Source organism: Coregonus clupeaformis, chromosome 3 (assembly GCF_020615455.1).
Source record: "Coregonus clupeaformis isolate EN_2021a chromosome 3, ASM2061545v1, whole genome shotgun sequence".
NCBI classification, from domain to species: Eukaryota; Metazoa; Chordata; class Actinopteri; order Salmoniformes; family Salmonidae; genus Coregonus; species Coregonus clupeaformis.
The window spans coordinates 30,403,358-30,475,446 of record NC_059194.1 but is presented as its reverse complement, the minus strand read 5'-3'; the positions used below and the strand labels follow the sequence as shown (position 1 = coordinate 30,475,446).

The 72,089-nt window shown below is 43.5% G+C and overlaps 1 protein-coding gene and 1 long non-coding RNA gene across 2 annotated transcripts; both read left to right on the top strand.

Annotated features, from left to right (window-relative positions):
* The first annotated feature begins 39,473 nt into the window (after positions 1 to 39,473).
* Positions 39,474 to 47,854, top strand: LOC121546858. Its single transcript, XR_005996453.1, has 3 exons — positions 39,474 to 39,583; positions 45,581 to 45,639; positions 47,804 to 47,854. It is a non-coding gene; the product is annotated as an uncharacterized LOC121546858 (long non-coding RNA).
* A 9,805-nt stretch (positions 47,855 to 57,659) lies between these two features.
* On the top strand, positions 57,660 to 58,571 carry LOC123481738 (apelin receptor-like). Its single transcript, XM_045206584.1, has one exon. The coding sequence runs from the start codon at positions 57,660 to 57,662 to the stop codon at positions 58,569 to 58,571; it is 912 nt and encodes a 303-aa protein (XP_045062519.1).
* Positions 58,572 to 72,089: the final 13,518 nt, after the last annotated feature.

Genomic DNA, 72,089 nt, shown 5'->3' with positions numbered 1-72,089 from the left:
AACAACATCACCATTAAGAACAAGTATTCTCTGCCTTTGATTAATTCTGCTTTTTCCCCTCCTTCATGGTGCTACCATCTTTACGAAACTGGATCTACGAAATGCGTATAACCTGGTGCGCATTCCGTAAGGTGATGAATGGAAGACTGCCTTCAACACACCCTTGGGACATTTTGAGTATCTGGTTATGCCTTTTGGGTTGTCTAATGCCCCTGCTGTTTTTCAGGCACTAGTCAATGATGTCCTTCGGGACATGTTGAATCGGTTTGTTTTTGTCTATCTGGATGATATCTTGATTTTCTCAGAGTCCTCCCAGGAACATGAACTGCATGTGCGCCAGGTGTTGCAAAGGTTGTTGGAGAACAAACTGTTTGTGAAGATGGAGAAATGTGAATTTCATGTGTCTGAGACCTCTTTTTTGGGTTACATCATCGCTCAGGGGGAGTTGCGGATGGACCCAGCTAAGATCTCTGCTGTCACGGACTGGCCAGCCCCCTCTACCCGCAAAACAACTTCAACGATTTCTGGGGTTTGCGAACTTCTATAGGAGGTTCATCAAGGACTACAGCCGCATTGCGGCGCCACTCACCGCTCTCACCTCCATCTCACGACCGTTCGCTTGGAATGAAGGGGGCCGAATCAGCGTTCGAAGAACTGAAACATCGCTTCGCCTCGGCTCCCATTCTGATGCAGCCGACCCCGACCGCCAGTTTGTCGTGGAGGTGGATGCATCCGACACTGGGGTAGGTGCGGTGTTGTCACAGCGTTCTCCTGAAGATAACAAACTGCATCCCTGTGCTTTTCTCTCAAGGAAACTTTCTCAGGCAGAGAGGAATTATGATGTTGGCAATCGTGAACTGCTCGCCGTTAAGCTGGCTCTCGAGGAGTGGCGACATTGGTTGGAGGGGGGCGGAACAACCCTTCATCGTTTGGACGGATCATAAGAATCTGGCTTACCTCCAGTCAGCGAAGCAGCTCAACCCCCGTCAAGCCAGGTGGGCACTATTTTTGGGAGATTCAATTTTTCTCTGTCTTACCGTCCTGGGTCACGCAACGTCAAGCCTGACGCCCTGTCTCGTGTTCATTCGGCTGTTGATACTGGTAGTAACCCTGAACCCATTTTGCCTCCTACCTGCAGTATTGCAGTCGTCACATGTGACATCGAGGGGATTGTTAGACAGGCTCAACATCATCAAGCTGACCCTGGGAGGGGTCCTCCTAACCGGATGTTTGTCCCTGAGTCTGCTCGGCTCCCAGGTACTTCAGTGGGCTCACTCGTCTCCCCTTACCTGTCACCCTGGAGTTTCGCGGACCCTTGACTTTGTGCGACGGAAGTTCTGGTGGGCCACGATGGAGGCGGACACTCGAGCCTTCATTGCTGCTTGTACGGTATGTGCACGAAGTAAGAACTCCACCCAGGCCAGTGCTGGTCATCTACGACCTCTACCTATACCCAGCCGGCCCTGGTCGCATATCGCTATGGATTTTGTCACTGGACTTCCCCCCTCGTCTGGAAAGACTGTAATTCTTACGGTGATTGATCGTTTTTCTAAGTTCGCTCATTTTTTGGCCCTACCTAAACTGCCCACTGCCAGAGAGACGGCTGATATTTTGGTTGAACATGTGTTCCGCTCTCATGGTCTACCCACGGATATTGTCTCTGACAGGGGTCCCCAGTTTGTCTCCCAGGTGTGGAAAGCTTTCTGTAAAGCTTTGGGCATTACATCCAGCCTGTCCTCTGGATATCACCCCCAGACCAACGGGCAAGCCGAGAGAGCGAACCAGGAGATGGAGACCGCTCTTCGCTGTGTCACAGGGTCTAACCCTGGGTCATGGAGCTCCATGCTCCCCTGGGTGGAATATGCTCATAACACCTTGACTAACGCTTCCTCTGGTTTGTCTCCTTTTCTGTGTGCTCTGGGTTATCAACCTCCCCTGTTCCCTTCTCAAGAGAGGGAACTGGCGGTACCCTCGGTGCAGTCCCACATGCGCCGCTGCTTCAAGGTCTGGAGGAAGGCCAGGGTAGCTCTGTCCCGAGCTTCGGCGTACATGCAGAGGCAAGCCAACCGTCACCGGTCCCAGGCTCCCGGTTACTCTCCTGGTCAAGAGGTATGGCTGAAGTCACGGGACCTTCCATTGAAGGTGGAGTCTAAGAAGATGGCGCCTCGTTTTATAGGACCGTTCAAGATACTGTCTATTGTTAACCCCTGCGCGGTTAAGCTACAGCTTCCTGCCTCCCTACGGGTTCATTCCACCTTTCATGTTTCCCAGATTAAGCCTGTGTCGGTTAGCCCTCTGTGCCCGCCCTCTCGTCCCCCTCCTCCGCCCAGGATCGTGGGTGGGGGTCCGGTCTACACTGTCCGGCGACTTCTGGATGTTCGCCGCCGGGGTCGTGGTTTCCAGTACCTGGTGGATTGGGAGGGTTATGGTCCTGAGGAACGTTCCTGGGTGCCCAGGAGCTTCATTGTGGATCCTGCTCTGGTCCGAGAGTTTCATAGGTTACATCCCGATAAACCCTCGCCGCCGCCAGGTGGCGTCCGTAGAGGGGGGGTACTGTTAGGCCTACTGCTGCTAGGTAGCTCTCTCTCTGCTCTCTCCCTCCCCTCTGTCTGTCCTTGATTGCAGGAGTGAAGTCTGGTGTGCGGGAGTCAGGGTTCCAGCTGCAGCTCATTCACCATAATCACCTCAGCCTTTAAGACCCGGTCAAACTTACCACTCATCGTCAGATCATAGTCAAGACGACCATGTTAGTCTCGCTGCCGACTCAACCTGTTTATTTTTGCTCTTTGTGTTTTGGCCTGTTCTATTTACTTTTTCTCCTGTGCCACAGATATTTGGAACCTGACTCCTGCCTCCGCTTCACTCCTGCCACCACCATCCTGCTCTCCACTACCGGACCTCTCTTTTGGACTCACCACGGACACTAGGACATTACGGTACCACACCTGCCCTGACCTGGATCTGTTACCCTCCCTGTAACCTGGACTTGCTCTTCCCCTATTATTGGAAACCTGGACTATTGAACATTTTAAATAAACCTGTTAAACCTTCTCTGGCTTGGTGTACTTGTCTGCATTTGGGTTCTAATACTGGTAAATCATAACAGAATGTTGACCTGTTTAAAGGTCTTACTCACATCGGCTACGGAAAGCATGATCACACAGTCTTCCAGAACAGCTGATGCTCTCATGCATGTTTCAGTGTTAGTGTAGAAGTAATTTAAATCTTCTGGTAGGCTCGTGTCACTGGGTAGCTCGTGGCTGTGCTTCCCTTTGGAGTCTGTAATAGTTTGCAAGCCCTGCCACATCCGACGAGCGTCGGAGCCGGTGTAGTACGATTCGATCTTAGTCCTGTATTGACGCTTTGCCTGTTTGATGGTTCGTCGGAGGCCCTAGCGGGATTTCTTATAAGCTTCCGGGTTAGAGTCCCGCTTCTTGAAAGCGGCAGCTCTGCCCTTTAGCTTAGTGCGGATTTAGCCTATAATCCATGGCTTCTGGTTGGGGTATGTACGTACGGTCACTGTGGGGACGACTTCATCAGTGCACTTATTGCTGAAGCCAGTGACTGATGTGGTGTACTCCTCAATGCCATCAGAAGAATCCCGGAACATATTCCAGTCTGTGCTAGCAAAACAGTCCTGTAGCTTAGCATTTGCTTCATCTGACCACTTTTTTATGGACCGAGTCACTGGTGCTTCCTGCTTTAGCTTTTGCTTGTAAGCAGGAATCAGGAGGATAGAATTATGGTCAGATTTGCCAAATGGAGGGCGAGGGAAAGCTTTGTACGCGTCTCTGTGTGTGGAGTAAAGGTTGTTTAGAGTTTTTTTTCCTCTGGTTGCACATTACCATGCTGGTAGAATTAAAGTCCCCGGCCACTAGGAGCGCCGCCTTTGGATGAGTGTTTTCCTGTTTGCTTATGGCCTTATACAGCTAATTGAGTGCGGTCTTAGTGCCAACATCAGTTTGTGGTGGTAAATAGACAGCTATGAAGAATATAGATTAAAACTCTCTTGGTAGATAGTGTGGTTTACAGCTTATCATGAGATACTCTACCTCAGGTGAGCAAAACCTCGAGACTTCCTTAGATATCGTGCACCAGCTTTTGTTTACAAATATACATAGACTGCCACACCTTGTCTTACCAGAGGCTGCTGTTCTATCCTGCCGATACAGTGTTTAACCCGCCAGCTGTATGTTATTCATGTCTTCGTTCAGCCACGACTGAGATCCTGTTGGTAGGATATTCGTGCCTGTAGTTCTCCAACTTTATTATCAAGCGATTGTAAATTGGCCAATAGTATCGATGGCAAAGGCAGATTAGCCACTCGTCGCTGGCTCCTTACCAAGCACCCCGATCTCCTTCCGCGATATGTCCTTTTCTTTCTACTGCGAATTACGGGGATGAGGGCCCTATCGGGTGTCTGGAGCAAATCCCTCTTGTCCGACTCATTAAAGAAAAATTATTAGTCCAGTTCAAGGTGAGTAATCGCTGTTCTGATGTCCAGAAGCTCTTTTTGGTCATAAGAGATGGTAGCAGCAACATTATGTACAAAATAAGTTACAAACAATACGAAACAACACAAAAAATTGCACGGATTTGATTTGATTTGGTTGGTTACGAGTCCATAAAACAGCAGCCATCTGGCGCCATCTTCTCATATGTGTGCGTGTTTGGTATTTATATCTGTTTGTGTGTGTGTTTGTGTGTGTGTGTGTGTGTGTGTGTGTGTGTGTGTTAGTATGTGAGTATGTGTGCGTGTGCATGTATGTTTTTTTAATCTGTGCATGTAAGGGTCCAATGCAGTCACGTTCCTTTATTCCATATTCCCAGAGGCCGGGCCAGGCTTCCAAATCTCTCCCAGATGTTAGTTGTTGCTAGGCAGCAGCGATTGGATCAAGCCGATCAAGCCTGCAGGGGAAAGCCTGGACAGGATGTGCCTGAGATCTACCACCTGCTGTTCATCAACCCTGGTGACTGAGGACACACAGCGTTTGCAGGCTTTTTTTCCAACCCTGCACTAACTCAAAATGATTAAACAAATCAATGAATCATCAATCCCTTGATTAGTTGAAACAGGTGTGTTAGTACTGGGTTGGAACAAACCCTGAGTTCCCAGGGACAGGATTGGAGAACACTGTCTTAGAAGGATGCAGGGACAGAGGATCAACAAAAAAAATAGTGGTGACAAAGTTGGTTGTAATGACGTCAATTCAAACAGTTTTGTCCATTGTGTCAACTCTTTTTTTGACTAGGGTAGGGACAGTGCATCAGGAAATAGTGTAAAAAGCAATTGTTTTCAGTTTTTTATCAGGAGTCAGAGTTAATCCCTATTTATTTTTCTCTTAATGGGAAATCCTTCATTTTAGACCCCATTGACAGCAGTTTGGCACTTGTAAGAGAATGGTAAAATAATGTGCGATCCGCTCGGGCACCATATGACTTGAAATGCATTCTGAGTTTCACTGATGTTTAAATCTTTCACGGCCTTCTTCTCCCTCTCATGTGACTTGAATCTTATTGAAGAGATCAGGTATATTTAATGTATCCATGATACATAGGGACCAAAGGGAAAGGAACACTGCCACTACCTTGTTCTCTAAACACGGTGTATGAACTGAGCAAACTGAAGTGAAGAGGAAACTCAGCAACTCTTGGAGGGCTGTGGAAGTTAACTCAAATGCTTCTTTATTGTTAGGACTAAAGCGTTTCGGTCCATAGCCTTCATCAGGTTTCTTTTTAATTCAGAGACCATGCATAACATGCAGCACAAGCACCATGCACAACATGAAGCACCAACATACTGCATCAGATTTACTTCTACCATTTTCATCTGTGGTTCCAAGCATACCAAGTATACCAAGTATACCAAGTATACCAAGCATTCTATTAGACCAGAACAATAAACACGAACACTGTGGATCTTCAGAACTAGGTTTGGGTTCTGGGCTTACATTCATGTTCCATTGTCTGAGCCAAGCAAATCAACATTCATTCTGTGAGATGGAGAAGCCATGGCAACCGCAATCTCGCTCTACAGCGCAATGTCAATACAGCGCTGCCATATTGCTTATAGGCTACCCATTCATCTTCCGGAATGAGTTTCATCACATAACAAACGGCGTCTCGCACTGCAGACTCATTTGGATGAGTGAAATTGAAACGTTCGCCCTACAGATGTAGGATCTTAATTTGATCACTTGTTGCTGAGAATGTTCCTGCATAGCAAGAAATGCACACTTGTATATTATTCGAGATTTAAAAAGGCTTCTAAAGGTTGTAATTTACACTTATATCAGACTTGATTTGCCCTAACGAAAAATGTATCAACCCCTACAAAAAAATGTCATTAATTATAATCCACAAAATAATTCACATTTCCTGTTGCTGCAGGATTATTTTCTTGCTGTAGCTAACTGGCTCAAATGAAGATCCTCATCTGTACTGTACAATACAGGCCACAACTCTGTGTGCATGGATCATTACTCTCTCCCTCCCTGGTGATTTGATAGGCAGGACTCAAATTAAAACGTCCCGCTGTGTGTGTGTGTGTGTGTGTGTGTGTGTGTGTGTGTGTGTGTGTGTGCGTGCATGCGTACGTACGTACGTCTGTGTGTGCGTACGTCTGTGTGTGTGTGTACGTCTGTGTGTGTGTGTGTGTGTGTGTGTGTGTGTGTGTGTGTTTGTGTGATACATTGGGAGTCCAGTCCAACAACTCCCCATTCCCCAATGACAGTGTGTTGATAAAGATGAGAACAAAAAACCTGCTATTACATTTAGCTCCTCCCAACTAATGTGTTTGTTTTCTTGAAAGAAGAGACAAAGTACACGCTGTATTGTAAGCTGGATTTGTTTCCCTAATAAAAACAGCTCAGCTATGGCATTAACTTTAAGATAAATTGTAAACACAGTGTTCAATTTAGATTTGGATTGCATGTTCGTAAAAGTTTTGTTACAATTGAGTTGTTTGTTTTGCTATACTTCTCTACGCCCCTTTAAAGTCATTGCAGGTCATTATTTAGGTAGTCGATAAGTATGATGACATCGACAATGTTGTTGAACTAGATAAACAGCTCTTGTGAGGTTAAATTGGTATATAAATTGGTTTTCTGTGGTAGAGCTGTCCTCAATATGTGACTGAAATTAATTTCCACATCTTTCCGTTCCATTCCCTACCCCTTCAGTTTAACCCCTGGTTGAAACACAATTTCCATCTGAATACTAAATCAAGTACTGAAAAGTGAAGCAGAGGCTCTGTGTGTGTCTTAGCGCTTGCTGTCTTTCATACACACCTACATAGATACACATATACGCAGGTGTACACAAATACACACCACACACACACGTACACGTACACATCAACACCAGGCAGGTCTATCAATAACTGCCGCCTCGCACATCCAAGAGAATGATAACAGTAGTTTCTCTGCAGCATATGGCAATGGAATGCATTCTAGTTCCAGTGCTTAGTAAATCTTTCACTTTCTCTCTTTCATGTGACTACAGTGCTATCAGGGAGATTAAGGCACATTCATCACTTTAAGCCACAGTTTCCAAGTTGGCAGAGATAGATAGAACTATTACCGTATTGAGGTACAGCCTGAGGACCTGGGAGATAGAGCTTCAGATTAGTTAAGAGACGTTGTATTAATCCTACCATTACTTTTCATTAAAACTCATTAAATTTCATAGTCTCTCTGTGCCTTCCTCTGCCTCTGGCATATGGAATGTTTACATCAACATGACACGGCAACATTCTGACATTTTAAGAGGTCTTCTGGGAGACATAGCTTTATATTGACCAATAGAACTGTGACTCTACTGCTCAACATCACAACATAAGAATATGAATGGGGGTGTCTGTTTCAGCTCCTTGACAAGGCACATGTCCCACTAAAGATCTTAACGAGAGACACTTTGTTGATAAATCCGTTGGCCTCAGGTTGTGAATGCTCACAACGGGGCGGCAGGTAGCTTAGTGGTTAAGAGCATTGTGCCAGTAACCGAAAGGTCGCCGGTTCTAATCCCCGAGCCGACTAGGTGAAAATCTGTCGATGTGCCTTTGAGCAAGGCACTTAACCCTAATTGCTCCTGTAAGTCGCTCTGGATAAGAGCGTCTGCTAAATGACTAAAATCTAAATCTCAAATTTTGATTGGTTGGGGCCAAATTAGTTCCACACCGTCTCTGTTAGATATGCAATAACTAATTGAGAAATGCCCATAATGACAAAAACAAATGGCATAATTACTTGATTAGAATGCATTGAAATGGTCTAGATATAGATAGCAAATCCAACCCACCTTTCCAAATGAAAAAAAAAAACTAAATTTATCCTCTAACCAAGCCTCAAGTCCAATTTTGGGTAATTGTGGTGATAACGGCACATCAAACTTCAAACAAAGTAATTTTATTTTCCCAAAAGGCTATTAGGGAGATTTCAGTGTGTACACAAACGTGTCTCCAGAGATGAGCTGATGAAATAGATTGTCATATGAAAGACTCCATTGACATGATACATGCAAACTTTCAATAAATGTCTTCTTTGTACTAATCCATAAACATAGAGATAATTGACAGTGCAATTAATTTTTTCACCTCAATAAAAAAAACTTTTTTTATAGAACACTGTTGAGTGGAAATTCATTACTGTTTCTTTCCCCTCTGAACTGCTACTCTGCTTTGTCACTGTATGAAGTTATATCTCTCTCTCTCTCTCTCTCTCTCTCTCTCTCTCTCTCTCTCTCTCTCTCTCTCTCTCTCTCTCTCTCTCTCTCTCTCTCTCTCTCTCTCTCTCTCTCTCTCTCTCTCTCTCTCTCTCTCAGGGTGGAACAGTTTGGGTCAGTATTTCATTTCTTTACAGAAACCCTTTAATGATTATAGCCCAGACCTAGAGTCTTGTTGAGAAAGCATCTCAGGCTTGTCCATCAATGATAACGCATTATAACCTTTTACCAGTCATGGTTGTTATGGTGGTGGGAGATGGCAGGTGTTGGAGAAAAGTGGCCTAATTCAGAAAAGGTCTTCCATTTCTGTTCCATCAACAGCTATGACCTGATGACACTATCATTGTGTGATGCTGTGAGAGCGTCATTATGGGATGGCAGAGAGCAGCAGCAAACAAGCCTGTGCTTTACCTTCATGATGAATCATACACAACCCCTCAAACCTACAACCAAATACACACACTGACAGTACGCACACTTTCCCTGAATACGACATTGTGGATTCCATCTCTCAAAACAAACACACACGCACGCACACATACATAGACATAAATCAGACAGCGACAGGCTTATGCAAAATCAATAAATCAATTAAATGTATTCATAAAGCCCTTTTTTACATAAGCAGACGTCACAAAGTGCTTATACAGAAACCCAGCCTAAAACCCTAAACAGCAAGCAATGCAGATGTAGAAGCACCGTGGCTAGAAAAAACTTCCTAGAAAGGCAGGAACCTGGGAAGAAAGCTAGAGAGGAACCAGGCTCTGAGGGGTGGCCAGTCCTCTTCTGGCTGTGCCGGGTGGAGATTATAAGAGCCATTAAGGCCAGATTGTTCTTCAAGATGTTCATACATTCATAGATGACCAGCAGGGTCAAATAATAATCACAGTGGTTGTAGCGGGTGCAACAGGTCAGCACCTCAGGAGTAAATGTTAGTTGGCTTTTCATAGCAGAGCATTCAGAGGTCGAGACTGCAGGTGCGGTAGAGAGGAAGAGAGAAAGGGAGGGAGAGAGAGAGAGAGAGAGATAGCGAGGAGAGAAAGGATCGAAAACAGCAGGTCTGGGACAAGGTAGCACGTCCGGTGAACGTGTCAGGGTTCCATAGCCATAGGCAAAATAGCAGAAACTGGATCAGCAGCACGACCAGGTGGACTGGGGACACCCAAGAGTCGTCAGGCCGTCAGGCCAGGTAGTCCTGAGGCATGGTCCTAGGGCTCAGGTCCTCTGAGAGGGAAGAGAAACACAGAGAGAGAGAGAGAGAGAGAGAGAGAGAGAGAGAGAGAGAGAGAGAGAGAGAGAGAGAGAGAGAGAGAGAGAGAGAGAGAGAGAGAGAGAGAGAGAGAGAGAGAGAGAGAGAGAGAGAGAGAGAGAGAGAGAATTACAGGAGCATACTTAAGATCAAACAGGACACCAGACAGGACAAACTGACCCAGCCCCTGGCACATAGACTATTGCAGCATAGACACTGGAGACTGAGACAGGGTGGGTAGGGGGACACTGTGGCCCCGTCCGACGATACCCCCGGGCAGGGCCAACCAGGCAGGATATAACCCCACCCACCTTTCCAAAGCACAGCCCCCACACTACCAGAGGGATATCAACAGACCACCAACTTACTTCCCTTAGACAAGGCTGAGTATAGCCCACAAAGATCTCCCCCACCGCACGAGCCAGAGGGGGCGCAAAACTGGACATGAATATTACATAAGTGACTCAACCCACTCAAGTCAAATACAGCGAAAAAAAAATAACCTGGGACGACGTGACGCACCCCTCCGAGGGACGTTATGGGAGAGCACTAGTAAGTCAGTGACTCAGCCTTTGTAATACGGTCAGAGGCAGAGAATCCCTGTGGAGAGAGGGGAGCTGGCCAGGCAGAGACAGCAAGGGCGGTTTGTCGCTCCAGTGCCTTGCCGTTCACCTTCGCACCCCTGGGCCAGACTACACTCAATCATAGGACCTACTGAAGAGATGAGTCTTCAGTAAAGACTTTAAGTTTGAGAACGAGTCTGCGTCTCTCACATGGATAGGCAGACCATTCCATAAAAATTGAGCTCTATAGAAGAAAGCCCTGCCTCCAGCTGATTAGCTTTTCTGCATCATTTTTGGACAAAGACTTTCTGATTTTTGCAATGTTATGAGGATGGAGAAAAGCTGCTCTTGAAATATTATTGATATGTTCATCAAACGAGAGATCAGGGTCCAGAGTAATGGTGAAGTCCTTCACAGTTTTATTTGAGACGACTGTACAACCATCAAGATTAATTGTCAGATCAAACAGCAGATCTCTTTGTTTCTTGGGACCTAGAACTAGCATCTCTTAAAAGTAAAACACTTGCCGCCATCCACTTCCTTATGTCTGAAACACAGGCTTCCAGGGTAGGCAATTTTGGGGCTTCACCATGTTTTATCGAAATGTACAGCTGTGTGTCGTCTGCATAGCAGTGAAAATTGGCATTGTGTTTCCGAATGACATCACCAAGAGGTAGAATATAAAGTGAAACAATAGTGGTCCTAAAATGGAACCTTAACCAAATCTTACCATAGATTTGTCAGAGGACAAATCATCCACAGAGACGAACTGATATCTTTCTGACAGTTAAGATGTAAACCAGGCAAGAACTTATCCGTGTAGACCAATTAAGGTTTCCAATCTCTCCAAAAGAATGTGGTGATCGATGGCGTCAAAGGGTCTAGGAGCACAAGGACAGATGCAGAGCCTTGGTCTGACACCATTAAAAATATAATTTACCACCTTCACGAGTGCGGTCTCAGTGCTATGATGGGGTCTAAAACCAGACTGAAGCGTTTAGTATACATTATTTGTCTTCAGGAAGGCAGTGAGTTGCTGCACAACAGCTTTTTCAAAACTTTTTGAGAGGAATGGGAGATTCAATATAGGCCGATAGTTTTCAAAATTTCCAGGGTCAAGGTTTGGCTTTTTCAGGAGAGGCTTTATTACTGCCACTTTTAGTGAGTTTGGTACACATCCAGTGGATAGGGAGCCGTTTATTATGTTCAACATAGGAGGGACAAGCACAGGAAGTAGTTCTTTCAGTATTTTAGTTGGAATAGGGTCCAGTAGGCAGCTGGAAGGTTTAGATGCCATGACTATTTTTGTGAATGTGTTGATGGATACAGGATAAAGAAACATGAGTGTCTCCATTGATCCTAGGTCCTGGCATCCTAATCATTGCTTTCCTCCAAGTCTTCTGTTCTTGCAGCTTTACTATGTGTGAACGACAGCACTGGCATGCTGACACTTGGGTATATTGAATAATTTAGGAGTTAAAATAAAGCTATGCACAAACTTCATTCTTGGGTCCATATGACTACAGTGTGCATAAAGGGCAATGCTGTTACGACAGACTCCAAAGACACCTCACCCTATGACACACTGTAGGCCAGGGATCATAAACTTGATTCAGCAGTGGGGCGATTTTTTTCTTGAGCGGATGGTCGAGGGGCTGGAACATAATTACAAATAATTTGTAGACGGCAAATTGACCGCAAGATATAATGTTTGACTAAAACATAACCATTTCAAACGTTGCTTACGTATATATATGATCACATGTTTCTCTCTATTATGTGTGGGAATACATGGGAACAGATTTCTTAAATTTAAATTACTTGGTGTTTTTAGTCTATTATGTCCAACAATTAAACTATTAAAAAGTTTTTTTTTATTGCTCTGAAAACATGGGGGGCCAAATAAATCCACCCTTTTGGCATGCGGGCCGCCAGTTGGGGAACCCTGCTGTACGTTATGTCTTTTTGTGAGAGTGCATATTTCTTTTTGTGAGAGTGCATACAGTGAGGGAAAAAAGTATTTGATCCCCTGCTGATTTTGTACGTTTGCCCACTGACAAAGACATGATCAGTCTATCATTTTAATGGTAGGTTTATTTGAACAGTGAGAGACAGAATAACAACAAAACAATCTAGAAAAACACATGTCAGAAATGTTATAAATTGATTTGCATTTTAATGAGGGAAATAAGTATTTGACCCCTCTGCAAAACATGACTTAGTACTTGGTGGCAAAACCCTTGTTGGCAATCACAGAGGTCAGACGTTTCTTGTAGTTGGCCACCAGGTTTGCACACATATCAGGAGGGATTTTGTTCCACTCCTCTTTGCAGATCTTCTCCAAGTCATTAAGGTTTTAAGGCTGACGTTTGCCAACTCGAACCTTCAGCTCCCTCCACAGATTTTCTATGGGATTAAGGTCTGGAGACTGGCTAGGCCACTCCAGGACCTTAATGTGCTTCTTCTTGAGCCACTCCTTTGTTGCCTTGGCCGTGTGTTTTGGGTCATTGTCATGCTGGAATACCCATCCACGACCCATTTTCAATGCCCTGGCTGAGGGAAGGTGGTTCTCACTCAAGATTTGACGGTACATGGCCCCGTCCATTGTCCCTTTGATGCGGTGAAGTTGTCCTGTCCCCTTAGCAGAAAAACACCCCCAAAGTATAATGTTTCCACCTCCATGTTTGACGGTGGGGATGGTGTTCTTGGGGTCACAGGCAGCATTCCTCCTCCTCCAAACACGGCGAATTGAGTTGATGCCAAAGAGCTCCATTTTGGTCTCATCTGACCACAACACTTTCACCCAGTTCTCCTCTGAATCATTCAGATGTTCATTGGCAAACTTCAGACGGCCCTGTATATGTGCTTTCTTGAGCAGGGGGACCTTGCGGGCGCTGCAGGATTTCAGTCCTTCACGGCGTAGTGTGTTACCAATTGTTTTCTTGGTGACTATGGTCCCAGCTGCCTTGAGATCATTGACAAGATCCTCCCGTGTAGTTCTGGGCTGATTCCTCACCGTTCTCATGATCATTGCAACTCCACGAGGTGAGATCTTGCATGGAGCCCCAGGCCGAGGGAGATTGACAGTTATTTTGTGTTTCTTCCATTTGCGAATAATCACACCAACTGTTGTCACCTTCTCACCAAGCTGCTTGGCGATGGTCTTGTAGCCCATTCTAGCCTTGTGTAGGTCTACAATCTTGTCCCTGACATCCTTGGAGAGCTCTTTGGTCTTGGCCATGGTGGAGAGTTTGGAATCTGATTGATTGTTTGCTTCTGTGGACAGGTGTCTTTAATACAGGTAACAAGCTGAGATTAGGAGCACTCTTTTTAAGAATGTGCTCCTAATCTCAGCTCATTACCTGTATAAATGACACCTGGGAGCCAGAAATCTTTCTGATTGAGAGGGGTTCAAATACTTATTTCCCTCATTAAAATGCTAATCAATTTATAACATTTTTGACATGCGTTTTTCTGGATTTTTTTGTTGTTATTCTGTCTCTCACTGTTCAAATAAACCTACCATTAAAATTATAGACTGATCATTTCTTTGTCAGTGGGCAAAGGTACAAAATCAGCAGGGGATCAAATACTTTTTTCCCTCACTGTATTTCTTTTTGTGAGACTGAATATTTGTCATTGTGAGAGTGTGTTGTATATTACCACGTCTACTCAGCCTTGAAACATGCTTTATCTCCTATTCTGCATTATCTTTCTCACCTCTCCCTCTACTTTTAACTTTGTCTCTCTGTGCCTCCCTCTCTCTCTCCCTTTCACCCGGTGAGGAGAGAAAAGCTCCATATCATCCAGCTTGTGTAGAATGTACTTAAAATACCCGAGCCGTAACAGGTACTGGAAGGTATGCCAATAAAAGACATGACTCTATAGTCTGTGCTGTCATTTCACTCTCTCAGAAGAACCATGTACAGTGGGGGAAAAAAGTATTTAGTCAGCCACCAATTGTGCAAGTTCTCCCACTTAAAAAGATGAGAGAGGCCTGTAATTTTCATCATAGGTACACGTCAACTATGACAGACAAATTGAGGAGAAAAAAATCCAGAAAATCACATTGTAGGATTTTTTATGAATTTATTTGCAAATTATGGTGGAAAATAAGTATTTAGTCACCTACAAACAAGCAAGATTTCTGGCTCTCACAGACCTGTAACTTCTTCTTTAAGAGGCTCCTCTGTCCTCCACTCGTTACCTGTATTAATAGCACCTGTTTGAACTTGTTATCAGTATAAAAGACACCTGTCTTCAGTCACACTCCAAACTCCACTATGGTCAAGACCAAAGAGCTGTCAAAGGACACCAGAAACAAAATTGTAGACCTGCACCAGGCTGGGAAGACTGAATCTGCAATAGGTAAGCAGCTTGGTTTGAAGAAATCAACTGTGGGAGCAATTATTAGGAAATGGAAGACATACAAGACCACTGATAATCTCCCTCGATCTGGGGCTCTACGCAAGATCTCACCCCGTGGGGTCAAAATGATCACAAGAACGGTGAGCAAAAATCCCAGAACCACACGGGGGACCTAGTGAATGACCTGCAGAGAGCTGGGACCAAAGTAACAAAGCCTACCATCAGTAACACACTACGCCGCCAGGGACTCAAATCCTGCAGTGCCAGACGTGTCCCCCTGCTTAAGCCAGTACATGTCCAGGCCCGTCTGAAGTTTGCTAGAGTGCATTTGGATGATCCAGAAGAGGATTGGGAGAATGTCATATGGTCAGATTAAACCCAAAATATAACTTTTTGGTAAAAACTCAACTCATCGTGTTTGGAGGACAAAGAATGCTGAGTTGCATCCAAAGAACACCATACCTACTGTGAAGCATGGGGGTGGAAACATCATGCTTTGGGGCTGTTTTTCTGCAAAGGGACCAGGACGACTGATCCGTGTAAAGGAAAGAATGAATGGGGCCATGTAGATTTTGAGTGAAAACCTCCTTCCATCAGCAAGGGCATTGAAGATGAAACGTGGCTGGGTCTTTCAGCATGACAATGATCCCAAACACACCGCCCGGGCAACGAAGGAGTGGCTTCGTAAGAAGCATTTCAAGGTCCTGGAGTGGCCTAGCCAGTCTCCAGATCTCAACCCCATAGAAAATCTTTGGAGGGAGTTGAAAGTCCGTGTTGCCCAGCGACATCCCCAAAACATCACTGCTCTAGAGGAGATCTGAATGGAGGAATGGGCCAAAATACCAGCAACAGTGTGTGAAAACCTTGTGAAGACTTACAGAAAACGTTTGACCTGTGTCATTGCCAACAAAGGGTATATAACAAAGTATTGAGAAACTTTTGTTATTGACCAAATACTTATTTTCCACCATAATTTGCAAATACATTCATTAAAAATCCTACAATGTGATTTTCTGGATTTTTTTTCCTAATTTTGTCTGTCATAGTTGACGTGTACCTATGATGAAAATTACAGGCCTCTCTCATCTTTTTAAGTGGGAGAACATGCACAATTGGTGGCTGACTAAATACTTTTTTCCCCCACTGTAGGTGTTTCATGTGATATACTACAAATAACTAGCTAAAATATCTAAAATAAAGCTTCAATAAAAGGCCAAAGTAATGTGAAGTTTTTACGGTTGTAAAAATGTGACCGCATGTTTGTGTAGTAATAAAGAATGTGACTATGCAAATTGCCTGCCTTTTACAGTGCTACACACATGTTTCAGTTGGTTGAATGGTTGTCCATAGAACATCCCATAGTTTATTGTTACATTTTCATGGGTGTCATGCACACAAAATCCCAAATTAATTAATCAAGACTACCTGACACACAAGCTACTCAGGAAAGTGAGTTTGGCTGTGCCAACTAGCTCAGTGGAAACCATGGCAAGGGTACAATCCTCACAAACACACACACGCATGCACCATTAAAGTTGTCTGGCTAGCTAGATCATCTCCTTCATTGGAAAGTACATCAGGTAGATCCCTCATTTATTACCCATTCCACATCAGCACCACCAGCAGGACACACAGTGCAACAAGGAGCTGTCAATTAAAATGGAGTCATTCTGCTTATTCTATCCCTCTATCTGATGAAAGAGAAGAGGCAGGAATAATAGAGGAGGTGAAAGGAAAGGAGAGGAGATGCAAGAGGGTAGAAGGTGAAAAGAGAGGCAGGGAAAGAATAAACAAAGAGATAGGAGTTGAGATTAGTACATTATGGAGGAGAGGAGGCAAGACGAGAATGAAGAGGTCAGGATAAGAAATCTTTACGATGAGCACCTATCATCGTAAATACAAAACTTATCAGTAACAGCAAGGCTGTACAGTATGTGCTGTATGCATATGAGGGGAGGAGATGTGAGGAGAGAGTGAAAGAAAGAAAGCAATGAGCACTAAGAAAAGGGGTTTAATGAGCATCGTAAGTTCAAAAACTTTACTACTAAGGTTACCATGGGTCTACAATACTCCTCCAATAAAAGGAGAGATTCAGTGTGCTGCTGACAAGTTCAAGGGGATCAGCCAGAACAAGCCGCAGTGCCTTGCTAAAGGCAATTCCTATCCAACATATGCTGTTTGTTGTTACTCTGCACTGTTCTCTTGAGAGCTCAACACAGACACACCGCAACCCCCGTGACCTCACAACCTTCTAACTCCTCTACATGCAATGTTCTCACTGTGGATGGCTCCCCCCCCCCCAGCTCTTCATCTCATCTTCATGGGAAATGAGTGGGAGGGGGGAGAGGGGAGGGGTACAGGAAGTAGAAGTCAAAGGTATGGTGGAAGGGAGGGGGATTATGGGAGAGGGGGTAGCTATAGAAACCCTTAGTTTATTAATACAAAAAACTACATTTTAAGTGAAATATTAGCTTTTGTCTGAAGCCAAAAAGACAGGAAATTCAAAGCTAATTTGACCTATGCAATAACAAGTATTTTCAGCATATGCATGTTTGACACCTGCTAGAGTACTGTAGCTGTATTGATCTACTGTACTGCAACAACAGATGTACTCACATTGGATTGGGTTGATTAGGATTCAACCCTTCTCTCAAACAGCCTAATATATATTCTTAGAGTAGGTTTACTCCATTAACGTACTTGGTAATGTAAACATGTTTTTTTCGTATAAGACATCATCACATTCCACTCATTTAACATTATGGGGAGGTTTTCCCGAACACAGATTAAGCCTAATCCTAGACTAAAAACGCTAAATCAATGACAAATCTCCAGCCAAAATTATTTATAATCCAGGACTAGGTGTAATCTGTGTCTGCGAAAGCGCTCCTTAATCCTACATGTCACCTAGCCTAATAAGGTAGTTAACAGCTTTTGAACATATTTTGAAGCTACATTTATACATAGCTTATGTTCCTGTTATAAATAATGGAGTTGTGCAACCTTATGTTGTGGGTTCTGATAGTGCAACTTTCTTACCCTATGCTCGAGACATTAATAAATTATATTATATAAAGGGTCAATCTGCGTTGGTGCATACATTTGTTTTACTTTAAAATTATTTACACACACCCATTGATTCTTGAAGAATATAACTTATATAAGAAATGCCTCATGAGCTTAGTCCAATTGTCGTACCCCATCAGAACCAAAAATATATGCTTGTTCTACTCAATTGTTTATAAACAATGTAATTGTAAACAAACACTAAAGCCTCTGAATATGGTTAAAATTGTCATTTAGGATCCATAGTTCAATCGATGAATTTGACAGTGGTTACATTTCTCCACCCCCAATTCATCATCGTTTTTTACAAAAACAGTGGCAGGGTGTCGGCTTTGTTGTTTTTTGAACTGCAGATTCCCCCTTTAAGAAACAATGTGTTTATATCAAGATTTTGACCATTGAATAGATTCCCAGAGGGCTGATTGCATGTGTGTCTCATGTGAAAAAACAAATGTACATTACCAAGTACATTAATTGGGTAAACCTACTATGTATTAGGCAGACTGTTTAAGAGAAGGTTAGAATCTTAATCAACCCATACAATGTGATTATTATTATTTATTTTTTGTGAGTACATCTGTTTTTGAAGTAAAGTAGATATTGAAGCTACAGTACTCTAGCAGGTGTCAAAGCTGCGTATGCTGAAAAGCCTTGTTAGTGCATAGGTCAAATTAGCTTTGAAATTCCTGTCTTTAGACAAAAACCTAATATTTCACTTAAAAGCAGTGGCATGTATAAATGGATACCAAGGAATGCCTGGCTTTCCCAAAAAATGTACAAAGAAAAAAATGAACTAAATCATTTATCTTTCATCTCTCTGTGTTTCATAAATGGCCTTCAATTCTCAAGAGGCTGAATGTATCTAACCGGAAAGAGTGAACGAAACAGCACACCTCTGTCTCAGTATGTGTAGCCAATCTATCTGATGCTGTCTAGTCAAAAAGAGTATGACATTGTTGCCGCTCGCAGCATTGAATGCAAGGTAAGCCAGTGAGCATTTGGCCTCCCTTGATAAAAAATAAATAATTATAACAGTCAATCAGCGTTGCGCTAAACTGAATTAGCTCAGCTGTGAATGGTCCTGGCGCACCAGAAAAAAGTGCCAAGGGAAGCCAGTTTGGATTTGGCTTCACACCAATCACATCACATCAGAAACCAAACTTGAATTGTTGCATCTCGTTGTGTAGTTGTCCTCCGGTGGCTAGCTAGCGATATCCTCAATTAGCCATGGATGGAGATATGGATTTGGACTACTTCATACATTGCACCCCTGGCCTGAGAGGATGGAAGTTCATCATGTAGCTAGATGCAGTAGGCTAATGTTAACTAGCTGGCCTGGCACATCGTTGCCCATGAAAGGTAGTTAGGCTAGCGAGAAAGCATTTTAGCCAGGTAGCCTAGGACAACAAAAACTAAAGTGTGTACTGTATGACAGAGTTATAGACCGTTTAGGCAGCAAAAGAGGAGGATGGCATTGATGTTTCTCTATAAGTAGGGCGAGTCACGTTTTTTCTACTTGCACGCACGCACACACACACACACACACAGAAATCAGTACCATGGACAGCCACATCATATTTATGTCACTCTGATTGGACGAAATAGTTGTTGGTATGTTTTAGTTGTCACTGTATTAGACTAAGCACAGGGGATTTGATGATTTTGAAGTTGTGTCTTCTTAATGTCTTGGTCTTAGGCCTATATATCACGGTGGCAAGGCATATGAACTAACTGATTATAGAGCAAACAACGCAATTATCACAACACATAGGTTGTAGTATGGCTTTTTTTTCCTGGCTTGGCTTCCCAGCTGATTTTACCCACGCACCGCTACTGCTTAAAACATAGTTTGTTGTATTAATTTCCAGGGGTTTTTCCCGGAAGGTGGAAAAGGGGATAAGAGAGGGGGTGTATGAAAAGTGTGTGGAAAGGAATATTTAATGTTAGGAAAAAGTAGAATCATTATTGCTCTTCTCTTTTCGTCCTGTGGTGCTGAGAGAAAGAGGCGAAGCGAGAGGGTTTCCCGCCTTTGGGACAACGACTCCCATTGTTAGGGCAGACACTCGCAGACGGTAGCTAGTTAGCTAGCAGTCTTTTAAGGCGAGTGGATACTGTAAAGGACATCGTCACACCAGAGCGAGAGCATTAATTTGAGGTCATATTTATTTACGGTACAAAGTCAATTCTTTGTCTGCAGCTAGCTAGATAAAAGCTTCCTCCTTGTGCCTTTTTTTCTACAGATCATTGCGTCACTTTGTTTGTGTCTTAAACCCCGTACACATCGTGACGTATTTCATTACGCCGTACGTCATCTTCACATAATCTCGTTCCGCTACTGAACAGAGAGCATAGGCCCAGGGTTTCACAATGCAAGACAAGATGGAGGAGAGCCTAGTCTCTCGGCAGAGATCGCATTTATTTTGGGAGATTGCAAAAGATGACCTTTTCATTCAAGAGAAACATATTGTTTAAGATTATAATAAATCATGTTTTGTTTAGCTGCTTTTTCTCAACTTTTCTCTAACCTTCTAGCAAGTCAAGCTAGCTTACAAAGCAGCTACTAGCTAGCTAGCTAAAAGCTAGGCTAGGTTGAAGATACTGTAGCTAGCAACCTCCACCTAATAATTATCATAAAAAACCTATGTAATTAGCATCACAATAAACTAAAACGGGAAGCAACAGTCATATACTATTATTGGCTTAAGCGCTGATTATGTGGATGTCGATTAAGGCAGCCCCCGATTCAGAGACGTGCCGCAAGGTGGCGCTGTAATTCCACTCCATAGCCCGATGGCCCCCATTGAAATATTCGGCGCAACGCAACGGACTCCTCAGATGTAATGTGAATGAGCCATTAGCTAGCTAGGTAACATTACACCATGAACATAGGCACAAGTTAGCTAGCCACCTAGCAAGTTAGCTAGCTAACAAGTAGAATCAATATGAACATTGATAACTAGCTAACTATTTAATATGTTTTAACGTTCACATTATAACGTTATAGCTAGGTAGCTAGCTACAATCAGGTTTGATCGATTGTGGTTCGCAACGTCCGCTAGCTAGCTAACATTAGCGATACTAGTTTGGTAGCTAACATTAACGTTTGCGACCTTCAACAAAGAAGGTGGTGATGTATCGGTCAACGTAACACAGACATATTTAACAACTGTATGCTTGCTAGTTAGCCTAACGTTTTCCTGCTAGCTTGTCAGAGAACATTAGCTAGCACTAAAGTTGTAATATTAGCTAGCTTGACAGTTATTTAGCTATTTTTGACTTAGCTAGCTATACATTGCTTTGATCTACCTAGCCAACGTTATCAACCAGAGAGACATTCTGCTCGTAAGCATCCTAGCTTGGTGTCTTATGTTAACGTTAGCTGTAACCAGGCAGCTGAGTTGACTTCCTATTTCTAAGAGGCCTTGATGAGCATAATAGCTAGCTAACTACCTTTTTAGTGTTTCATCTCACCAGGTCTGCCTTGCAGTTGATTTAATTAACTTAAATCTGTTGGCTCGGTTTCTAGATGTGGGGAGAATGGAAAAGGAAACACCCCCGGTTTCTCACCTTCCTTGCCCCAGCCTCCCTGCTGCCCCCCACCAGCCAGCCAGACAATCAAGGTTCCAGTGAGGTCAGAAAGACACAGAGCAAAGCCCCCCATTTATATCCCCTTTTCCAGCAGTACGTTGGTGTGCAACCCCATCACCCACACCATGTCGACCATCACTGGTAAATTTACACACACTAAGGTTGTATTTACTAGGAACCTAGCCGAGAATGCTAAACTCTACAATACTCAATGGAGTTGATTGGAGCACTGAATACATCGAGTCAATACTTGTATATTTGAATGCGTACCTTGTACCTACGTTTGTCCTGTGTAAAGGCATTATTTTCTTTGGGTGCTGCAATAATTTGATAAAACTTTATTTCTATGTGACCTCTGTCATATTGCGCAACGTAATCCACTGTTTTCCAACGGAGCATGAAATTAGCGACTTCAAACATGCACTACATGCAGTTTTATAAATATTAGTTATTTAATGCTTTCTGTGTACCTGTGCTTGTCCTGTTGTTATAGAGTTGTCAGTGGGAGCTGCAATCCATCGTTTTTTATAAAAAATTGCATTCTATGCATCCCCCTGCCAAAACAAAAAAATCTGCTGCCACAGTGTGCACTAGTGATTACACCCCAAGAGAAGCACACACACTAATCACCAATCCCATGTACAGTGCCTTGCAAAGGTATTCATCCCCCTTGGCGTTTTTCCTATTTTGTTGCATTACAACCTGTAATTTAAATTGATTTTTATTTGGATTTTATGTAATGGACATACACAAAATAGTCCAAATTGGTGAAGTGAAATGAAAAAAATTACTTGATAAAGTAATTCGACAAAATAAATAAGGGAAAAGTGGTGCGTGCATATGAATTCACCCCCTTTGCTACAAAGCCCCTAAATAAGATCTGGTGCAACCAATTACCTTCAGAAGTCACATAATTAGTTAAATAAAGTCCACCTGTGCAATCTAAGTGTCACATGATCTCAGTATATATACACCTGTTCTGAAAGGCCCCAGAGTCTGCAACACCACTAAGCAAGCGGCACCACGAATACCAAGAAGCTCTCCAAACAGGTCAGGGACAAAGTTGTGGAGAAGTACAGATCAGGGTTGGGTTATAAAAAAAGATCAGAAACTTTGAACATCCCACGGAGCACCATTGAATCCATTATTTAAAAAAATGGAAAGAATATGGCACCACAACAAACCTGCCAAGAGAGGGCCGCCCACCAAAACTCACGGACCAGGCAAGGAGGGCATTAATCAGAGGCAAAAAAGACACGAAAGATAACCGAGTAGTCCACCTATGACTTCAGCCTCTCCATGTACACGGGGGGCCAGTATGAAAATGTATGCACTTACTAACTGTAAGTCGCTCTGGATAAGAGTGTCTGCTAAATGACTAAAATGTAGTCATGTTAGTCAGCTAACTTTAGTTTATTCAGTTTTGGTGCCTTCTTGAAATTCTGAAAGTTGAACACCTCCATCATAAAAAAATTCACTGGCCTAGCTACAGTGGGGAGAACAAGTATTTGATACACTGCCGATTTTGCAGATTTTCCTACTTACAAAGCATGTAGAGGTCTGTAATTTTTATCATAGGTACACTTCAACTGTGAGAGACGGAATCTAAAACAAAAATCCAGAACATCACATTGTATGATTTTTAAGTAATTAATTTGCATTTTATTGCATGACATAAGTATTTGATCACCTACCAACCAGTAAGAATTCCGGCTCTCACAGACCTGTTAGTTTTTCTTTAAGAAGCCCTCCTGTTCTCCACTCATTACCTGTATTAACTGCACCTGTTTGAACTCGTTACCTGTATGAAAGACACCTGTCCACACACTCAATCAAACAGACTCCAACCTCTCCACAATGGCCAAGACCAGATAGCTGTGTAAGGACATCAGGGATAAAATTGTAGACCTGCACAAGGCTGGGATGGGCTACAGGACAATAGGCAAGCAGCTTGGTGAGAAGGCAACTGTTGGCGCAATTATTAGAAAATGGAAGAAGTTCAAGATGACGGTCAATCACCCTCGGTCTGGGGCTCCATGCAAGATCTCACCTCGTGGGGCATCAATGATCATGAGGAAGGTGAGGGATCAGCCCAGAACTACACGGCAGGACCTGGTCAATGAACTGAAGAGAGCTGGGACCACAAAGAAAACCATTAGTAACACACTATGCCGTCATGGATTAAAATCCTGCAGCGCGCGCAAGGACCCCCTGCTCAAGCCAGCGCATGTCCAGGCCCGTCTGAAGTTTGCCAATGACCATCTGGATGATCCAGAGGAGGAATGGGAGAAGGTCATGTGGTCTGATGAGACAAAAATTGAGCTTTTTGGTCTAAACTCCACTCGCCGTGTTTGGAGGAAGAAGAAGGATGAGTACAACCCCAAGAACACCATCCCAACAGTGAAGCATGGAGGTGTAAACATCATTCCTTGGGGATGCTTTTCTGCAAAGGGGACAGGACGACTGCACCGTATAGCGGGGAGGATGGATGGGGCCATGTATCGCGAGATCTTGGCCAACAACCTCCTTCCCTCAGTAAGAGCATTGAAGATGGGTCGTGGCTGGGTCTTCCAGCATGACAACGACCCGAAACACACAGCCATGGCAACTAAGGAGTGGCTCCGTAAGAAGTACCTCAAGGTCCTGGAGTGGCCTAGCCAGTCTCCAGACCTGAACCCAATAGAAAATCTTTGGAGGGAGCTGAAAGTCCGTATTGCCCAGCGACAGCCCCGAAACCTGAAGGATCTGGAGAAGGTCTGTATGGAGGAGTAGGCCAAAATCCCTGCTGCAGTGTGTGCAAACTGGTCAAGACCTACAGGAAACGTATGATCTCTGTAATTGCAAATAAAGGTTTCTTTACCAAATATTAAGTTCTGCTTTTCTGATGTATCAAATACTTATGTCATGCAATAAAATGCAAATGAATTACTTAAAAATCATACAATGTGATTTTCTGGATTTTTGTTTTAGATTCCGTCTCCCACAGTTGAAGTGTACCTATGATAAAAATGACAGACCTCTACATGCTTTGTAAGTAGGAAAACCTGCAAAATCGGCAGTGTCTCAAATACTTGTTCTCCCCACTGTATATACGTTAGCTATACGATAGATCTGCTGGATATCATACTTTTGTTGCTGTTGGTATGTTAGCTAAGTTAACTGCTAACGTTACAGTAACATTAACATTGGGTACGTTAGCTAGCTGGCTACAGCCAGGGTCGGATGGTAAATGCTGTCACTTCAAATCAAATCAAATCAAATTTTATTGGCCACATGCGCCGAATACAACAGGTGCAGACATTACAGTGAAATGCTTACTTACAGCCCTTAACCAACAGTGCATTTATTTTTAATAAAAAAAGTAAAATAAAACAACAAAAAAGTGTTGAGAAAAAAAGAGCAGAGGTAAAATAAAATAACAGTAGGGAGGCTATATATACAGGGGGGTACCGGTGCAGAGTCAATGTGCGGGGGCACCGGCTAGTTGAGGTAGTTGAAGTAATATGTACATGTGGCTAGAGTTAAAGTGACTATGCATAAATAATTAACAGATTAGCAGCAGCATAAAAATATGGGGTGGGGGTGGGGGGCAGTGCAAATAGTCCGGGTAGCCATGATTAGCTGTTCAGGAGTCTTATTGCTTGGGGGTAGAAGCTGTTGAGAAGTCTTTTGGACCTAGACTTGGCACTCCGGTACCGCTTGCCGTGCGGTAGCAGAGAGAACAGTCTATGACTAGGGTGGCTGGAGTCTCAAGTTCTTGATGATCCGATAAATGGTTGATTTAGGTGCAATCTTACTAGCAGCAATATCCTTGCCTGTGAAGCCCTTTTTGTGCAAAGCAAAGCAATGATGACGGCAAGTGTTTCCTTGCAGGTAACTATGGTTAACAGAGGAAGAACAATGATTTCAAGCACAACCCTCCTTTTAAAGCTTCCAGTCTGTTATTCTAACTCAATCAGCATGACAGAGTGATCTCCAGCCTTGTCATCATCCACACTCTCACATGTGTTAACGAGAGAATCACTGACATGATGTCAGCAGGTCCATTTGTGGCAGGGCTGAAATGCAGTGGAAATGTTTTTTGGGGATTAAGTTCATTTACATGGCAAAGAGGGACTTTGCAATTAATTGCAATTCATCTGATCACTCTTCATAACATTCCGGAGTATATGCAAATTGCCATCATAAAAACTGAGGCAGCATACTTTGTGAACATTTATATTTGTGTCATTCTCAACCTTTGACCACGACTGTATATATGTTTTGTGCGTTGTGAGATAAAGCACTGCTGCTGAGACTCCAAACTCTGGTTTTAATTGCACGTTGAGACAACCCCTCATTATCTTAACAGCAGTTTTGTGGTGAATTTGTAATGATATTATTTCATGCTGCCAGTGGACAGATAAGTGGTTTTGGTGTGAAGCGCATTACCTCTCATCGTGTTAAACTCTTTTGTTGGGATCTACACTACCGTTCAAAAGTTTGGGGTCACTTAGAAATATGCTTGTTTTTGTCCATTAAAAAACATCAAATTGATCAGAAATACCGTGTAGACAAAGTTAATGTTGTAAATGGCTATTGTAGCTGGAAAAGGATGATAAAAAAAGAAATATCTACAGAGGCCCATTATCAGTAACCATCAGTCCTGTGTTCCAATGGCACGTTGTGTTTGCTAATCCAAGTTTATCATTTTAAAATGCTAATTGATAATTAGAAACCCCTTTTGCAATGATGTTAGCACAGCTGAAAACTGTTGTGCTAATTTTAAAGAAGCAATAAAACTAGCCTTCTTGAGACTAGTTGAGTATTGGAGTATCAGCAATTGTGGGTTCGATTACAGGCTCAAAATGGCCAGAAACAATTCACTTTCTTCTGAAACTCGTCAGTCTATTCTTGTTCTGAGAAATGAAGGCTATTCTATTTGAGAAATTGCAAAGAAACTGAAGATCTCGTACAACGCTGTGTACTACTCCTTTCACAGAACAGCGCAAACTGATTCTAACCAGAATAGAAAGAGGAGTGGGAGGCCCTGGTGCACAACTGAGCAAGAGGACAAATACATTAAAGTGTCTAGTTTGAGAAACAGGCGCCTCCACAGGTCCTCAACTGGCAGCTTCATTAAATAGTATCCGCAAAACACTAGTCTCAACGTCAACAGTGAAGAGGCGACTCCAGGATGTTTACCTTCTAATAATAATAATAATAATATGCCATTTCGCAGACGCTTTTATCCAAAGCGACTTACAGTCATGCGTGCATACATTTTTGTGTATGGGTGGTCCCGGGGATCGAACCCACTACCTTGGCGTTACAAGCGCCGTGCTCTACCAGCTGAGCTACAGAGGACCACAGACTGCCCATCTTAATCTTTTATTTTTATTGGCCAGTCTGAGATATGGCTTTTTCTTTGCAACTCTGCCTAGAAGGTCAGCATCCCGGAGTCGCCTCTTCACTGTTGACGTTGAGACTGGTGTTTTGCGGGGATGTTCTTGAAGAGTTTGTTCGCTCCACAGGCAGGGTGTTCTCATAAAACCAACTCTACATGATCACCCCGCTAGAGGAGCGAACCAACTCTGCAGACACATACAGCAGGCTGGAAAAGGCCGGTCGAGATGGGAGGACAGACTCACTCACTGATTGGTTTGGTGCTTTGCTTTCCCGCTAACACAGCTCTATGAGTGTGTGTCTAACATTTACTGTCTGCCTGGCCTGTTGTCTTAGAACTACAGTTTGATGGTGCTCTGACATCATGGTCTGGGTTTGACTAGTACTGTCTGGGTTTGACTAGTACTGTCTGGGTTTGACTAGTACTGTCTGTTTTGTCACTGTGTAGTTTGACTACAAGAATAATACATGTTAATTATTTGTAGTGCTGAGCGATTAACCGAAATGTTGGTTATTTTAAAGGTTCAATTATTTTAATTCCATTTCCTTAGTTTTTTTTCTGTGAGCTCAATGCGCACATTGTGTAGTTTCTCTAGAGACAAATAAGATGAAGCCCAACCTGTGTAATATAGTAGGGAGTTGTAGTTTCCAACAGTACAAAATTCAACAGTTTTATTGCAGAAAACGTGGTAATTAACTATGGTGACCATAATCCATTGCGTGCCGGTGTTTCTTTTACACCTGCTAAGTTAGGTTAGTGTGGGTCAGAAACGGAGAGAAGAGAAAAAATAATGTGTGATGGAGAGGGATAGAAAGAAGTTGTTGCAAGTTACCTGTACCTGAAAATACATAATCTAAGTGATTTGATAGTTGGTATTCAGCAGTCATAAAAGTATGCCTTATTTACTTTGAAGAACTACTAAAATAGTGATTTTGTCAGACAGCATACTGTAGGCAGCAGCTCTATGGAGACTTGGAATGAAATAATAGTCAAATGTAATATACACAACTTAAATATTTTCGTAATGTGAATAAATTATTAATAAGTGATAAGCAGTAAAGGACAGTCACTGCCATCATGGGACTTGTATTATTGTTTTATTCTGTGTTACAGCATTTAACTCAAATTATGCATAGTGTATTAAATGTGAAAACTGTGATTATTTAAAAAAATATATCTAATAGAAACCGACCACAAAGAGCACTAATCACTCAGCACTATCAATTTGAAAATACTTTCGTTAACTTATTCTCTCTTTTGCCAATAAAGATAACATCAATTTTTTCCTTTTGTAATGGATTTATTAAGGTTTACACATTGCTATTATACATTTATTGTTTATGATATTGAATTTATTTGTGGTATTGAGGAATATTTTGTTTGTTATATTGCAAAAAAATAAAATAATTACAGTGAGGGAAAAAAAGTATTTGATCCCCTGCTGATTTTGTACGTTTACCCACTGACAAAGACATGATCAGTCTATAATTTTAATGGTAGGTTTATTTGAACAGTGAGAGACAGAATAACAACAACAAAATCCAGAAAAACGCATGTAAAAAATGTTATAAATTGATTAGCATTTTAATGAGGGAAATAAGTATTTGACCCCTCTGTAAAACATGACTTAGTACTTGGTGGCAAAACCCTTGTTGGTAATCACAGAGGTCAGACGTTTCTTGAAGTTGGCCACCAGGTTTGCACACATCTCAGGAGGGATTTTGTCCCACTCCTCTTTGCAGATCTTCTCCAAGTCATTAAGGATTCGAGGCTGACGTTTGGCAACTCGAACCTTCAGCTATCTCCACAGATTTTCTATGGGATTAAGGTCTGGAGACTGGCTAGGCCACTCCAGGACCTTAATGTGCTTCTTCTTGAGCCACTCCTTTGTTGCCTTGGCCGTGTGTTTTGGGTCATTGTCGTGCTGGAATACCCATCTACGACCCATTTTCAATGCCCTGGCTGAGGGAAGGAGGTTCTCACCCAAGATTTGACGGTACATGGCCCCGTCCATCGTCCCTTTGATGCGGTGAAGTTGTCCTGTCCCCTTAGCAGAAAAACACCCCCAAAGCATAATGTTTCCACCTCCATGTTTGACGGTGGGGATGGTGTTCTTGGGGTCATAGGCAGCATTTCTCCTCATCTTAACATGGCGAGTTGAGTTGATGCCAAAGAGCTCCATTTTGGTCTCATCTGACCACAACACTTTCACCCAGTTCTCCTCTGAATCATTCAGATGTTCATTGGCAAACTTCAGACGGGCATGTATATGTGCTTCTTGAGCAGGGGACCTTGTGGGCGCTGCAGGATTTCAGTCCTTCACGGCGTAGTCTGTTACCAATTGTTTTCTTGGTGACTATAGTCCCAGCTGCCTTGAGATCATTGACAAGATCCTCCCGTGTAGTTCTGGGCTGATTCCTCACCGTTCTCATGATCATTGCAACTCCACGAGGTGAGATCTTGCATGGAGCCCCAGGCCGAGGGAGATTGACAGTTCTTTTGTGTTTCTTCCATTTGCGAATAATCGCACCAACTGTTGTCACCTTCTCACCAAGCTGCTTGGCGATGGTCTTGTAGCCCATTTCAGCCTTGTGTAGGTCTACTATCTTGTCCCTGACATCCTTGGAGAGCTTTTTGGTCTTGGCCATGGTGGAGAGTTTGGAATCTGATTGATTGCTTCTGTGGACAGGTGTCTTTTATACAGGCAACAAGCTGAGATTAGGAGCACTCCCTTTAAGAGTGTGCTCCTAATCTCAGCTCGTTACCTGTATAAAAGACACCTCGGAGCCAGAAATCTTTCTGATTGAGAGGGGGTCAAATACTTATTTCTCTCATTAAAATGCAAATCAATTTATAACATTTTTGACATGCGTTTTTCTGGATTTTTTTGTTGTTATTCTGTCTCTCACTGTTCAAATAAACCTACCATTAAAATTATAGACTGATCATTTCTTTGTCAGTGGGCAAATGTACAAAATCAGCAGGGGATCAAATACTTTTTTCCCTCACTGTACATATTCTGAATGTCATGCGTCAGTGTGTAGCGGTAGGACGGAATCAGACGCAGGACACAGAACTTAGTAAAATACGTACTTTACTAAACAAAAGTAACAGAGCATATCTTCCACGCAGGGAAGAAAAAATACCAGCTCACAAGAAAGACAGCAAAACAACAAACAATCACGCACAACACCATGAGAGAACCAGAGGGTAAAATAGGGAAACAAATTAACGTACATTGGAACCAGGTGTGTGCAATAAAGACAAAACAAGTAGAACACAGAAACATAGATCGGTGGCAGCTAGTACTCTGGTGACGACGAATGCCGAAGCCTGCCCAAGCAAGGAGGAGGAGCAGCCTTGGCTGAATTCGTGACAGTATCCCCCCCCTTGAGCTCCAGCCGTGCGCCGACACCGGCCTTGGAGACGGCCAGGAGGACGCGAAGCAGGGCGAGTCGGATGATGACGGTGGAAATCCCTCAACAGGGAGGGATCGAGGATGTCCCTCCTAGAAACCCAGCACCGTTCCGCCGGACCGTACCCCTCCCACTCTACGAGATACTACAGGCCCCCCACCCGACGCCTCAAATCCAGGATGGACCGGACCGAGTACGCCGGTGTCCCCTCGATGTCCAGTGGGGGCGGAGGGACCTCCCGCATCTCAGACTCCTGGAGCCGACCAGCTACCACCGGCCTGAGGAGAGACACATGGAACGAGGGGTTAATACTGTAATCAGGAGGGAGCTGTAACCTATAACAAACCTCGTTCAATCTCCTCAGGACTTTAAATGGCCCCACAAACCGCCGACCCAGCTTCCGGCAGGGCAGGCGAAGGGGCAGGTTTCGGGTCGAGAGCCAGACCCGGTCCTATCCCAGCCTCGGACGCGTCCACCTCGACTATGAATGCCAGATGGATCAGGAAGAGCCAGCACGGGAGCCGAGGTGAACAGATCCTTCAGGTGACCAAAAGCCCTGTCCGCCTCAGCTGACCACTGCAGGCGCACCGGTCCCCCCTTCAGTAAGGTGGTAATGGGAGCCGCTACCTGACCAAAGCCCCGGATAAACCTCCGGTAGTAGTTGGCAAACCCTAAGAATCGCTGCACTTCCTTAACCGTGGTTGGAGTCGGCCAATTACGCACGGCTGAAATGCGGTCATTCTCCATCTCCACCCCTGACGCGGACATGCGGTAGCCTAAGAAGGAGATGGACTGTTGAAAGAACAGGCATTTCTCAGCCTTGACGTACAGGTCATGTTCCAACAGTCGACCAAGCACCCTGCGCACCAGGGACACATGCTCGGCTTGTGTAGCAGAGTATATTAGAATATCATCTATATACACCACTGCACCCTGTCGGTGCAGGTCCCTGATAATCTCATCGACAAAGGATTGGAAGACTGAGGGAGCATTCATCAACCCGTACGGCATGACGAGGTACTCATAGTGCCAAGAGGTGGTAATAAATGTTGTCTTCCACTCATCCCCTTCCCGGATACGCACCAGGTTGTATGCGCTCCTGAGATCCAATTTGGTGAAGAAGCGCGCCCCGTGCAATGACTCCGTCATACTAGCAATGAGAGGTGGTGGATAACTGTACTTCACCGTTATCTGATTGAGACCTCGATAGTCAATGCACAGGCGTAAACCGCCATCTTTCTTCTTCACAAAAAAGAAACTCGAGGAGGCAGGGAAGTGGAAGACCGAATGTGTCCCAGAGATTCGGAGACATATGTTTCCATAGCCGCCGTCTCTTCCTGTGACAGGATACACGTGACTCCGGGGAAGTGCAGCGCCCTCCCAGAGATTTATCGCACAATCCCCCTGTCAATGGGGTGGTAATTGAGTCTCCTTCCTTTTACAGAAGGCGAGAGCCAAATCGGCATATTCGGGAGGAATGTGCATAGTGGAGACCTGGTTTGGACTCTCCACCGTAGTTTCACCTACGGAAACACCTACACACCTCCCCAAGCACTGACGAGACCCTCCCTTGAGAGCCCTCTCTTGCCACGAAAAATTGGGGTCATGAGAGGCTAACCTGGGAAGCCCCAACACCACTGGAAACACAGGAGAATCAATCAGAAAGAGGCTAATCTCTCCTCATGACCCTCCTGTGTTTTCATCCAGAGTGGAGCTGTGACCTCCATAATCAGGCCTGACCCTAAAGGGCGACTATCTAAGGCATGGATAGGGAAGGGCACATCAACAGGCACAATAGGGATCCCTAATCTATGTGCAAATAAAATGTCCATAAAATTCCCAGCTGCCCCTGAATCTACGAGCACCTTATGCGGGAAAACTAAGGAAATTCTACATTAACACACATGTGCGCAACAGGGAGCTCTGGGTGAGTCGGGTGCCTACTCACCTGGGGTGATCCACCAGTACCCTGCCTGCTGCTTCGACTCCCGGAGGACCCTTTCCAGCACCGACCAGCAGTGTGTCCTCTGCGGCCACAGTTGGTGCAGGAAACAGCCCCCCTTCCGGTAACCCTTAAATCAGCACCTCCGAGCTGATGTAGGGTCGGAAGTGCTGGGAGATGGACTGGACGGACCCTGATCTGGACGTCCGCGGGTGGCCAACAGGTTATCCAGCCATATAGATAAGTCCACCAGCAGGTCCAGGTTGAGGGTGGTGTCCCTGCAGGCCAGCTCTCGACGAACGTCCTCCCGTAGGCTGCATCTGGAATGTTCGATCAGCGCTCTCTCATTCCATCCCGCGCTGGCTGCCAAGGTCCTGAAGTCCAGTGCGAAGTCCTGTGCGCTCCTCCTCCCCTGTCTGAGGTGGAACAACCGTTCCCCCGCCGCTCTCCCCTCTGGTGGATGATCAAATACCGCCTGGAAGCGGCGGGTGAAATCCTCATAGCGCACCGATGCTGCGTCTATACCTCCCCACTCAGCGTTGGCCCACTCGAGCGCTTTCCCCGACAGACAGGAGATGAGGGCGGACACGCTCTCATATCCCGAGGGAGCCGGGTGGATGGTTGCCAGGTAAAGCTCCACCTGGAGCAGAAACCCCTGGCACCCGGCAGCTGTTCCGTCATATACCCTCGGGAGCGAGAGCCGAATCCCACTGGATACAGGTGGTGAAGGAGTAGACAGTGATGTGTGGGGATTTGTAGTGGGAGGAGGTGTAGGAAAACCCCTCTCTCCCATCGCTCCATCGACTGTAGTACTCGAGCCATGGCTGTGCCGAGATTCTGTAGCATGGTCGAGTGCTGCTGGATGCGTTCCTCAACTGATCCTGGAGGAATGGATGTGCCTGCTGACTCCATTATGGGTGTGTGATTCTGTCATGCGTCAGTGTGTAGCGGTAGGACGGAGTCAGGTGCAGGACACAGAATTTAGTAAACTACGTACTTTACTAAACAAAAGTAACAGAGCATATCTTCCACGCAGGGAAAAAAAATACCAGCTCACAAGAAAGACAGCAAAACAACGAACAATCACGCACAACACCATGAGAGAACCAGAGGGTAAAATAGGGAAACAAATTAACGTACATTGGAACCAGGTGTGTGCAATAAAGACAAAACAAGTAGAACACAAAAACATAGATTGGTGGCAGCTAGTACTCCGGTGACAACGAATGCCGAAGCCTGCCGAGCAAGGAGGAGGAGCAGCCTCGGCTGAATTCGTGAAACTGAATGGTAATTAAAAAATGTCTTTAAAATAATAGTTTCTGTTCATTTACATAGCCTACATTTTCAATTTTTTAACATTTTCCATTGATTTAAAGAGAATACAAAAAAAAAGTTACTTTGTGTATATACATGGAGGGAGCACTATTTTAACAACATTTCTGTATAAAAACTGAAAAAGTACTGGCAAAAAATTACCAGTACAATTTTATGGATAGTTCCTTCAAAGAAAGTGCAGAAATTACTGTATGAACACAGTGACTGTCCGTTAATAGATAGAGCTGATATTTAGATAAAATATGTTTTTTTTTAAATGTAAAAAAAAGACTGTTTTGTTTTTTAAGGAAATACTCTTTAATCTATTACAGGGAATGTCTGTAAAAAGGAAAACACTTTTTTTTTTTTTTTTTACAGATGTATACAAATATCAACTCCATCTATTAACGGACACTCTCTGTGTTTATACTGTAATTTCTTTGAAGGTACTGTCCGTAAAAGAATGGAAATTGCACCGGCAATTTTTTGCCAGTACGTCTTCTATTTTTGTACGGATATTTTTTTACAGTGTGGAGTGTACTGTAATATGGGATGATAGACCTCAGCCTTGTGTTATCGTCAGTGTTAGTCTATTGTAGTGAACAGTGTTACACGCTAATGTAGCAGACTGTATAACAGTAGTGTATGGTCCAACAATGTGACAATAATTAGAGACTGCTAAGTGTAATGTACTGGACCGGCCTGCCTTGTTGTTTAATGAAGTCTAATGAAACCTCTCTTTCAGGAGTGGACTCCAGAAAATAAAATTAAAAGAGGGAAGAAAGAGAAAGCGGTAGAGGCACAACAAGGCACAATATAGAGGAGGGGAATATGTCTCCACCTGTCTTTATTTTGACCTCATGCTACAGTACAACTCTATCTCAGTGATGCAGTGACCTCAGGCTGTATTACTGCTTGGCATGGCAATAGCACCACCCTCAATCGCATCGTGCTACAGAGGGTGGTGTGGACAGCCCAGTACATTACTGGGGCCAAACTCCCTGCCATCCAGGACCTCTATATCAGGCGGTGTGAAAGGAAGAACCAGAAAATCATTAAAGACTCCAACCACCCAAGCCAATGACTTCTCTGTGCTTCCGCACGGCAAGCGGAACCGGTGGATCAAGTCTGACACCAACAGGCTCTGAATAGCTTCTATCCCTATGCCCTAAGACTGCTAAATAGCTAACAAAATGGCTACACAGACTGAGTTGACCTTTTGTATTTTATTAATATTTTTGCACTGTCTCTATGCACACTCACAGGGCCCTACACACTACACACACTGATACTCCAACATGCATACAAACTCTCACTCCATCATTTGCTCACACTCACACTCAATCATCATATACACTGCTGCTACTCTGTTTATCATATATCCTGACGCCTAGTCTCCTTACCCCTATACATATCTACCGCTGTCAATCCAGTATACCTGCACATTGTAAATATGGTACTGGAAGTGACCTTGTATATAGTATGCTTACTTACTTTATCGTGTTCTTCTTATTTTTATATCTTGTGTTTTTGATCTACCTTGTTATTTTGAGTATTACATTGTTATTGATTACTGCATTGTTGGGGTTAGAGCTTGCAAGAAAGTCATTTCACAGTACTTAAAAACTTAACTTGAAACTTGCTGAGTAGCTGGAGTCATTCAGTACTCACTTCCCATCTCATTATGATGAATCATCAATTCCTAATTACTGAATGGTTTGTTAATTGTTTGTAGTTAGTGTTAGTGTATGGTTGATTTACAGTTATGTCTCTCTTTGTGAGCTGTATTATGAGAAAACTAATGTGGACAGAGGAGTCAAAATATTGTACAAAACATTTGAGCCTTGAGCATTGTGTGTGTGAGTGAGTGTGGATACATTCACAGACACAGCAATCAGCTCGTCATGGGTGACTTGGGAGAACAGTGCTGTAGCAGGTGGGACCGAGGAGACGGCAACAGAGAGCGCTTTATCCTGGTGACACACACACACACTCTGACACACACATTGTGAGATACACACACTAACCACCATTCCCTTGTATCTCTCTCTCTGTTGGTCTAATGGCTGGGATGCCAGTGAGATGTTCAACATATCCTCCCTTCAGCTCGTTATACCATTTTTAGAAAGTTTAGTTGCCGTATTTACCTCGACAAACACCTTATTCCCTGCTGGCATACCTGTAGCTCAGTTGGTAGAGCATGGCACTTGCAATGCCAGGGTTGTGGGTTCGATTCGCACAGGGGGCCAGTATGGAAAAATAAATACAAAAATGTATGCACTCTCTCTGGATAAGAGCGTCTGCTAAATGTGTAAAATTTATACTGGTACCTTTTTGATACAATCATGCAATTTTTCTCTCCTTCCCGTAGCTCCACCGCCTCAATCTCAGTGTCATCCAGAACTTCCCTTAAAGCCCAGAGAAACCTGTACAGACCAACAGAACTCTGCACACGACAAGCTTCCAGTCAACACCTGCAGGAACATAGGCTACCCTACAGATGTTTTGATCACTCTTTTCTTGCTGAGAATTTTCCTGCACACCAGGAAACGCAAACTTGTAGTGTATTTGATGTTTAAGAATTTAAAAGGCTTCTAAAGTTTGTAATTTCCACTTTGAAATGTCAGACTTGATTTGTATGAACCTCTACAAAAAATGTCCATTAATTATAATCCACATAATTCACATTTTCTGTTGCTGCAGGATTATTTTCCTACTGTAGCAAACTTGTTCAAATTAAGATCCTACATCTGTATGTTAACATGATCCATCTCTAGACAAACATGATACAACAAGCAAGATACTGTAGATATGAAAGCATGCATTCAGGTCAAGCCTTTATTTACATGCCTGTTACAGTACATTGTGTAATTGTACTGTGGTAGTATCTTGCCAGAAGGTGAAGCAAGCCAAGGACTTGAACCTCACTGGTGTAAGTGTTAGATGGAACATCAGGGTTAGTGCAAAACAGGAATTGTTTTGATTAGCTAATAGATCTGGTTGATGCAATTGCTATTTCATGTTGGCTTGTATGACCTGAAGTAAGTGAGCTGTCTGGATAATAGATCCTTTTCTACAGCACTACTAATATCCAACTTCGACTTGAATAATGTCTCTGTATTACAATAAATGTTTAGCTGTTTTGCTGCCCAGGCATTGCAAGCTGGTTGCGTGAGCAGCCAGGCAGGTTGGAACAGGCTGGACAGCTAGCTAACATTACAGATGGACAAATAGGTCAAAAAGTATTATACAGGCTATATATATATACTGTAGATAACCAAAGCTAGGTTTCAGTTTGATATGTCACAGCCCCGAACATAGAAAAAATAGATAACCAGTCAAGACATGCAGCATTCCTCACTTTGAATGAGACTGTATGATCTCTATGTAATTACTTAGGTTTCCTTCATTTTTTTATGGAAAAGATAGAAGAGAAAATATTGATTTTAATTACATCAACAACAGCTTTCACTGATATTCAAATGGGAAGCACTTCTGATATTTAATCTTTCTCTGTAAATTGATGTTAACTGTTGACTATTTGGTGGAATTTCATAAATGTCTCCTGAGATCTCACCTATGGGATAATGCTAATATTTTAATCCCCCTTTTTAGAAGATTGCGGCACCATCTGGTGACCATTTAGGGAATGGAGTTCTCAGCTGATGTGCCAAATTCTGTTCAGGAAAATTGAGTATTGATGGAGAAAAGAGGAAAGGCAAAAGTCATTTTAACGTTCATTGGCCAATCAAAACCTAATATAGACGTGACGATAATGGAACATGAACTTTCGTTGCATTGTAATGTGAGTAGGGGAGATTGTAGTGGTTGTAAGGGGCATTGTTTTTGGTGCTCTTTTCCTATGTAAAACCCCTGTACTTAGGGTAAAGGAAGTGAGTGGATCAGTCAGGGGTAGGGGGATCCTGCCTATGCTATTCTCCTGTACTAAACACATCAATCTTCATCTGGCTCAATCCTGCTCTATTGTAATGTGAGTGGATAAGGGTTCAGTGGATTGATATGGTATGATGTAATACACACGAGGGTTAAGGCATGCAGAGAAAATTAGCCTTATCTATACTTACAAATTACTTTTATTGATGGATCCTACACATCTCCACCTCTCATGGGTACTGTACACGTGCACTTCTTCTAATCTTCTTTTATTTCTGACCATATACACACACGATCGTGCCACACGAGACCAGTGTATTTGCACCTGAAAAGTGGTCTGGTGGAAAATGTGGTGATGAACAACAAACAGCTATTCTACTCTGCGTATGTCATCTGACATCTTTTTAAAGAAAAGTTCCTTGGAGCTCTCTAGGACAGGGTTTAATCTTAGTGAGGGGAGAGAGAGGCGTGTTGTAGGGAAGAACATTGCACTTGACTTTGAAAAGGTGATTAAACATTTCACACGTAGACTTCTTAAGAGCCGACTTCTACAGCGTCGACATCCGCAGCATTTACTGTTAATGTAATCTATGCAAATGTTGGGAGCATTGTCAACAAACCACCTTGGATTGAATCCGACCTCTCTCTCGCTTCACGTCAGTCTACTTTCTGAGTTGATGAAGTGGGATGACATAACACCACTTTACACTTCTGAGGAATAAAAAAAAAAACACGGATTTAACCCAATGAATGAATAATCAAAAATTCCTTTACTTTCTTCTTTCTCAGAGGATGCCTCATACAAACATGAAAGATTTGACAAATGTCTGCCACACTAGAAATCCTTCACTTCCTGAGCAACGCAACCAAATCAAAGTATTGGATTGGACTAATGGTTATTCATCTCCTGCTGCACATTACTTAGCTTTCATTAGCACTATAGTGAGTATATGGTCAGAATATCATTTAACAGTGACCAGCCCACACAGTCTGAAGTTTGGATCCACATTAGCTGTTGCAAAAGCAGCAGCCACTATTACTGGGGTCCACACAAAACATAAAACATGACATAATACAGAACATTTTAGACTACAACGGCTCAAGGACAGAATTACAGAACTACATAAATTAACTCTGTTGATCTCCCTGGATCAATGCAGGCCTCTATTACTGCTTGAAGATGCAAGATCTGAGCTAGCAGCTAATTGCCTCTGTCTGGGAGATGCTGCTAATGGAGGCAGTGAGGAGGGTACACGTACATGTGTTATTAAATGTGAACCTGGAGTGATGCACTCTGTTTCCTAGAAGTCGTGATCAATGTGAGTTAGACGGAGTCATTAGAAGTCATTACCAGCTTCCTCTCTCCTCTATTACATAATCTGTTATTCTCTCCCTCTCCATCTTTCTTGCTCTCTGTTCCCTCTCTCTAACCAGCCCTGCTCGTGGGCTGATGTGAGCCATTCAATAGCAGGGTCTGTGCTGCTGAAGTGGTAATCAACAGCTAAAGAGAAAAACACCAGACAAAGGAGAAAACATTTCCTTTAAGCAAAGGCGTGTGGGGTGAGGGGGGGGTCCAATTTTAGAAGCAGGTAAAATGGTCCCCCCAATAAAGAAAAAAGATACGAAAAAAATAAAAGAGTCGCCACATTCGTTGAGGGATTTTTATTTTGAAAAGGCCTCCGCTGTTGGAACGTGAGTCACTTCCCCCACCCCCACTGACTGCTTTGTTCTCACTCTCGGTTGTTACAAGCAGTGTGGCAATGTGTTAGTAAAAAGAGACGGTGGGTCACATCTTTGTTGTAGCCCCGGACAAGCACACCTGACTCAAAATGTCAACTAATCATGAAGCCCTCAATGAGTTGAATTAGGTGAGTTTGTCCGGGGCTGCAAAAAATTATTGTGCTGTTGGGGCTATTCGAAGACTGGAGTTGGGAAACACTGTGCTATAGACGGGTTGACTGACAACGTCACAAAAATTATGCTCGCACATCGATGTGGCCGGAAGGTGTGAGTTGTTCTGATTCTGAACGGTCATATAGCTATCAAGAATGACAAGAAACTGCCTTGTGGAAAATAGTAGGTGGCTCGTTTCAGCTCATTGTATCGTGTTATTGATACCATGTCTTGTTTTGACTGATGTCATGTTTATGCTAATATGGCAAAAATTCACCAATTAGCTAACCAACAACTGTAACAATGTATTTGAGAGACAAGTGCTCATTGTGTAAACGTATTTATGTTTTCAATAACCATTTGGAGACTAAATATAGTTTACATGTCAACAGTCTAAGCCAACACCCACAGCCCCATAGTTGCGCACACGTTGGTTTTATTGCTAAACAACCAACCGGTCTATATAACACAAACATTTTTTTAGTTGAAAATGCGATGGAAACCCATTTAAATTGTATTTTTTTGTCGGTACATGGGTATTTTACAGCAAAAGTTATTTTAATGTGCACTAAGTCAACATGCACAGCCTTTTATCCACAACAAGACAATTTGATGGAAAATGCTCATATTGTTTTTATGCGGATTTTAGAATATTCGCATGAAAATCTGTTCCCAGTTAATGTCAACAAAACAAATTACGCTAGACAAGGTGGGATATTTCTTGTTGTTGGTGAAATAGATTATGCCTGAATTGCGGTGGAAACGCGTTTATGAACAAATATCATGATCCAGTAAACTTGGAGTCACGCGATAACGTGGTAGCCATTAATTTGAATGATGCTGGTGACATGATGATCGGTGCTTGGCTGCCAATTATAAAAATAAAAACAGGATATTGCTTTTATCCATACCTCATCATATAAACTACCCTGTCCACTATCAGCAAACTGTTGTCTATAGAGCATGCGCCAAAACAAGATTGGGCAAGTATGCTATTTATCACAACAGTTTTTGTGACAAAACAATCCGTAGTGTTGAAAATACAATGGAAACAAATTAAACCTCAGTTTTTATATTCTGTACATGAAAACGTATGCGCAAAAATGCTTTTATGTGCACTACATCATCAGGCACAGTATTTTATCCGTTAAGAAATCAGTTTGATGGAAACACCTCTGGTGGGAAAATGCGCATATTTTTTCTGTGCAGACTTCAGAATATTTGCATGAAAATCTGTCGCCAATTGGATGGAAACCTATCTTATGATGCACCTCTAAAATGAACCTCCTTTCTATAGCACCATAATCTCTTCCTGTCCTACCACTCACAGTATACATAAAGAGCTTAACAACATAGCTGTGTGTGTGTATGTGTGTGTGTGTGCATGCGTGCGTGCGTGCACATGCTTGCCTGTGAGTATGTGCGTGTGTGTCTGTGTGTGTGCCTGTGAGCTCACTGGCTTTGGGTGCTGACATGTAGAGTATGGAATCATCAGCATACATACAGTGAGGGGGAAAAAAGTATTTAATCCCCTGCTGATGTTGTACGTTTGCCCACTGACAAAGACATTGATCAGTCTATAATTTTAATGGTAGGTTTATTTGAACAGTGAGAGACAGAATAACAACAAAAAATCCAGAAAAACGAGATGATAGGATGGAAGAGGAGAGAGTAGTGGGAGAGAGAGAGCGAAGGTTGCGACGGCGCATTACCATCTGAGTAGGGGCAGAGTGAGTAGTGTTGGAGGAGAGCGAGAGAGAAAAGGATACAAAGTAGTGGTCGGAGACATGGAGGGGAGTTGCAGTGAGATTAGTAGAAGAACAGCATCAAGTAAAGATGAGGTCAAGAGAATTGCCTGCCTTGTGAGTAGGGGGGGACGGTGAGAGGGTGAGGTCAAAATAGGAGAGGAGTGGAAAGAAGGAGGCAGAGAGAAATGAGTCAAAGGCAGACGTAGGGAGGTTAAAGTCCCCCAGAACTGTGAGGGGTGAGCCATCCTCAGGAAAGGAACTTATCAAGGCGTCAAGCTCATTGATGAACTCTCCAAGGGAACCTGGAGGGCGAAAAATGTCAAGGATGTTAAGCTTGAATGGGCTAGTGACTATGACAGCATGGAATTCAAATGAGGAGATAGACAGATGGGTCAGGCGAAAAAGAGAGAATGTCCACTTGGGAGAGATGAGGATTCCTGTGCCACCACCCTGCTGACAAGATGCTCTCGGGGTGTGCGAGAATACATGGTCAGACGAGGAGAGAGCAGTAGGAGTAGCAGTGTTTTCAGTGGTAATCCATGTTTCCGTCCGCACCAAGAAGTCGCGGGACTGGAGGGTAGCATAAGCTGAGAAGAACTCTGCCTTGTTGGCCGCAGAACGGCAGTTCCAGAGGCTGCCGGAGACCTGGAACTCCACGTGGGTCGTGCGTGCAGGGACCACCAGGTTAGAGAGGCAGCAGCCACGCGGTGTGAGGCGTTTGTATAGCCTGTGCGGAGAGGAGAGAACAGGGATAGACAGAGGCATAGTTGACAGGATACAGAAAATGGCTACAATAATGCAAAGGAGATCGGAATGAAATGAACTAAACATCTGGGAAAGCGAGAGAGCGGGGCCTCCCTCACTCACTAACTTGGTACAGTATTCTTCCGTGAAAAATCGTCCAGGGCACTGAATCCTATGATGCCACAGCCAACTAGCATGCCAGCCTCCAACAACACGGTTTAGCACCAATACTCGGCCACAACAAACCACCAGTGTGTCAACACGCCAAGCAGATCATACGTGTCCATGTCTAACGTTGTGGGTTAGTCCCGACAGCTTGAGCGAGTCCGTCGTCAACTTATTCAGCCAGTTAGTTAGCTAGAATAGTTTGCATACTAGCTAGCCATTGCTTTCTGCCAACGAAAAAACCCCTCCACCCACGGCACGAACACACAGAGAGAGCCAAGCTAACGTTAACTAGTCACCCATGTCCCAAATTCCCTTGAACGACTCTGGCTACCAGTATGTAAAAAACAAAAGACAAATTTAGGTTTTAACCTACCCCTAGCAGCTACTGTTAGCTAGCCAAGTGCAAAGCTAGCCACTGAATTGACTCAGCCAGTTCGCGTCTGTTCGCTAGGTCGTTCCAGCTATTGTTTAGTTAGCTATCCAGGTAGCAACAAGCTAGCTACATTTCGAGCACAGTAGCTACTTACTACCTAACGTTAACGCTTCAGACAATGAGGTTAGAAAAACAGCTGAATGGTAGGCATTATTGTATATAATTATTGTTGGCAGCTAGCTGGCTAATTACAGGCACTCTCAAGCGTGAAACAACTATCCACAGTTGCTAATAGTTACCAGTAGCTACCATTAGCTACCCGCTAGCTAGTCCAGGTAGTGCGTTAGCTAGCCTCGTGCTTCACCGGGCTCAGTCGAATACAATACCTACAATAATTACATACAATAACCCACGTTAACTACCTACAATACCTAACTACAATCTAACTACATAGTTTAAGCTTTACTCAACACCATATAAGCCATATAAGCCAAGCTTACCTCCCGCCAGAGAGAGACACAACCTCAACCGACGACGACCATAGAATGGTTTTTGAACCCTGGCAATTTGACTGTTAAACTCATGGGTACACTGGCAATGGCTGCCAGTCCTGACTTGAATGGGAACTGCATTCTATGCATTATATTTATATGGTTGGTTGCAGCTGTTTTTTTGCCTTTTGCAAATAAAAAAATTAAATTAAATTGCGAGAAAAACTTTAAAATAAAAAAATAAATCAAAAGCAATAAAAACCAAATAAAAACACTGTCTTTGTCTTTCTATGTCTGAGATCATAACTACTGTAAGTCAGTAGCACATCGTATAGCTAAACACATGCTTTGTATTTAGTGGGCACAAAATAGTAGATAATTTCTTAACAGGGGTCCTTCTACTACCCAAACTTCCCAATAAGAACACATGAGATCATTTTCAGTTTCAAAGCAGTTTCAAAGCATCCATACCCCCTAATGGTCTTAAATAAAGCTACAATGACTACAGTGAGGGAAATAAGTATTTGATCCCCTGCTGATTTTGTACGTTTGCCCACTGACAAAGAAATGATCAGTCTATAATTTTAATGGTAGGTTTATTTGAACAGTGAAAGAGAGAATAACAACAAAAAAATCCAGAAAAATGCATGTAAAAAATGTTATAAATTGATTTGCATTTTACTGAGGGAAACAAGTATTTGACCCCCTCTCAATCAGAAAGATTTCTTTCTCCCAGGTGTCTTTTATACAGGTAACGAACTGAGATTAGGAGCACACTCTTAAAGGGAGTGCTCCTAATCTCAGTTTGTTACCTGTATAAAAGACACCTGTCCACAGAAGCAATCAATAAATCAGATTCCAAACTCTCCTCCATGGCCAAGACCAAAGAGCTCTCCAAGGATGTCAGGGACAAGATTGTAGACCTACACAAGGCTGGAATGGGCTACAAGACCATCGCCAAGCAGCTTGGTGAGAAGGTGACAACAGTTGGTGTGATTATCCGCAAATGGAAGAAACACAAAATAACTGTCAATCTCCCTCGGCCTGGGGCTCCATGCAAGATCTCACTTCGTGGAGTTGCAATGATCATGAGAACGGTGAGGAATCAGCCCAGAACTACACGGGAGGATCTTGTCAATGATCTCAAGGCAGCTGGGACCATAGTCACCAAGAAAACAATTGGTAACACACTACGCTGTGAAGGACTGAAATCCTGCAGCGCCCCCAAGGTCCCCCTGCTCAAGAAATCACCTATACAGGGCCGTCTGAAGTTTGCCAATGAACATCTGAATGATTCAGAGGAGAACTGGGTGAAAGTGTTGTGGTCAAATGAGACCAAAATTGAGCTCTTTGGCATCAACTCAACTCGCCGTGTTTGGAGGAGGAGGAATGCTGCCTATGACCCCAAGAACACCATCCCCACCATCAAACATGGAGGTGGAAACTTTATGCTTTGGGGGTGTTTTTCTGCTAAGGGGACAGGACAACTTCACCGCATCAAAGGGACGATGGACGGGGCCATATACCGTCAAATCTTGGGTGAGAACCTCCTTCCCTCAGCCAGGGCATTGAAAATGGGTCGTGGATGGGTATTCCAGCATGACAATGACCCAAAACACATGGCCAAGGCAACAAAGGAGTGGCTCAAGAAGAAGCACATTAAGTTCCTGGAGTGGCCTAGCCAGTCTCCAGACCTTAATCCCATAGAAAATCTGTGGAGGGAGCTGAAGGTTCCAAACGTCAGCCTTGAAACCTTAATGACTTGGAGAAGATCTGCTAAGAGGAGTGGAACAAAATCCCTCCTGAGATGTGTGCAAACCTGGTGGCCAACTACAAGAAACGTCTGACCTCTGTGATTGCCAAAAAGGGTTTTGCCACCAAGTACTAAGTCATGTTTTGCAGAGGGGTCAAATACTTATTTCCCTCATTAAAATGCAAATCAATTTATAAAATTTTTGACATGCGTTTTTCTGGATTTCTTTGTTGTTATTCTGTCTCAAACTGTTCAAATAAACCTACCATTAAAATTATAGACTGATCATGTCTTTGTCAGTAGGCAAATGTACAAAATCAGCAGGGGATCAAATACTTTTTTCCCTCACTGTATTTTAGAACTTTTGCTGTTGAAAAACAGAACCTCATAGGGAGGCAGGTAGCTTAGTGGTTAAGAGCATTGTGCCAGTAACCGAAAGGTCGATGGTTCTAATCCCCGAGCCGACTAGGTGAAAAATCTGTCGATGTTCCCTTGAGCAAGGCACTTAACCCTAATTGCTCCTGTAAGTCGATCTGGATAAGAGCGTCTGCTAAATGACTAAAATGTAAAATGTAATTATATGTCTATGGTGACAAAATAACAAGCTGTTCTATGTTTGGCATGCATGCTGCCCAATTTGCAGCCTTCCCAACTATAAGTGCTTGTGAAGATCAGCTTTAATAATGCAGATAGATTGTAGGTTGTATCAATTTGATTGTTTTCATAATTTCTAATCCCCATTATTATTATTATTTTTCTCTATACTTTTTACCCCCTACCCTACCATCCTTACCCTAATTGGACTAAACTAACAGACAACAATACTTCTACTGCTACATACAGCTATTTCTCTCACATCCTGTAGTAATTATACATATATTCCTAATTGCCTTTTTCTTCAAGTGCTGGAAGCCCTTAAAGTTTGAAGATTGAGGACTCAAGAGAAAACGTGAATCATCGAGGTACATTAATACTTTTGTCTCTAATCCCTTCATGTTTAGCCTCTTAATGTTATTATTAGATCAGATTTTTAAAGCTAAAAATTCAATGGCCATAATAGGTATGGTGACAGAGGGCAACTTTGTTTTACACCTCTTGACAATTCTAAGTTCTCAGAGAAGTAACCATTATTTATTATTTTACAGCCCCCCTTGCTACTGCTTCAGTAGGAGAGAGATCAGTCCCTCTTTTTGTGTGTCCGACAGTTTGCCATTTATATATGAGTAGGACTGTTGTGGTGACCATATTACAGCCACGCCGTCGGTAACGAGTCATGAAGGCAGTCAAATTCCACGTGACCATTTAGTCATGGTAATTAGGCTTCTGTAAGCTCTGATGCTGCAGCTGGTCATTAGTAGCCTACCAAACTTGCTAGCTGCCTGGTATTCAGTACTCTATTGTCCCTCTAATCACTCTGACATCAATACAAATGTAATCGAAAATCTAATCAAACACTTCATGAGAGCCCATGAGCTCATGTTGCACAACATTTCAATTGCACAGAAAACAGAGTGATGGCCTCTACTAAAAAGAGGAGGATTCCATCAGTTTTCAATAGGCTATGCCTACTATATTTATTTCTCAACTTTCCTAATATTAAGCTCATTGCTTATATTTACAACAGGAGTATAGCCTACCTGGCTGGCATGAAAATGAACCACAGAAAAAGCGTCCTCCATTCGCTATTTAAGTGCATATATTACATGTATTCTTTCCCGCTGCCCCTGTTTCGATACAGGTGCATGATAATGGTCCATTCTGTATCAAAACAAATTTCACACATATATTACTTAGTATATGTAAAGACAAGATTAAATCATGAATAGTCTGATGGGTGACAATATTAGCCTATCACTTGTGAATGATATATTATTACTTGTGAGTGATGCCCAGTATAAGAAACAATGCCTTTTTTTTGCGACTTTTTCAAATCATAGTCGCACACCTCATGTAGCCTAGCCCATAGGCCTATATGTTTTGATAAGGTTTGTATCACAACTAAAGTGGCCAAATAACTTCTTAAAATAAATTAAGCACATGAATCCGCTTTACAAGGGTTTTAGAGCCTAACTGGCATATATAAGCAGTGCATGAGTTTCAAGTTTGGGGAAGAAAATCTTCACCATAAAAATGTACCTTTATAATAAAAACATGACTTTTGATCATGTGTTTTCCCGCTAATGGAACATTCGCGCTTATAGCCCACTGCCATGAGCGCATTGCTGCACTTATAATATGAAGAAATAGCCTAATGGTTTATCAACATTTTAAGCTAAACGTTCTGATCTGTTGCATTAGCCACATTGCGTGAAAAAGTTTTTTTGATGCTAGTGGTTGTATTAATTTGGGATATATCACATCCCAAAACTGTCCCAGACTATGTTTGGAATATTTATTTATCGCACAGAATAGAATATGTCATCTTTTGTACTATGTGGGATAGTAGATTGACATACAGTGAGGGAAAAAAGTATTTGGTCCCCTGCTGATTTTGTACGTTTGCCCACTGACAAAGACATGATCAGTCTATAATTTTAATGGTAGGTTTATTTGAACAGTGAGAGACAGAATAACAAAAAAATCCAGAAAAACGCATGTCAAAAATGTTATAAATTGATTTGCATTTTAATGAGGGAAACAAGTATTTGACCCCCTCTCAATCAGAAAGATCTCTGTTGACCGATACCGTTGTTGTTATTTGGATGAAAATTGAATTGAATGGCCTCTAAAGGCAAACTTAAAGGCATCCCAAATTATATCAGTCAATTCCAACGTGTCCATAATATTCATAATCTCTTTTAGCGCTAGCGGGTGATAGTTTGTATTATGATTGCCTTTACGGTCCACTGACATACCTAAAACTGTATTGTAGTCCCCTACCATTATAACATATTTATTTGTATCTTGGAGACTAATTAGATTATGATAAATTTTTTCTAAGTTTGGATTTATGAGCCATAATTGTTTATCATCAAGTAGTATATTCAAGGCAATCCATCTTCCTTGAGGACCTATTTTAAAGGATTGTACCTTAAGATCCAAATTGTTTTTTGAAAAGGATCATAACTCCTTTTTAATTTGTTAACCCATGACTGAAATATTTTACCATCCCATTCTTTTTCCCAGGCCACTTCGTAAGAAGATATTGAATGAGTTCCCTGAAGACAATCAATATGGTAATCTTTCTCCTTTAGCCATGTAGAAACTGCTCTGCTTTTCTTATTATCAGCCAAACCATTGGATTTATAGCTTGCTATGCTTAATTAGCTGATTCACATGATGAGTTACATTTTACAATACTTACATTTTTACATTTAAGTCATTTAGCAGACACTCTTATCCAGAGCAACTTACAGTTAGTGAGAGCATACATTATTATTATTTTTATCATAATGGCCCCCCGTGGGAATCGAACCCACAACTCTGGCGTTGCAAACGCCATGCTCTACCAACTGAGCTACATCCCTGCCGGCCATTCCCTCCCCTACCCTGGACGACGCTGGGCCAATTGTGCGCCGCCCCATGGGTCTCCCGGTCGCGGCCGGCTATGACAGAGCCTGGATTTGAACCAGGATCTCTAGTGGCACAGCTAGCACTGCAATGCAGTGCCTTAGACCACTCGTGAGTACTTATCACTGTCCTTACCACCATTTTGAAATACTTATCCATACTAACTCTAAGTAGACCTCCAGTTGTCCTCCAATACCCTCCCACAAAAACAAAAAACAATAACAAGACATAAAAAAAACAAGAATAAATCCCTCCCCTTTTACATTAGATATTTCCAACATGAATCTGTCCTGTACTGTTGCACAGGGGAGAGTGTGACCTTATTGGTGCCTCTGTGGTCATTTCCTTAATGCAGATGATTGGTCAGTGCCTATGTCTCTGTGGAATACAAATAAAAAATATATATAGGGCCTCCCGAGTGGCGCAGCGGTCTAACATGCTGACCACATCGCACGTGTCGTGTACGCGAGCGTTGCAAAATACATTTACACAAAGATGTTATTCAATCGTTGCACCCACATTGCTCGCGAGCGTCTGGTAGCCAGGCGCTATAATAGAACTCGGTTCTATTTGTAACGCTCGAACACGCTGCAAGTCCTGCATCTCCTCATTGGTTTTTAGGAGCATATACCCACATGGGTGATTGAAGATGAACTGAGGTCTACGCTCCAGTCCAGTTGGTTGTGGTAATGCACCATAAAGTTGGTTGCCAACCACCATATGAAGTCCAAAGAAGAAGAAGCCTGAAGGAGGAGAGATTACTAGAAAACAAACTTTTGCGGTTTTATCTGTGGATTAATTGTCGGAGTAGAGGACCTTGTGCATTTCAGGTAAAATAACAACCCAATAATTATATCCCAGGACAAATTAGCTAGCAATTGCAATAAATGTTTAATGCTTTTCGACCTGTCCCCAAATTAATATAATTGGTTCAGAGTTGATTTAGATATTTCAACCTGCGTGTCCTGATCGCGTCTGGTGTGGGGGGACAAAATCAACTTGCGCGCGATGGTGCGTGTAGTCTGGGTAGCTAGAGGTGTTACTACAGACCCGGGTTCATTCCAGGTCTGTACCACAACCGGCCGTGGCCAGGAGTCCCATAGGACGGCGCACGATTGGCCCAGCATTGTTCGGGTTAGGGGAGGGTTTGGCCGGGGGGGCTTTACTTGACTCATCACGCTCTTGCGACTCCTTGTGGTGGGCCGGATGCCTGCAGGCTGACCCCGGTCGCCAGTTGAACGGTGTTTCCTCCGACACATTGCTGCGACTGGCTTCTGGGTTAAGCTGGCGGGTATTAAGGAGCGCGGTTAGGTGGGTCATGTTTCAGAGGATGCATGACTCCACCTTCGCCTATCCTGAGCCCGTTGGGGAGTTGCAGGGATGAGACAAGATCGAAATTGGGGAGATAAAGGGGGGGGTAAAATACAAAATGTATATATATACACTCTAAAAATAAAAGGTTCCTGGATTATCCTTTAGGGGTTCTTAAAATTGAAACTGTGGGGTAACCCCTATAATTCAAAACTGTTCGCTGCTCTGGCACCCCAATGGTGGAACAAGCTCCCTCACGACGCCAGGACAGCGGAGTCACTCACCACCTTCCGGAGACATTTGAAACCCCACCTCTTTAAGGAATACCTGGGATAGGATAAAGTAATCCTTCTACCCCCGCACCCTAAAAAAAAAAAAAAAAAAAAAAAAAAGAGATATTTTTTTTTTATTATAAAACAAAAGGATGTAAAAAAAATAAAAAAATATGATAAAAGACAAAATATTTATAATTGTGAAGTGGTTATCCCACTGGCTATAGGGTGAATGCACCAATTTGTAAGTCGCTCTGGATAAGAGCGTCTGCTAAATGACGTAAATGTAAATGTAAATTAGTCTCCCGAGTGGCGCAGTGGTCTAAGGCACTGCATCGCAGTGCTAGCTGTGCCACTAGAGATCCTGGTTCGAATCCAGGCTCTGTCGTAGCCGGCCGCGACCGGGAGACCCATGGGGCGGCGCACAATTGGCCCAGGGTAGGGGAGGGAATGGCCGGCAGGGGATGTAGCTCAGTTGGTAGAGCATGGCGTTTGCAACGCCAGGGTTGTGGGTTCGATAAAATAATGTATGTGCTAACTGTAAGTCGCTCTGGATAAGAGCGTCTGCTAAATGACGTAAATGTAAATGTAAATGTAAGTTATTTGAAGAACCCTTTAAAAGGGTTATTCAAAGAACACCCTTTAATGGATCCTCGAAGAACCTTTTGAATAACCTTTTGGGATTAATTTTTTTACCTCTATGGGATCGGTGTCCTGTATACGGGACGGTTGAGCTAACGTGCGCTAATGTGATTAGCATGACTGTTGTACGTAACAGTAATCTTTCCAGGACATAGACATGTCTTATATAGGCAGAAAGCTTACATTCTTGTTAATCACACTGCACTCTCCAAATTACAGTAGCTATTACAGTGAAAAAATACCATGCTATTGTTTGAGGAGAGTGCACAACAACAACAAAACTTATCAAGGTAACTGGATTGATACATTCAACTCTGAAGGAATTTTTTTGACTTACATTCAGTAATCTTGCTCTGATTTGTCATCCTAAGGATCCCAGAGATAATATGTAGCATAGTTTTGTTTGATAAAATCAATTTTTATATTCAAATGTAGGAACTGGGGAGGGTAAATTAGTTAATTGACTAATAAGAAACAGCGTTCCAAACCTCTCTGCCAATGAGAGCACATTTTCTGATTACCCTCCCCACTCAGACCAGTCCCAGACAGTCCTAGCAAAGTTCTTCCTTGAGACATTTCCCTTTGCTGGGTCATTCCACCAATTCAGTGTAATATTTGATTTCACCTAATTTCTAACATAAACATTCTATCATAAAGAGCACATTTTAAACTTAATAAAAAACAAGTTTGCCTGTCTCAAAAATAATAATAATAATATATAGTAAGCACCTATTAAGTGCCATATAAATTAATAGGGTTGACCGTAACAGGGTTGACAATTTCTTCTTAAATCCTGTTGTAACAGGGGGAATGGAAGCTTATTGTGTGCAACAGGGAGTAGCAATTGAATGCAAGTTTCGCACAAAAAAAACGTGTTAAAACATTTCTAGCCTGTCTATGGGTAACAGGGTTCACGTGCTATGCTCGACCACCTCAGTTTTCCAACAAAAAACACCAGAAAATAGCCAAAAATTGTTGAACCAGCTCACATGTTTTTACTCTATGTGTCACGGATTCAGCCGAGGCTGCCCCTCCTCCTTGCTCGGGCAGGCTTCGGCGTTCGTCGTCATCGGAGAACTAGCTGCTACCGATCCATGTATCTATGTTCGACTTGTTTTGTCTTAATTGGTCACACCTGTTTCCCATCATGTAGTTATGTCTTCCCTATTTAACCCTCTGTCTCACACTGTGTGTTGTGCGTGTTTGTTCATGTTTTGGTTGTCGTTAGTGTGCGGGTTTGTTGCCTCCCTGCGTGGAGGTTGTTGTTCATTCTTTTACTTACGAGTAAAGTACGCCTTTTGATTAGCTCTGTGTCCTGCGCCTGACTTCGCCTACCGCATTACACTGATGCCTTGACAGAAACACGCACCATAACATGGAGTCAGCAGGTACAGCTATGCCAGCCGGATCGATGGAGGAACGCGTCCAACAACAAGCGGCCATGATCCAGGCTCTCGGCACCGCTATGGAACAAGTAGTTCATACTATGGAGCGATGGGAAAGAGGAGGTATCCCTATACCTCCTCCAATTACACCACCACCTACACCGATGTCCATCTCTTCACCATCTGGGTCCAGTGGGATTCGTCTCTCGCTCCCGAGGGCTTATGCCGGGTGTCAGGGTTTTCTGCTCCAGGTAGAGCTCTACCTGGCAACCATCCACCTGGCTCCCTCGGGATACGAGAGCGTGTCCGCCCTCATCTCCTGTCTGTCCGGTAAAGCGCTAGAGTGGGCCAACGCCGAGTGGGGGGGAATAGACGCCGCAACTGTAAGCTATGCGGAGTTTACCCACCGCTTTAGGGCGGTATTCGATCATCCACCAGAGGGGAGAGTGGCGGGTGAGCGTCTATTCCACCTCAGACAGAGAAAGAGGAGCACGCAGGAATTTGCACTGGACTTTCGGACTCTGGCTGCCAGCGCAGGATGGAATGAGAGGGCCCTCATCGACCACTACCGTTGCAGTTTAAGGGAGGACGTTCGTCGGGAATTGGCCTGCAGGGACACCAACCTAAACCTGGACCAACTGGTGGATATGTCAATCCGACTGGATAACCTGTTGGCCACCCGCGGACGTCCTGATCAGGGGCCGTCCATTCCATTCCCCAGCACCTCCGACCCTACCCCTATGGAGCTCGGAGGTGCTGCTATGAGGGAGACCGGTAGAGGGGCCATCCCCTGCACCAACTGTGGCCGCAGAGGACACACTGCTGGTTGGTGCTGGGGAGGGCCTTCAAGGACTCGAGGCAGTAGGCAGCGCACTGGTGAACCGTTTCAGGTGTGTAGGCACCCAACTCACCCAGAGCTCCCTGTTGCGCATATGTGTATAAATGTTGTATTTCCCAAGTTTTCTTCTCATTCCCGGCATAAGGCGCTAGTAGATTCAGGCACAGCTGGGAACTTTATTGATCGTCAGTTTACCCGTAGGTTAGGGATTCCTATTGTGCCAGTTGATGTGCCCTTCCCTATCCATGCCCTAGATAGTTTCCCTTTAGGGTCAGGTCTGATTAGGGAGGTCACAGCGCCACTCTGGATGAAGACGCAGGAGGGGCATGAGGAAATAATTAGTCTATATCTGATTGATTCTCCTGCGTTTCCTGTGGTGTTGGGGCTTCCCTGGTTAACTTCACTATTTCATGGCAACAGAGGGCTCTCAAGGGATGGTCTCCCGAGGTCTCCCGAGTGGCGCAGTGGTCTAAGGCACTGCATCGCAGTGCTAGCTGTGCCACTAGAGATCCTGGTTCGAATCCAGGCTCTGCTGTAGCCGGCCGCAACCGGGAGACCAATGGGGCGGCGCACAATTGGCCCAGCGTCGTCCAGGGTAGGGGAGGGAATGGCAGGCAGGGAGGTAGCTCAGTTGATAGAGCATGGCGTTTGCAACGCCAGGGTTGTGGGTTCGTTTCCCACGGGGGGCCAGTATGAAAATAATAATGTATGCACTAACTGTAAGTCGCTCTGGATAAGAGCGTCAGCTAAATGACGTAAATGTAAAAAAAATGTAAAAAGGGATGGTCAAGTCAGTGCGTGGGGAGGTGTGTAGGTGTTTCCGTAGGGGCAACTACGGTGGAAAGTCCAAACCAGGTTCCCACCATGCACATTCCGCCTGAATATGCCGATTTGGCTCTCGCCTTCTGTAAAAAGAAGGCGACTCAATTACCACCCCATCGACAGGGGGATTGTGCATGGTGGGAACCTGGTTGCGCTTCCCCGGAGTCACGTGTATCCTCTCTCACAGGAAGAGACGGCGGCTATGGAAACATATGTCACCGAATCTCTGAGACAAGGATACATTCGGCCGTCCACTTCCCCTGTGTCATCGAGTTTCTTTTTTGTGAAGAAGGATGGTGGCTTACGCCCGTGCATTGACTACCGTGGTCTAAATCAGATCACTGTAAAATAAAGCTATCCATTACCTCTGATTGCGAGCATGACGGAGTCATTGCACGGGGCGCGCTTCTTCACGAAATTGGATCTCAGGAGCGCGTACAATCTGGTGCGTATCCGGGAGGGAGATGAGTGGAAGACGGCATTTAGTACCACCACTATGAGTACCTCGTCATGCCATTTGGTTTGATGAATGCTCCTTCAGTCTTCCAATCTTTTGTTGATGAGATTTTCAGGGACCTGCATGGACAGGGTGTAGTGGTGTATATTGATGACATTCTCATATACTCCGCTACACGGGCCGAGCATGTGTCCCTGGTGCGTCAGGTGCTTGGTCGACTGTTGGAGCATGACCTGTATGTGAAGGCGGAAAAATGTCTGTTCTTCCAAGAATCCATCTCCTTCCTAGGACACCGCCTGTCCGCGTCAGGTGTGGAGATGGAGATTGACCGCATTTTGGCCGTGCGTAATTGGCCGACTCCAACCACGGTGAAGGAGGTGCAGCGAGGTTTATCCGGGGCTTTGGTCAGGTAGCGGCTCCCATTACCTCCTTGCTCAAGGGAGGACCGGTGCGTCTACAGTGGTCAGCTGAGGCGGACAGGGCTTTTGGGCATCTGAAGGACCTGTTTACTTCGGCTCCGGTGCTGGCTCATCCGTATCCTTCCTTGGCATTCCAGGTTGAGGTGGACGCGTCCGAGGCTGGGATTGGAGCTGTACTGTCTCAGCACTTGGGTACGCCACCAAAACTCCGCCCCTGTGCTTTCTTTTCTAAGAAGCTCAGTCCGGCGGAGCGCAACTATGATGTGGGGTACCGGGAGCTGTTAGCTGTGGTTAAAGCACTGGAAGTGTGGAGGCATTGGCTTGAGGGGGCTAAACACCCTTTTCTCATTTTGACTGACCATCATAATCTGGAGTACATCCGGGCGGCGAGGAGGCTGAACCCTCGTCAGGCAAGGTGGGCCATGTTCTTGACTCGTTTTGTGTTTACTCTCACTTACAGACCAGGTTCCCGGAACGCTAAGGCAGACGCCCTGTCCTGACTGTATGACACAGAAGAGAGGTCCATTGAGCCCACTCCCATACTTCCGGCGTCGTGTCTGGTGGCACCGGCAGTGTGGGAGGTTGACGCGGACATCAAGTGGGCGTTACGTACCGAGCCCACTCCCCCCCAGTGTCCAGAGGGTCGGATGTACGTGCCGCTCGAGGTTCGTGATCGATTGATCTATTGGGCTCACACGTCACCCTCCTCTGGTCATCCTGGCATCGGTCGGACAGTGCACTGTCTTAGTGGGAAGTACTGGTGGCCCACTTTAGCCAAGGATGTGAGAGTTTATGTTTCCTCCTGCTTGGTGTGCGCCCAGTGTAAGGCACCTAGACACCTGCCCAGAGGGAAATTACAACCGCTACCCGTTCCACAACGGCCGTGGTCCCACCTATCGGTGGATTTTGTGACAGACCTTCCCCCCTCACAAGGGAACACCACGATCCTGGTCGTTGTGGATCGGTTTTCTAAGTCCTGCCGTCTCATTCCTATGTCAGGTCTCCCTACAGCCCTACAATCTGCTGAGGCCCTGTTTACACACATCTTCCGGCACTACGGGGTACCTGAGGATATTGTGTCGGATCGGGGTCCCCAGTTCACCTCAAGGGTCTGGAGGGCATTCATGGAACGTCTGGGGGTCTCGATTAGCCTTACCTCAGGTTTTCACCCCGAGAGTAATGGGCAGGTGGAGAGCGTTAACCAGGATGTGGGTAGGATTCTGAGGTCCTATTGCCAGGACCAGCAGGGGGAGTGGTCAGGTTATATCCCCTGGGCAGAGATAGCCCAAAACTCACTCCGCCACTCCTCTACTAACCTTACGCGTTTCCAGTGTGTGTTAGGTTATCAGCCGGTCCTGGCACCTTGGCATCAGAGCCAGATTGAGGCTCCTGCGGTGGATGAGTGGTTTCAGCGCTCGGAAGAGACCTGGAACGCTGCTCATGTACACCTGCAGCGGGCAATCAGGCGACAAAAGGCGAGCGCCGATCGCCACTGCAGTGAGGCCCCGGTGTATGCACCAGGGGACCGGGTCTGGCTCTCGACCCGAAACCTGCCCCTTCGCCTGCCCTGCCGGAAGCTGGGTCGGCGGTTTGTGGGGCCATTTAAAGTCCTGAGGAGATTGAACTAGGTTTGTTATAGGTTACAGATTCCTATTAATTACAGTATTAACCCCTCGTTCCATGTGTCTCTCCTCAGGCCGGTAGTAGCTGGTCCACTCCAGGAGTCTGAGGTACGGGAGGTTCCTCCGCCCCCACTGGACATCGAGGGGGCTCCGGCGTACTCGGTCCGTTCCATCTTGGATTCGAGGCGTCGGGTGGGGGGCCTGCAGTATCTTGTGGAGTGGGAGGGGTATGGTCCGGAGGAACGGTGCTAGGTCCGTAGGAGGGACATCCTCGATCCCTCCATGTTGAGGGATTTCCACCAGAGTCATCCGACCCGCCCTGCTCCACGTCCTCCAGGCTGTCCCCGAGGCCGGGGTCGGCGCACGGCTGGAGCCACGCGTCAAGGGGGGGTACTGTCACGGATTCAGCCGAGGCTGCCCCTCCTCCTTGCTCGGGCAGGCTTAGGTGTTCGTCGTCACCGGAGTACTAGCTGCTACCGATCCATGTATCTATGTTCGACTTGTTTTGTCTTAATTGGTCACACCTGTTTCCCATCATGTAGTTATGTCTTCCCTATTTAACCCTCTGTCTCACACTGTGTGTTGTGCGTGTTTGTTCATGTTTTGGTTGTCGTTAGTGTGCGGGTTTGTTGCCTCCCTGCGTGGAGGTTGTTGTTCATTCTTTTTACTTACGAGTAAAGTACGCCTTTTGATTAGCTCTGTGTCCTGTGCCTGACTTCACCTACCGCATTACACTGACGCCTTGACACTATGATTTTACTATTAGATGTTCAGTGTTTCATTTTAAACAAATATTTAGAAAGGAACAGTTTCACCATATTAAAATGTAACAGGGTTGACCTTAAAATGAGGGACAGACATAAATAAATCACTAATCACATGAAATAAATGATAATCTTCAGAAATGACTTTGTCAAAGCAACAAAAACTAGGGCTTTACAATAATGGTGAAACTTGGAAAATTGTGGGGATTAAGTAGGTTAACATCTTCCTAGAAGTGACATAGGGTTGACGGAGGGACATGTCAAAATGCTGAATTTTTACACTTTATTCATATAGAAAAATCTGATTTATTGAATTCTCCATGTGGTCTATATTACATGGCGCTTAATTTAATATAACAGGCTTTTAAAAGTCGATATTGGTGTACAATTTCTACTTAAAATATCAGAAGGCACTCATTTAGTGGAACGACCCGCATAAAAAGCTATTTTTAATTTTTTACCATTTTAATTTAAAACAATAGCAGTAAGGTATTTAATTGTTACCTAGAAATGATTTGATATTGAGATCATTACGGCTGCAATTAAAAAATATATAGATTTAAAAAAGTGTGTCGATTGCAGTCACTCCTTGTGCATATATTGATTTTGAGGCAAGGAAACCATAATTCATGTGACAAACAGGTAAATATTTTTGGTATAATGTTAGTGGTTTGTATTCACATACTGCTTTTCTCTAACTCAAATTAGCTTTATATTGTATAGACTAACTACATTCTCAGAAATTGCATTGATGTATCCATTTAGAGGGCCCATGCAATTTTCCACTGACATACTACATCTAACCAGGGCCTTTCCCTAACTAGCAATACCATTTGGATTGCAAATTCAGTGGACAAAAAGGCAGCTTTTCAAAGTACTATACTTCCTCAACCAGATAGATGCCTGTTACTCAGTCAGTCGACTGGTCAGTTTGCTAGAAATGGAGCGACTGAACTTCTCCACCTCTAATGCCTCCTTGCTCAGTCCACTCTTCTCTTGGGACCGTGAAAATCTAGCCCCTAGCGTGTTCATGTCTCTCTGCTTCCTAATCGGCGTTCCCGGGAACATCGCAGTGATGTTCGTCCTTCACCGAAAACAAGATCTATCCAGTTTGAGCCGGAGACTAATGTTGAACTTGGCTGTATCTGACTTGCTCTGCCTCATCTCCCTACCTATATGGATCCACAGCTTTCTCTTCAACTGGGTGCTGGGCCAGGCTGCTTGTAAGTTCTTTACCTTCCTGGTCTACTGTAGCACCTACACCAGCCTGCTGACTGTCAGTCTACTGGGCATCCAACGCTACATGCAGGTCTTCTACCCACAGACTTGGGGCAGTCTAGGATTGACAAAGGAGAGGGGGATTCAGGCTGTCTTGTGGGGGGTAGCCGTGGCTCTGGCTATCCCTAATGGGATGTTGTTCCGCTATTTGAAGCAGGATGAGAGTGGACGGGTGCAGTGCTACTTTTGTTTCACATCAGATGCTGAGCAGGTGGCCCTGTTGCTCCTGGCATCTCTCGTGGGATTTGTAGCTCCATTCTCAATCACTGCCACTGCGTATTTCTGCCTCTATAGGAGGGTGAACCAAACAGCTTTCTCCAGAAGCACCAGGATGACCAAGCTAGTAAGCAGCATTGTTGTGACTTTCTTTGTACTATGGACTCCTCTCCATGTCATTATCCTGCTGGGAGTGGCGGCCATCTTGGCCAACGATAAGGCTCTACTAGAGTTTTGTGATGCCAGTTTGAACATTGTTGGAGCTCTGACCTTTGTCAACAGCTGTGTGAATCCATTCCTCTATGCCTTCGCCTCAAGAAACACCAGACAGCCAGAGAACAGTGACAATCCAGTGTGACTCAGTAGTCACCACTGATCCCAAAGGCATAATAATAATTTTAACAGTGTAATTATTGTGTTACTTACTGTATGTGACAGCCCTGAGTTCAAATGCATGATTATTTGAGTTAATACTTTTCTAGTTAACTAATTTTCTTTGTATTTGAGTATTGAACGGGAAAAATGCATAGGTCGCTTCGTTATCCAAGATTATCCACATAATTTAAGATATACATCTTGTCATCTGTGGTTTCACATGACGAATACAGTACATTCAAAGAGCCCATGCAAATTCCCACTGACACACAACATTTAACCAAGGTGTTACCATAACTACCAACTCAGACTCATTTGGATAGAAAATTCACTGGACAGAAAAACAGCTATTCAGAGTACTGTACTTCCTGTTTCAGATGAAAACTGTACTTCTTCTGACATCCTGTTACTCCAGCCAGTCGACCGGTCAGTCAGTCTCAATGCTAGAAATTGAGAAACTTAACTCCTCCACCTCTAATGCCTCCTTCCTCAGTCCTTCCTCAGCAGACATAAGCCCCTAGTGTGGTCTTGTCTTTCTACTTCCTAATCGGCATTCCCGGGAACATCGCAGTGATGGTCAACCTTCGCCAAAACCAAGATCTATCCAGTTTGAGCCGGATGCTGATGTTGAACCTGACGGTATCTGATCTACTATGCCTCATCACCCTACCTATATGGATCCACAGCAGTCTCTTCAACTGGGTGCTGGGCCGGGTTGCTTGTAAGTTCCTTACCTATCTGGGCTACTGTAGCATCTACACCAGCTTGTCTACTGTCACACTACTGAGTATCCAGCACTAGAGTCTCTAGAAGTGGTGCTGCTTCTAGAGACTCTCCTGGGATTTGTAGTTCCCTTCTCTATCATGGCCACAGCCTATAACCGCCTCCATCGAAGAGTGAACAAAACAGCTTTCTTCAGGAGCCCCTGGATGACTAGATTAGTGACCAGCATCATTGTGACCTTCTTCATACTATGGACTCCTTTCAATGGCATCAACGTGCTGGAAGTGGCAGCTATATTGGCGAAAGATAAGGCTCTGATAGAGTTTTGTAATGCCAGTTTGAGCATTGTTGGAGCTCTGACCTTCATCAACAGCTGTGTGGATCCATTCCTCTACGCCTTCGCCTCCAGAAACACCAGACAGCCAGAGAACAGTGTGACTCCAGAGTGACACAGTAGTCTCTCATCCACTGTAGATTTCCAGCCACTCTCTTATAGGAACTAATAAAACATCCCCTCTCCTCTGCTCTCCCCTCATACTGCTTGAACTCGTTCCTCTCCCCCGCCTGCATCATGGCTGCGATGGTGTTGGTGACCGACATCCCGATGTAGGGCCCCGTGATGATAGGAACAGCAGACCGCACCTCCAGCACTGTAAGAAAGGAAACACACGCATGCACGCACGCACACACACAAACTATAATGACTGACTTCTCAAAGACTGCAGTTCCATGATTAAGTTCCATGATTATAGTAACGCATGGGCTTCAATATTATCAAACCTGACCCTTCATATTTCAAAATGCCTTCATACTTTTAATGCAGAAAAAACTGATGGCAATTTGCAAATGAGTGGAGGCATCTCAGGTTTTTAACTGAAGAGCTGGTTTTATTGTTGCTGGGGCCTCCCAAGGTAATGCCAAACTGATTCATATGTAGATGACCCTTTGAGCAATTAGGCACACCCACACACACACACACACACACACACACACACACACACACACACACATACACTCACAGCTCCCACAGACTGCTGGGCGGTAGTAAGGTCATTCCACGAAATGAGTGCATTTTGCATCCCTTTTATATTTTAAGTAGAAATTGTGCACAAATATTGCATGAAAACAATGTTATATTAAATGAAGTGCCTTAATTTGAATAAAGACTTGCTAAAGTTCCCTCTGTGCACCCTCTGTGACTTCTAGGAAGATTTTAACCCACGTAACCCAAGTTTTCACCATCATTGTAAAGCCCTAGTTATTATGATGTTTTTTTATTTATTTAATGTGATTAGTGATTATTTTTAAGAAAACAAAAACAAACTGTCCCTCATTTTAAGGTCAACTCTGTTAAGTAAATTGAACTCTCGTTGTAATACGATGAAACTATTCCTTTTAAAATATTCAAAAGAAACATTGAACAACTTATATCCAAACCATAGGGTAAGAGCAGGTGAGCTGGTTCTACTCATTTTGGCAATTTCTGGTGTTTTTTTGTGGAACGCTGAGCGGGTTGAGCATAACACGTCAACCCTGTTACCAATAGATAGACAGGATAGAAATGTTTAAACAAGTACACATTTTTGTGAAGCTTGCATTCAATTTTCCCTCCCTGTCGCACACAGCTAGTTTACATTCCCCCTCTCACAAGGGGATTCATGATTTAAAAGGAAATCGTCACTGTTACTGTCAACCCTGTTACTTTACTTGGCACTTAGGCCTACTATTGTCATTTTTTTATTTAACCTATTGAGATGGGAGAAAATTTTTTATTAAGTTGAACATGTGCTCTTCATGACAGAATGTTACACTATGGTGAAACAAATGTTTTTTTCGACCAAGTTACTGTAAGGGTTGGTGTGAGGTGTGACCCAGGTGCGGTGCAGGATAGACAGTAGGCAGTAGGCAGAGATGGTGAAACAAGGATCTTTACTGGTGGTCCCGAAGCCAGGATACAAATGCCTACAGGGCCTTAGATGCCTAAGGTTGTCAGAGGATGACACCAAGTGGGTCGCTCCGGAACTGCGACCCCCTCCTGTAACAAGTTACACTACTCAATATGCACCCCATTGGTAGAATGACCCAGTAATTGCCCATAATTCCCCTCTCATGTTCTCTCTGAGATTGGCTGCTGAGACAGATACGGTCCTAGCATACTGATATGCCGTGCCCACTGGTCACATACACACAGTGAATGAGAGGTCTCTGTGGATAACCCCTATTAGCAGCAGACAGTTCATACCCCCGAGACTCACTGTTAAGAAAAACTGACAATGATGAGAGAGGAGAATAGGTCAACCACTTTGTTTCAAGTTCAAAAGCATGTTGTTGTCACTTGTCCCTTTGATCCTATTCAGTCAATTGTTCGGATATACAAGCCATGTTTTCACTCTCATACAGACACCAAGAAGAAGAGAACCACACACACACACACACACACACACACACAAACATAATCTCTCTCTATCAGTACTCACATCCAGAGGAGACAAGGCTGACGATGATGGAGGTGGATGTGGAGGAGCTCTGGACTGGTACAGTGACTAGTATCCCCACCATCAGCCTGGCTAATGGGTTAGGCAGCACTGCATTGTCCTTGAAGATATCCCCCGCTATTTTACCTTCAGTAACACACATACAGGACATATTACCCCAGGTCAAAAGACAGAGTTTCCACCTAGTTCAAAGTACTATAGTATAAACAGCATTTGACTTACAGTACCCTATCCAAAAAAGTACCATGTCATGAATCAGTTTGTCGTTACCTTGGGACTATCAGGTTCTATCTGCGCAAAGCATAGTTCTGAGATATTGAGCATCAAAGTTTTCACATCTCAGGACTGTTTTGTAGTGAATTCATATTTCATAACCCATTAAGGTCATCGCCTTAATAAGTCCCTAAAGTGCAGAGTACATATACTGTAGTCAACAGGTTTCAACAGGTTTCAACTGGTTTCCTCCTCATAGTCATCAAAATGGACAAGTCAGTATATCTGACTAGACACGTCCAGAGAGGACAGACAGTGTAACCCATCCACTAGTTATGGTGGGACAGAAAATCAGTCATTAACTAATTAATAACCCCCCTGGAGGGACAGTTAAGTCTAATCTACTCACCGCCAGCCAGCTGGAACACTGAACTCAGTTTGTATAAAGAACAGACGAGGATGAGGAAGAGGAGGAGGAGGAGGAGGAAGAGGACGAGAGGAGGAGGAGGAGGAGGAAGAGGAGGAGGAGGAGGAGAGGAGGAGGATTGTGGAGAAGTTGATAAAGAGTTCTCTCATTCTGCTAGGAATAAGCTCTATGTCAGGTTCTGTAGTGGTGGCTGATCAAAACAAGCAGAGAGAAACACTACAGAGTCAGACAACAAAAGAACAAGAAAGAAAAAGATAGAAAGAAGGAACGCATTATTACAATGTTTCTTCCTGAAGAACAAACCAACATTTGACGTAGTTTATAAATGGTTTCATTTTCACCAGATAAGGCAGCAATGTCATGACTGGCTACTAGGACATCTCAAGGCTTATCCCCCACATTCAATCTATGACATGGTCCGTTGTATGAGAGTACAGTCGTGGTCCAAAGTTTTGAGAATGACACAAGTATCGGTCTTCACAAAGTTTGCTGCTTCAGTGTTTTTAGATGTTACTATGGTATACTGAAAATAATTACAAGCATTCCATAAGTGTCAAAGGCTTTTTTTGATAATTACATTAAGTTTCTGCAAAGAGTCAATATTTGCAGTGTTGACCCTTCTTTTTCAAGACCTCTGCAATCCGCCCTGGCATGCTGTCAATTAACTTCTGAGCCACATCCTGACTGATGGCAGCCGATTCTTGCATAATCAATGCTTGGAGTTTGTCAGAATTTGTGGGTTTTTGTTTGTCCACCCGCCTCTTGAGGATCGACCACAAGTTCTCAATGGGATTAAGGTCTGGGGAGTTTCCTGGCCATGGACCCAAAATGTCAATGTTTTGTTCCCCGAGCCACTTAGTTATCACTTTTGCCTTATGGCAAAGTGCTCCATCATGCTAGAAAAGGCTTTGTTCGTCACCAAACTGTTCTTGGATGGTTGGGAGAAGTTGCTCTCGGCGGATGTGTTGGTACCATTCTTTATTCATGCCTGTGTTCTTAGGCAAAATTGTGAGTGAGCCCACTCCCTTGGCTGAGAAGCAACCCCACACATGAATGGTCTCAGGATGCTTTACTGTTGGCATGACACAGGACTGATGGTAGCGCTCACCTTGTCTTCTCCGGACAAGCTTTTTTCTGGATATCCCAAACAATTGGAAAGGGGATTCATCAGAGAAAAGGACTTTATCCCAGTCCTCAGCAGTCCAATTCCTGTACCTTTTGCAGAATATCAGTCTGTCCCTGATGTTTTTCCTGGAGAGAAGTTGCTTCCTCACTGCCCTTCTTGACACCAGGCCATCATTCAAAAATATGTGCCTCACTGTGCGTGCAGATGCACTCACACCTGCCTGCTGCCATTCCTGAGCAAGCTCTGCACTGGTGGTGCCCCGATCCCGCAGCTGAATCAACTTTACGAGACGGTCCTGGTGCTTGCTGGACTTTCTTGGGCGCCCTGAAGCCATCTTCACAACAATTGAACCTCTCTCCCTGAAGTTCTTGATTATCCGATAAATGGTTGATTTAGGTGCAATCTTACTAGCAGCAATATCCTTGCCTGTGAAGCCCTTTTTGTGCAAAGCAATGATGACAGCACATGTTTCCTTGCAGGTAACCATGGTTAACAGAGGAAGAACAATGATTTCAAGCACCACCCTCCTTTTAAAGCTTCCAGTCTGTTATTCTAACTCAATCAGCATGACAGAGTGATCTCCAGCCTTGTCCTCGTCAACAATGTCACCTGTGTTAACGAGAGAAAAAATCAACACCAACTTTAATTCCAGACATTAAACTGCAGTACTGTTCACTTATCAGACAGTCATGGAACAGGGACAAACACTGGCCTTACATAACCCTGTCTGCTTTCACTGTGTGCATCCTTTCACCAGCTGGCAAGAGCGACAGACACGATGGCGGGCAATTAAATGTGAACAAAGGCAGGCTGCATTTTATTAATTGACAGCTGTCCTTGATGTAAGGGGTCAAAAGTAATCTGCACCTAGACAGGACTGGAGATACACTTGTTTTGTAGACTTCATCCCTATCAGTCAAGGCCTTGTCAGATGAAGAGAACATCAATGTCCTCAGAAATATCACTGTCCTCGTTTTCCCCCTCTAAACTCCAGAAGGAAAAAAAAGTTCCTGTGCTAATGCTTGTCAAACAGTCAGCCTTTCTTCCAAGGTGTCTCGTTCTCTCTGTAGGTGAATGCTTTTTTCATGTCTAAACTGACGCTTTAGATGGTTTTCAGATTGGGGACACCTGTGGAGGCCACTAATGCGTTCATAAAAGCCTAGTCATTGTTTTAGTGATGATAGCACTCTGGTGTTCTGTGTCATCTTTTTGGTTGGAATGTGCAGAATGGAGCTGTTATCTGAGTGTGGTAATTTGTACCAACAGAGCTGAAAGTAAGAGTAGGCTAATTCTGTATATAGATCTACAGAAAGAACTGAGTGTAACTCTGAAATCCTTTAAGTGTTAATGTGTGGTGTGTGTGTGTATGCATGTATGTGTGTGTGTTGTGTGTGTGTGTTCTGGTTGATGTCTTTTCAGAGAGATCGGTCAAAATTGTATGATGGGCTGATTGCTTATCAGGTGGAATAAATTCCTGTGTCCAATTTCGGAATATGACAGAATCCGGGTGTGATGTCCTTTTTTGTTTTTCTAGAAGAGTGCAAAGTAATGTTTATTTAGGTTGGGGGGGGAGTTTCAGTTTTTCCATGGATAAAAAGACAGTCTTCTTTGGTTTAACTGAGAACTTGTATACAAGCCTCATGTGTGTAAAGACACAGATTTTCTCTCTTTTATAGATTATTCTAAAGACCTGTGTAAACACCTAAGTCTTATTTTTGCTAGACTCTGTTTTATTTTGTATCATGTATTCATGCACACTGCATTTGCTTGAGTGCTAATCCATTAGTTGATTTGAGTAAATGCATTCCTTGTTTATAGAGCAACTCTTTGATTGACTATACGTTCATAATTTAATATTTGTAAATCCTAAATTGTCTAGTTATTTATACTACACATAGCATATGCTTGGGTTCCACCTTGACATCCCTGATCTACTTGACTCAATAAATGAATACTAGAACATTGGTAGCCAGGATTAGCTATTTGTATCTAGCGTCTTAATAACGGTGCAAGATAAACACATGTTCATTATAGTCATACTGAGTCAGTGATGCAATGATTCGCTATCTTGCTAGATCCTCCAGAGACTCACAGGGCCTGTTGCATTTATTCACATGATAACGGAGTCAGATTGATAAATTACATTTTTTATTATTTAACACAATTCTTCCTGAACTGTATGCATACTTTGTATTTGTAGTTATTATGGATCCCCATTAGCTGCTGCCAAGGCACCAGCTACTCTTCCTGGGGTCCAGCAAAATTAAAGCAGAATTTGCCATTTTAAAAACATTACAATACATTCACAGATTTCACAACACACTGTGTGCCCTCAGGCACCTACTCCACCACTACCACATATCTACAGTACAAAATTCATGTGTACATGTGTGTATAGTGCGTATGTTATCGTGTGTGTGTGTATGCATGTGTCTGTGCCTATGTTTGTGTTGCTTCACAGTCCCCACTGTTCCATAAGGTGTATTTTAATCTGTTTTTCTAATCTAATTTTACTGCTTGCATCAGCTACTTGATGTGGAATAGAGTTTCATGTAGTCATGGCTCTATGTAGTACTATGCGCCTCCCATAGTCTGTTCTGGACTTGGGGACTGTGAGGAGACCTCTTGTGGCATGTCTTGTGGGGTATGCATGGGTGTCCGAGCTGTGCGCCAGTAGTTCAATCAGACACTTCAGTGCATTCAACATGTCAATACCTCTCATAAATACAAGTAGTGATGAAGTCAATCTCTCCTCCACTTTGAGCCAGGAGAGATTGACATGCATATTATTAATATTAGCTCTCTGTGTGCATCCAAGGGACAGCTGTGCTGCCCTGTTCTGAGATTTTTGGTTCAAACCACCGTGTATTTGTGAGACGCGGTGTGGGTTTATGGATGATCTCCGCATGTGTAGTTCCCAACGTAAAGCATGGAGGAGGAGGTGTTATGGTGTGGGGGTGCTTTGCTGGTGACACTGTCTGTGATTTATTTAGAATTCAAGGCACACTTAACCAGCATGGCTACCACAGCATTCTGCAGCGATACGCCATCCCATCTGGTTTGGGCTTAGTGGGACTATCATTTGTTTTTCAACAGGACAATGACCCAACACACCTCCAGGTTGTGTAAGGGCTATTTGACCAAGAAGGAGAGTGATGGAGTGCTGCATCAGAAGACCTGGCCTCCACAATCACCAGACCTCAACTCAATTGAAATGGTTTGGGATGAGTAAGACCGCAGAGTGAAGGAAAAGTAGCCAACAAGTGCTCAGCATATGTGGGAACTCCTTCAAGACTGTTGGAAAAACATTCCAGGTGAAGCTGGTTGAGAGAATGCGAAGAGTGTGCAAAGCTGTCATCAAGGCAAAGGGTGGCTATTTGAAGAATCTCAAATATAAAATATATTTTCATTTGTTTAACACTTTTTTGGTTACTACATGATTCCATATGTGTTATTTCATAGTTGTGATGTCTTCACTATTATTCAACAATGTAAAAAAAAAATTTTTAATAAAGAAAACCCTTTGAATGAGTAGGTGTGTCCAAACTTTTGACTGGTACTGTAAGTTTTTCCAGCAGCAGACTATGATCGATAATGTCAAAAGCCACACTGAAGTCTAACAAAACAGGCCTTCTATGAGAAATATATATAGGTTTTCTTGAAGCACAGAAAATGCCCTTGAGCCAAATATTAATAATCAATCACTAAGCAACTGTCACCAACTTCATGATGGATGACATGTTTATACAGCCTTATTTACTCACCGATAAAATTGTATCATAATTTAATAATCTGTGCAAAGCATGTAATGTCATAAGGATAAAAGTTAGATAGCTTCAAAATGCAGGGTTTACATGCATGGTAAGTAATCTGATTACCATTATCCTCAGTTAAAAGACTTACTTCAGGGTTTATCATAATATGATACTATCATATCACCACATCGATTTTATAAATAGATCTTACCTTAGTTTTTCCCTTAGCTTTATTGTTCCTTTGATAAAGTGTATACTCCCAAAGAAGATACTCTATGTAAGGAAAACTTGATACCAGACTTATTATTTAACAACTGACTGATTGAAAAGGGACACCACATTTCTTACTGATTAACTGTTCACATCAATTGGGCTCACATTGTTAACCAAAAACAACAATTGAGAACATTAATATCACATTAATGACACATCAACTGAGGTATTCAAGATAGTAGTTTCTATTAAATTGACCCATCTTCTTTTTTTTTTTTTTTTTTTTTTAGGGGGTAGATTAGCTTTAATATTTCAGATAGATTGTAACTTCCATCAATGTAATTGTCTGCATCATTTCCAATCCCCCATATGTTTTTTTTTCTCGCAAAATATATATATATATATATATATATATATATATATATATATACAGTGGGGAAAAAAGTATTTAGTCAGCCACCAATTGTGCAAGTTCTCCCACGTAAAAAGATGAGAGAGGCCTGTAATTTTCATCATAGGTACACGTCAACTATGACAGACAAATTGAGGAAAAAAAATCCAGAAAATCACATTGTAGGATTTTTAATGAATTTATTTGCAAATGATGGTGGAAAATAAGTATTTGGTCACCTACAAACAAGCAAGATTTCTGGCTCTCACAGACCTGTAACTTCTTCTTTAAGAGGCTCCTCTGTCCTCCACTCGTTACCTGTATTAATGGCACCTGTTTGAACTTGTTATCAGTATAAAAGACACCTGTCCACAACCTCAAACAGTCACACTCCAAACTCCACTATGGCCAAGACCAAAGAGCTGTCAAAGGACACCAGAAACAAAATTGTAGACCTGCACCAGGCTGGGAAGACTGAATCTACAATAGGTAAGCAGCTTGGTTTGAAGAAATCAACTGTGGGAGCAATTATTAGGAAATGGAAGACATAAAAGACCACTGATAATCTCCCTCGATCTGGGGCTCCACGCAAGATCTCACCCCGTGGGGTCAAAATGATCACAAGAACGGTGAGCAAAAATCCCAGAACCACACCTAGTGAATGACCTGCAGAGAGCTGGGACCAAAGTAACAAAGCCTACCATCAGTAACACACTACGCCACCAGGGACTCAAATCCTGCAGTGCCAGACGTGTCCCCCTGCTTAAGCCAGTACATGTCCAGGCCTGTCTGAAGTTTGCTAGAGTGCATTTGGATGATCCAGAAGAGGATTGGGAGAATGTCATATGGTCAGATGAAACCAAAATAAAACTTTTTGGTAAAAACTCAACTCGTCGTGTTTGGAGGACAAAGAATGCTGAGTTGCATCCAAAGAACACCATATCTACTGTGAAGCATGGGGGTGGAAACATCATGCTTTGGGGCTGTTTTTCTGCAAAGGGACCAGGACGACTGATCCGTGTAAAGGAAAGAATGAATGGGGCCATGTATCGTGAGATTTTGAGTGAAAACCTCCTTCCATCAGCAAGGGCATTGAAGATGAAACGTGGCTGGGTCTTTCAGCATGACAATGATCCCAAACACACCGCCCGGGCAACGAAGGAGTGGCTTCGTAAGAAGCATTTCAAGGTCCTGGAGTGGCCTAGCCAGTCTCCAGATCTCAACCCCATAGAAAATCTTTGGAGGGAGTTGAAAGTCCGTGTTGCCCAGCGACAGCCCCAAAACATCACTGCTCTAGAGATCTGCATGGAGGAATGGGCCAAAATACCAGCAACAGTGTGTGAAAACCTTGTGAAGACTTACAGAAAACATTTGACCTGTGTTATTGCCAACAAAGGGTATATAACAAAGTATTGAGAAACTTTTGTTATTGACCAAATACTTATTTTTTTCCACCATAATTTGCAAATAAATTCATAAAAAATCCTACAATGTGATTTTCTGGAATTTTTTTTCTCATTTTGTCTGTCATAGTTGACGTGTACCTATGATGAAAATTACAGGCCTCTCTCATCTTTTTAAGTGGGAGAACTTGCACAATTGGTGGCTGACTAAATACTTTTTTTCCCCACTGTATCTAGATCCTCTATGAGGCTGTGGATGGATTCAAGTTGTGGATTTAAAAGAAAACATGAATCATCAGCGTACAATTACACCTTTGTTTTTAAGCCCTGGATTTCTAATCCCTTTATTATTGTTAGATCTGATTTTAATAGCTAACATCTCGATGGCAATAATAAATAGATATGCCGATAGTGGACAACCTTGTTTCACTCCTCTTGACAGTTAAAAACTTTCTGAGAAATAGCCATTATTTACTATTTTACACCTAGGGTTACTATACGTGATTTTAACCCAATTTATAAGAGATTGTCCAAAATTGAAACGCTCCAGGCATTTATAAACAGTGGGGAGAACAAGTATTTGATACACTGCCGATTTTGCAGATTTTCCTACTTACAAAGCATGTAGAGGTCTGTAATTTTTATCATAGGTACACTTCAACTGTGAGAGACGGAATCTACAACAAAAATCCAGAAAATCACATTGTATGATTTTTAAGTAATTAATTTGCATTTTATTGCATGACATAAGTATTTGATACATCAGAAAAGCAGAACTTAATATTTTGGTACAGAAACCTTTGTTTGCAATTACAGAGATCATACGTTTCCTGTAGGTCTTGACCAGGTTTGCACACACTGCAGCAGGGATTTTGGCCCACTCCTCCATACAGACCTTCTCCAGATCCTTCAGGTCGCTGGGCAATACAGACTTTCAGCTCCCTCCAAAGATGTTCAATTGGGTTCAGGTCTGGAGACTGGCTAGGCCACTCCAGGACCTTGAGATGCTTCTTACGGAGCCACTCCTTAGTTGCCCTGGCTGTGTGTTTCGGGTCGTTGTCATGCTGGAAGAGCCAGCCACGACCCATCTTCAGTGCTCTTACTGAGGGAAGGAGGTTGTTGGCCAAGATCTCGCGATACATGGCCCCATCCATCCTCCCCTCAATACGGTGCAGTTGTCCTGTCCCCTTTGCAGAAAAGCATCCCCAAAGAATGATGTTTCCACCTCCATGCTTCACGGTTGGGATGGTGTTCTTGGGGTTGTACTCATCCTTCTTCTTCCTCCAAACACAGTGAGTGGAGTTTAGACCAAAAAGCTTTATTTTTGTCTCATCAGACCACATGACCTTCTCCCATTCCTCCTCTGGATCATCCAGATGGTCATTGGCAAACTTCAGATGGGCCTAGACATGCGCTGGCTTGAGCAGGGGGACCTTGCGTGCGCTGCAGGATTTTAATCCATGACGGCGTAGTGTGTTACTAATGGTTTTCTTTGAGACTGTGGTCCCAGCTCTCTTCAGGTCATTGACCAGGTCCTGCCGTGTAGTTCTGGGCTGATCCCTCACCTTCCTCATGATCATTGATGCCCCACGAGGTGAGATCTTGCAAGGAGCCCCAGACCGAGGGTGATTGACCGTCATCTTGAACTTCTTCCATTTTCTAATAATTGCGCCAACAGTTGTTGCCTTCTCACCAAGCTGCTTGCCTATTGTCCTGTAGCCCATCCCAGCCTTGTGCAGGTCTACAATTGTATCCCTGATATCCTTACACAGCTCTCTGGTCTTGGCCATTGTGGAGAGGTTGGAGTCTGTTTGATGAGTGTGTGGACAGGTGTCTTTTATACGGGTAACGAGTTCAAACAGGTGCAGTTAATACAGGTAATGAGTGGAGAACAGGAGGGCTTCATAAAGAAAAACTAACAGGTCTGTGAGAGCCGGAATTCTTCCTGGTTGGTAGGTGATCAAATACTTATGTCATGCAATAAAATGCAAATTAATTACTTAAAAATCATACAATGTGATTTTCTGGATTTTTGTTTTAGACTCCGTCTCTCACAGTTGAAGTGTACCTATGACAAAAATTACAGACCTCTACATGCTTTGTAAGTAGGAAAACCTGCAAAATCGGCAGTGTATCAAATACTTGTTCTCCCCACTGTATATCTATAGCTATTTAAAAATATATATCCATTCAAATATCTTATTTTCCATAATTATCGATTAATATGCGTAATAATGTTGGCAGTTTAGGCGTAGGATTTTAACCTATAACCCGGATTGCCATTGTATTACATTACATTTTTGACAAGCAATTATTATTTTGTTCCTTTGATAAAGTGTATACTCCCAAAGAAGATACTCTATGTAAGGAAAACTTGATACCAGACTTATTATTTAACAACTGACTGTTTGAAAAGGGACACCACATTTCTTACTGATTAACTGTTCACATCATTTGGGCTCACATTGTTAACCAAAAACAACAATTGAGAACATTAATATCAGGATAGTAGTTTCTATTAAATTGACCCATCTTAGTTTCTATCATGGTTAAGCTGAGGTGTTTGTTCAATAGGTCATCATTTAATTTAGCCTCTGAGTGTAGATTAGAAACTGAATGAGATGAAGGTTTTTGTATTTGATTAATAACACGTTATTTGCTTCTTAAAGCAGGGGAAATATGACATCTAGTAGTTAGAAAACTGTAATATTATAGTTTTCTCCATTACTGCCGGTCCTCAGTGTAATTCAAGGTG

Excerpts from the sequence above, each read along its gene's own strand:
- LOC123481738 (XM_045206584.1), top strand. The coding sequence starts at position 57,660 with ATGGAGCGACTGAACTTCTCCACCTCTAATGCCTCCTTGCTCAGTCCA.